The sequence below is a fragment of the Ovis aries genome, chromosome 13 (genome assembly GCF_016772045.2).
Source record: "Ovis aries strain OAR_USU_Benz2616 breed Rambouillet chromosome 13, ARS-UI_Ramb_v3.0, whole genome shotgun sequence".
Lineage (NCBI taxonomy): Eukaryota > Metazoa > Chordata > Mammalia > Artiodactyla > Bovidae > Ovis > Ovis aries.
The window spans coordinates 47,961,734-48,033,166 of NC_056066.1; the positions used below are offsets into that span (position 1 = coordinate 47,961,734).

Here is a 71,433-nt window from a genome sequence, read left to right on the forward strand (position 1 = left end):
TTCTTCCTGTCAGCCTGGAATCTCTCAGGGAGGTTGGAGGAGTGGAAAGGAGCCTCCTTTTCTATTTCACTCTTTGCTGAATATACTGAAGTGAAAAAAAGAGTCTTTACTTACAAGTGAATAAAAAAAAACTGTTTAAAAATTTTAAGCAATTTCAGGATGTCTTGCTTCTAATGCCTGCAACTCAAAGATGAGTTTTCAAATGAAAGATTCATCTGCTTACTTTTTTGACCTTGGGACTGAAAAAGAAACTTTCCCAGAATCAAAATACTTGTGAGGCAACTCACTTCTCTGGCTCCCAGACCTTTCTGATACCCCTGCACCTCCCCAGCTCCTCGGAGGCAACCAACCCTTTAGTTTCCCTGGCCCTCCCCCACCAGTGTGTGAAACGGGGACACTGAGCTCAGGAGAGGCCTGTACTGGGGCTGGGGTAGGCATTTCAATGCTGCACAGGTTTTTGTGGGGTTTGCTGCGCTAAGGTCAATGGTCTCTGTAGTTAAGACTTGCCTCTCAATCTTGTTCCATTGCTTACTCTTGGTATTACCTTGGGCAAGTTACTGAGCCGGGTTTCTCCTTTGTGAAATGAGAAGGCAAGTCATTCCTGCCCCTTATGCGTTGATGTGAGAATTGCACAAAGGTTGCAACAGTACCTGAAACCATACTCAATATCTTGTAATACCTATAATGGAAAAGAATCTGTACCTGAAACTAATACAACTGTATTGTAACTGTATTGTAAATCAACTGCAGTTAAAAAAAAAAGAACTGCATGAAAGGATGTCTACAAACTCCACATCCCTAATTCTTATGGACCATCTAAATGAAACATGTGCCCTTGACATTTGACCATACATCAGAGGCATTCTGATGCCTCTGGCTATTTTTGATCTATGGTGCTTTTTCCAAAAGGTAGACCTGGATAAAAAGAGCTCACTATATGTCAGAAAATCTGGTGATGATCAGTTGATTTAAAAAAAAAAAAGTTGAAACCAATGATTAAGTAATGTTTCTAAGTCAATCTCACTGCAGAGAATATGCTCAAATCTTGGAACTGTGAGCAAAAGCATATGTTAAACCTGAAAGTTGCACTTCTTTTTCAAAGTGGAGAAAATATACACCTTTTTAGAGTCAATAGACTGGAGATGACACAATTAGACCATATTCAAATCTGTAGAAAACTTTTAAAAAGTCATATAAAATAACAAAAAAATGCAGATTTCCCCATGTACCATAGATAAGAAAACAAACAAGGTTGAAAGCCACACATTAATTTCAAATTTCATCATAGGAAGTCAGGTGACCTTTGCACCCAATGTAAAAAATCTGTAAGTTGCTCTTTAGAATAGCAATGTTTATGATTTTTGTCACACTTGCTTTTTCCTCTGGGATGTTGCTGTGTAGTCATGGAAGAAATGCTCCCTTAAAAGTCTGGTTAAAACCAGTCAACTCTTTTGAGTTTTACATGGAAATATCAGACAACTAGGAAAAGCTGAGGAAGAAAGTTGAACCAAAGGTCTAGTTTTGGTAAATTAGGCAGAGCTGTATTTGACAGCAGACGGGTAAACTGTGATATCAAGGAGCACTATTTTAATCTAGGCCCCAGCTAGGTTCTAAAATAATGGGACCCAGGACTATGGAGAAATAACCACCAACTTCAGCACCATTCACTTGGCACTGGTTTCTGTATGAGTGAGTGAGTGAAGTTGCTCAGTCGTGTCTGACTCTTTGCAACCCCGTGGACTGTACCCTACCAGGCTCCTCCATCCATGGGATTCTCCAGGCAAGAATACTGAAGTGGGTTGCCATTTCCTTCTCCAGGGGATCTTCCTAACCCAGGGATTGAACCTGGGTCTCCCGCATTGCAGGCAGACGCTTTAACCTCTGAGCCACCAGGGATTTTCAAACTCAGTTCTTTCTGACATGGACCAGATGAGTCAAGTGCCTGAGGCACAATTAATCTTTAAGCCAGGCCTCAGAAGTTCAGGTATTGGCCTGAAGATTCTTCACTAACATTCACTTCTAAGGTGAGGCTGAAAGAGGAACTTCCAGTGACAACTTCTGCCTCAGGGCTGAAGAGTCCCCAGCCAAAGCTGTCTTGAGGTGGCCCCCAGAATTGCAGAGATCTGTCTTCTCAAATAGCTCTGTTGGAAAATAAAGCAACAGTGGATGTCTTTGGGCATCTAAGGTCCAACAAGGCCCCCTGAGCTTTGCATCCTAAAGGAACTTTAAAGTGGAAAGGGAGTCTCGGCCTTAACCTTGCAACCCATATCCTTTGTGTGACAGAAGAATATTTATAAAAACATAATAAAATACATCTCATATATCCTTCTATCCCCAGTACTGCTTTTTACTTTCTTAAAACTCATCCCAACAATGAAACCAAAACAGAAAATGACAGTTGAGGCAGCTGTTAATTGGCCCATGTTCATGTCTCATGGCAGAGATGACAAAGCAAAAAGCGGAGGAAAAAAAAAAGGTTTGTTATCAGCTTTTGATTTACAAAAGTCAAAAGCCTTTAGGGGAAAGGCCATGAGTCATATGTCGTTCAGTTGCTAAGTCATGTCTGACCCTTTGTGACCTCATGGACTGCAGCATGCCAGGCCCTTCTGTTCTCCACTGTCTCTCAGAATTTGCTCAAATTCATGTGGAGTAAGAAATGGCAACCTGCTCCAGTATTCTTCCCTGGAAAATTCCATGGATGGAGGAGCCTGGTGGGTCACAGTCCATGGGGTCAGAGTCAGACACAACTGAGCAACTGAGTGAACACAGTCACGTAAACAGACACAAATCTAAGAGAACACTGTTGAGTGATAAGAGCAAGGCTTCCCTACCCCACCCACCCACCAGCCAAAGGCCCAGTAGAAGTCTCCAGGGATGCCAAGAGCTCTTAAATTTGGTGGGCTTTGGGGATGGGCTGTCCTGCTCTTCTCTCCCTGACGGGTTGCAATGGAAACTTTGCTGGAAGCCTCGATGCATGAAGTGGTTTTGTGAAGAGAGAATTGGACCCATCTTCTTGAGCCCCAACCCAGAGTAGAAGCTTTGGAGACATGAAGCAGTTTTGAGGAGTGGGATTCCCAGAACCCATGTGTTATCACGTCTTTAGAAGGACTTAAAGGTGGCTGGAATGGAATGGGACTTGCAGCGGGGTGGGGGGCAGTAACCTGTGTCCAAGACAAGAGGGGTCAGTGATCACCTTGGCAGATGCCGCTCTGGACTCATGCCACCAAGGGCCACTACTCTGACGCCTTGTCACCAACTAGTACCAGGTAACCCCACCTTCCCCCAGACCTGCACCCTAGACCTTGATCCCCAGGACGTAAGAAAAATCAGGGCTCCCTCTACCAGTTCCACAAGATGGCAGGTAAAAGCACTTCTGTTAAGGAAAGACCTATTTCTTTTCATACCTGAGTTTGGGGAATAAGATTTGTCCTTACTACATGTGCTACCTGGCTTTCCTCTGACTTAACAACCAAGCCATAAGCACACGGGCAGCTTCCAACCCTGTACGCACAGGCTCTTCAAGTTACAGGTGGGGCCTTAGAGCAATGCCAAGTACGGTGCTCTCTCCCACCCCACATTTTAAGTTACCAGGCTCCTTCCACCACAGGTGGCAGAGGGAAGAGGTGGGGGACGGATGTGCTAGGCAAGGTGTCTGAAATAAGGAGAGGGTCTGGGTGTCCATATATGCTGTCAGCCTGGAGCGTACACACGATTCGGGCCATGGACCCAGCTCCAGGGAGGCCGCCCTCTGTGTAGGCCCAGCAGGCCTGCTGTGCTCACTCCTGGCCGCCGGTCAACTTGTGGAACAGGTCCTCGTCAAGCGTTTCATTCTGGTCCTTGGAGCGGGTGGACAGGAAAATGTAGCCTCCGATGTACTCATGCACGATTTTGCAATCCGCACTCAGGCAGGTGAACGCAATGGAGACGTTCTGGTCAAACTCGATAGCCACCTGGAAGGGGAAGGCATAGGTACGCTTAAAACTCACAAGGATGGATCGAAAAGAAGCCGCTTGGCTGGAGATGGTCCAGAGCTGAGGACTGCTGAGGTGCTGACAGCTTTTCCCGAACCTCACAAAACCCCACTGCTTGCATCAAAGCTTAGAGAAAAACATCTCTGCTCTCCGTGCGCCCTCTTGTGGTGTCAACTTTGCCGCGCACCTGGGAAAACACTAAGACCTAATGCAAAGATATTTCCTGTCTGTCTCTTTAGATGAAAGAACTGTCTAAACACTGTGTGTGGAGGGACAGGATGCTTTGCAGAGTTTTGAGCGGAGAAGAAAAGGCTCACATGCATTTTTCCATGGCCACGGCCCTCAGTCCTTCCCAGCTGGAAGTCATAAACTCTACACTAGAAGAAATTGAAGCTTGACGGGTTCTCTACCTTGGCTACCACTGGAATCAGCTGAGGACCTTAAGAATGGATGATCTACATAGAAACATTCTAATCTAGAATGCTTCATTTCTCTCAATTTCTTCTTTCCATCATCATCCAACAGTGGGTAAGTATGGGCACGTGTGTCACTTAGATGTGACTTACAATTTCACTTCCAAAGGTCCCTTTCAGAAGATGGCCTTTCAATGAATTTTAACACAAAGTGTGCAAAATGTGTTAGTTTACTAACTGTACTTTTGTCAAACATTGGCTACTCTTTAATATCTAGAGACTAGATATTATACAATTGGGACATACTGTCCAGTATTTACAAAGAATATACAGCAAAGCTAAAATGCATGTAACTTATACAACAATGGATATGTTGAAATGTCCTTATACACAAAGCAAGACATCTTCGCAAAGTTCATTCTCTATTTGCAACATCTAAGTCTTTTAGATGTCCTGAGGTGACAACATATGACTAAAAAGTAGAACTATTGAATTAATCAATTTGTAAATATCTTTGTTATAATTGATAAAAAAGTAGCATCTTGGACATGGACTTATTAATCCATCTGAGAAATATAGGTCAGGACTTGTTCATTAGGTTGGCAGCAGAGGGGAAGAGGAAGTATAAATGGAGGGATATATGTGGAGGTGTTCATATTTATATTTTGCTTCATGTCTCACTTTTAATGGAATATTAAGGGAATGTCGTATTTTAATCATGACTCTGCCAACATCTTTATGTAGAGTCTGTCGCCATTTTTTACTTTTATGAAATTTTTGTCCCAGGAAAGGTAGGACTACATTTTTTCCTTCTAGATTGAGTTGGTGTAGTGTATTCTTGGTTATCAAATACTCATATAGCTTTGGCACTTTGAAATGGTAAATATTCATGATGTGTGAAAAACCATGCTATATGACTATATGATCTTAATTATATAAAAATGGATGCTTACTTTTATAGATAAACAAATGAAGCCTAGAAAGACACATCAAATGGTAAACTGCTTGTGATTATGGATGACTTTGTTTTTTGCCTTTTGTGTTTTTTGGTTTCCTATTATGCACATGATAAGTTTTAAGAAATAAATGTTATTTTAAAAACCTTTAAAAAAAACAGTCACTGACCTTGCCCATTCCCAGAGTTGGATTTTTTTTTCCAAATGGTGTTACTGAGGTATAACTGATATATAATAAACAGACCTATTTAAGGTACACAGTTGGGTTATTTTTTAAAATTGTAGTTGATTTACAATGCCATGCTAATTTCGGCTGTATAGCAAAGTGATTCAGATATATATATATATACAGGGTTGGCCAAACTGTTTGTTCATTCTGTAACATCTTCTGGAAAAACCCAAATGAATTTTTTGGCCAACCCAATATATATATATATATATATATATATATATATATATATACACACGTGTGTGTGTGTGTGTGTGTGTGTGTGTATACATTTTTACAATAGCCTTTGCTATTATGGTTTATCATAGCATACTGAATATAGTTCTTTGCATAGTTCTATGCAGCAGGACCCTGTTTATCCATTCTATATACAAAAGCTTACATCTGCTAAACCCAATCTCCCACTCCATCCCTCCCTCAACTCTCTCCCCTGTGGCAAACATCAGTCTGTCCTCTGTGTCTGTGAGTCTGTTTCTGTTTTTGTTCATTTGTGCCATATTTTAGGTTCTGTATCATATGGTATAGCCATATAATTGATATCATATGGTATTTATCTTCCTTTTTTTTGACTTGTTTCACTTAGTATGAGGATCTCTAGGTGTATCCATGTTGCTGCAAATGGCATTATTCTGTTCTTTTTCACGGCTGAGTAGTACTCCATTGTATCTATGGACCACATCTTCTCTACCCATTCACCTGTTGTTGGACATTTAGGTTGTCTCCATGTCTTGGCTATTGTGAATAGTGCTGCTTTAAACATAGAGGTCCACATATCTTTTGAATTAGAGTTCTGTCTGGATATATGCCCAGGAGTGGGATTTCTGGATCATATGGTAATTCTGTTTTCAGTTTTCTGAGGAACCGCCATACTGTTTTCCAGAATGGTTGCACCAACTTACACCAACAGTGTAGGAGGTTTCCCTTTTCTTGACACCCTCTCCAGCATTTATTGTTTGCTGATTTTTTGATGATGGTCATTCTGACTGGTGTGAGGTGGCACCTTGTAGTTTTGATTTCCATTTCCCAGAGGTGGATTTATATGGCCTTGAGGGTATAGCAAGGTTTTCAAGCCACTGCCTTAGAGGCCATCTAATCTCAGACCTTCATTCTACAAAAGAATTAAGACTGTCAACAGCTGTGCTGAGAGGAATCCATGGTTCTTAAAAAAAATGCGAGCCTCTTAACCTCCCTCTACATTGACAGCTTTCTACTGGAAAAATAGGAATGCCACAGGAATGAGGTAGAGCTCCTCTGTCATCATTAGAAGAATGTTTTAAACCATCAGGACTCTCAGGTGGCTCTGACTCAGTCCAGCACAGCCTGTGACGTAGGTGTGGCCTGGTTCCCAGGGCAGAGATGATTGTGGTGGACGGCTCCTGAAGTCGGAGGTGGAATTTTCCCCTGTCACCCCTGTGTACCATGCTGGCTTTGGTACTTTTCCCCTTTGGGACTAGAATGCTTTCCACATGGTCAGTTGAGCCTGGGAGTCCTCAACCAGTTATACCTCTTGGCAGCCAGTCAGATGAGGCCTGTTTTGGATTTATTCTGTATGATATATGCATCTCAGGTGACTTCTGCTAAGTAATTATCAGCCTAAATCTTATATAATCATACATGAGTTGAAGGAAATTAAACTACTGAGCAATTTTAGAGTCTGTCTGTATGGAGACCAAGCCAACTTATGTTAATTCAAAAGCATTTGGCCTATACTTGTTAGGGAACTGCCCAGAACTGCCTATGATTATTTTAGCAGACAATTACCACATGCTTGTGGTTTCTAAATTCTAGGTATAAGAATACCTTCTTAAAATCAGAATAAGCTGCAGTTCTGAGGGAGCACAGGTTTAATAGGTTCAATACTGAATGTATCCAGACTTTCACTTTACCTGCCGGATTTCCCAGTTTACATTCCACTGTTTCATATTTGTAAATCTCCATGTTGTAATTGGGATCCCAGTGGCTGCATCGATTCTAATCAACCTATTATATGAAATTCCCAGAATGTCATCTTTTTTGCTTCCTTTAAATCTGAAAAAATTTAATTAAAAGATGTAACTACTTCCTGTGACATGATGTTTATTCACACACAACTTCTTAAAAATAATACCAACATTTCGAAATAATTAAGTAGACAATGAGGGGTTAACTTTCTGCAAAGGGCATTATTATTGTGATAGAGAGAATATAAAGGCTGGAGAGAATTAGGATGTCCTGCTGACATCATTTAAATGAAATTGACATTAGAGGAAAGCAAAATAAGAGGTAGTCAAGTCAATTAATTCAAATTAGTACCAATTGTGTATGCCAGGCACCCTTCTAGGCACTGCTTAGGCACAGCAACCTAAGCAGACAGAAAGAACATTCCTAACCTCATTGAGCTTATATCCTAACTGGGAGAGAGGGTCATGAATAAATGAAATATATATGTCAGATAAGATCATGAATGAGAATAAAGCACAGAAGTGAGACAGGGAATAATGGGGAGGAGGTTCTTACAATTTTAAATAGAGTGTCAGGGATATCTTAGTGAGAAAGAAGATTTGATTGAAGAACTGGTGTCTATGAGGGCGTGAGTTATGTGGATACCTGGAGAAAAAGTATCTTAGGCGGAGGGCACAGGGCAAAGGCCTGAGCTCTCTTTCCCTCACCAGCCCCCTCATGCTCAAAGCCCTGCCAGGAGGCCAGCATGGCTCCCTGCCAAGAGGCTAGGGCAGCATGAATGAGGGGAGAGGAAGTGAAATTCTAGAGTTAAGGTCCTGCAGGGCCACTGTAAGGATTTGGCCTTTACCCTGAGTGTGACAGAATGCCTTTAGATGGGGTGAGAAGAAGCCTGACAGGATTTGACTTAAAAGGATCACACAGGCTGCTAAATTGAAAACTTAGGGAACAAGCAGGAGAAGCAGAGAGATCAGGTAGGCACTCTTAACAGAGGTATGGAAGATTGTTATGAGCAGCCAAAAGTGATGGCCATTTGTGAACAGAAAGTATTCTAAAGTTTAAAAAAAAGAGAATTTTATATTCTAGACCAAATGAGAATAAACTGGATTCCAAGGAAGGCACTTAGAATTGAACAGAAAGTAAGAGGCAGGTGAGCATTATAATCACCTGACAAGGTAGTAGGTGAGGCCGAATTCAGGTAGAGACTGCCATGCCTGGATGAATCGCAGCTTGGCTTCGACCAGGGGCATTTGGGCCACGTTCTGGTGGGCTTCCAGAATGCAGGCTGCCAGCTAAGCAGAAGTGGAAGATGTCAAATTCCCTTTAGCAGACACTGACTCTCTACAGCAAGTATCCTGTTGGCTTCAGGTCTCCAGTGAGAAGAATGAATACAAGACCCAACTGCGGCTTCACAAAGACAATTCCTTTCCATTCATTCATTCATTCTCTCTCTCTCTTTTTCTATAATACACACAAATCACTGGGGAGAAGCAGGATGATCAGGTAATTTGTAGGCTTGCTTTCTTTCTGGGGTCTGTGGGGTCTCCATGGGCAATGGTTCTACTTGAATCATTTTACTGTGTACCTTTCAACCCACTCTTATGGAAGCATAAATTTAAAATTTTAATTTGTGGGGACTAAATCATTCTTTTAAAATTTTTATTCTGGGAATACCGCCATGTTCAGTTAGTAGTGCAGTCATTGCTATCAAAATTAACAATAATTTGGGACTTCCTTGTTGGCCGAGTGGTTAAAAATGCACTCTCCGATGCAGGGAACATGGGTTCAATATCTGGTTGGGGAACTTAGATCCCACATGTCACAGAGCAACTAAACCTATGTGCTACAGTGACTGAGCCTGCATGCTCAGAGCCTGTGTGTTGCAATTAGAGAGAAGCCCACATGGCACAGTGAAGACCCCTCATGCTGCAATTAAGATCCAACACAGTCCAGTAGATAAATATTTAAAGAATTAACAATAATTTCTTAATATCATTTGATACCCAGTTCATAGTTAAATTTCCCCGTTAGCTGATTTTTCATGATGATGATCTCAATCAATTTAATTCCCTATTCTATTTCAGAAAATACAGAATGTACTGCAAATAATCACCCCAGCCTGCTTAGCAGTACCTGTTTAGACTTGTGCTTTTTTGCACACCGAGGTGACACAAAACATTCTGGGTTTATGTCCATGTTTTCGAGACCAGAAGCCACCTGAGATGCTGAGTTCCGGTTTTTCATCTTCAGAAAAGAAAGAATGTTGAGGACCTCTGGCTGGTAGGAGCTGTCTGCCATGGTTTTGCCCTTTGATGCCAAGATGCAGGCAGCCATCCATTGGGCATACTGACTCTCCTGCAAGAAACACCAGAGGGCTGAGAAGCAAGTTCAAGTACAAAGCTGCCATGCTGGGAACAGAGCAGGATTTGGACCATCATTCTAGAAGATGTGGGGTGGCATGCATTTGAACTGTCTGTTAATCACCTAATTTAACACCATATGAGACGTTTTGTGTCCTGTGTTGAGTTACTAGATACCAAAGGACTGGAGAACGGGAATGTCGACTGTGAGAAATTCTATGTGGTGAACTTTGAATGTAAAGATGAACCAAGGACACAAGGAGCTTCATGGAGCACAGACAGGTGAAAATTGAAACTACTGGGGAACGTCCTTGATGTATATTCCCATTTTCATATCATGTCTTATCCCTTTGACAAAAGACAGTGAGGAAAATCATTAACTGACTTCTCATATTGGTGGATGTGAACCAGCTAGTTGTGGCTTCTACTGTTCTTTAATGTCTGTGCTCATTTGCTACCTCAGGGAGCAAATCAGGAAGCAAAGGGGAGTGGTCCCAGAAGCCTAGGGGATGTGGGTGAAGAGTGAAATTAATTCTTCAGGGCAACAGTAGGTGTGGCTCACTGAATCACTGGCCTCAGTCATCACCCTCCTTGCATCCACGTCTCTAGCCATGTAATTTTACAGTCCCTCCCATCAGAGCCAGAGTGTAATTTCCCATCTTTTGACTTTCGGCCTGGCCAAGGATGTGCTTTAATCAGCGGAGTGTGGGTGGAAATGACAGTGTACCTACCAACTGACTCCAGGCTTAAGCGTTAGGAGGTCTCACACATTCCCACTCTCCTTCTGGTACTTCTGCCATCACTATGAGAAGAGCCTCCCCAGGCAGCCTGGGGCTCAAAGTAAAGCCCGTGAGCTCAGCCAGTGGTAAAGAGCCAAGCTGAGCCAGGTGGATGGCTTGAAGCAGATTTGTCCAGCTGCCCACAGCCTGAATCATCCAATCCCTAGTCACCTGGCAGAATGCTTATTGGTACGTATCTTTATGATTTTTGTGATTGTTAAAAAGCAGGAACTGACTGATGAGCGCTCTGATTTGAGAAAACAACTGAGATGGTTTGTCTTGAGGCTTAGTAAAAGAGAAGTGATTTTACTTACGTGGTCACATCTCAGATACACTTCATTCATACCATCAGCAACTGGGATTAGTAATTTGATTCCAAATTTTCTCCCTGCTACATTTACATCTGGCACAACTTCACAACCTGAACGACAGAAGGCAGGGAAAGAACTGAGTTCTGAGAAATCTATTAGACAAATATCAGATGTGCATCTAAAAACAAAGAATTTGAACATAAACTCTTCAGATTTGACTCTCTTCTGAAAAACTGAAGAGCAGGCTGATAACATTGATTAAAGCAGGGGTCCCCAACCTCTGGGATCTAATGCTTGATGGGCTGAGGTGGAGATGATGTAACAATAATAGGAATAAAGTGCACAATCAATGTAGTGTGCTTGAACCATCCCCAAACCGTCCCCCGACCCCTGCTCCTAATCTGTGGAAAACCAGTCTTCCACAAAACTAGTCCCTGGTGCCAAAAAGGCTAGGGACTGCTGAATTAAATGATTACTAGGTAAGTTATGAACTTAACATGGATAAATAAAAATATTTTATTTTATGGATTTCTTAAATGTGTCATCGATTGACTTCCTTTTCAGGCTAATTTGGCTAACTCATATGATCAGTTATTGAACATAAACTTTGAAAGAATTAAAGGAGAGGGAATTCTCTGATTGTCACAATGATAAGGGAATTGAGTGCGCTAGTTAATTAAATTTTTAGTTAATGGAGTTACCAGTACACTCACAGCCATTTTCAGACATAAAGCCCAAATGTGACATTGAATTAAACATAGTTGTTTTGGAATTCAGAAAGCTTTACAGGTTCCAACAATGTCTCATGTACTATATTTATGACAACAATTACCATCACATCAGAGACTTGGACACACTGGGAAAGAACGGGCAGCATAATAACTGATTGTTTTTTCACTGATTTGCATTCCAGGTTCGTACTTCACGGGGAGGAGGAGCTCCAGGCAGGTGGCCATTGACAGCCCATGACAGACCGATTTTTCTCTGGGAGTGAACATGCTTCACTGGGTGATCATGCTTTCACCCTCTTGATGGGCCTTGTCAAGACATACTGAGATACTGGATCCTCTTACCTCTAAGGTTTAATTTTTCAACTGGTTCTCCTTGTTCAAGTTCCTTATTCTTAAAGTAGGCTATAGATGTGTCTTTAAAGACAAACCAATATTGTTTGAAAGCTTTTAATATTAGCTTTTTGGGCCTGCAAATTAAAGTACAGTAAACATTTGAAAAACCATCCAGAAATGTAGGACACATTGCAAATTCAAGCGAATCAAGATGCTCTAGAGATCCTTTCAAACAACATTCTCTGTATTTTTTAATAATTTTCAAATTGCTAACTCATTTCTAAAACTGGAAAATGGGAGTTTTGATATGAGATGTAGAAGTTAACACAAAATTTCAGGAGCTAGACCACTCAGTGCTACACTTTAGCTCTCCTGTATAAATGTATGACCCTGGGAGAGCTGCTGTGTCTGTTTGGGCCATGTGTACTACTTCTGTGTGATGGGAGAGTATCAGCCTCAAACTCACAGGGCTTTTGTGAGGGTAGAAAGAGGTAATTTCTGTAAAGTGTCTGGCAAACTGAAGTGCTCAACAAGTTATTATTATTATTATTGTGATGATGTGAGAAATATCCGTGAATATGGAGACATCTAAAATTTCAATTTATTTCTTGATTCTGAAAAAGCTGTCCATATGGAGAACACAAGCTTCAAGTTACAAACATAAAAATCAGATATAAAAGTAAGCAACTTTTTCTGTATTTTCCTCTTGACCCTAAAAGAAACCAACCAGAAAATTCCCAGTGAGCCATGGAAATCACCAAAATCTATAGCTAATCCATGTAGACCCTACTGTTATTAAAAAATATTTTGAGGGAAGATTTCTAACCACGGTATCTGTTTAGGCCAGAAAACTGTAATCTGGGCTAGACAAGGCTGGCAGTGCCAAAAGAAGACCTCAGCTAAGTCATTCAAACTAGAAAACGAGAGAGCAAGCTGGGGAGCAGGGAAGAGGGTACAGCTAGACAGAGAAAAGGTAGTAGGTTTCATATGTGGTTCATTGGGACAATTCCAGCTTTGGGGGTGGATCAGGGTATCTCATTTCAGAGAGCTGGGTTTCTGTATTTAAGAATGGGAGGAAGACAGGAAGCTTGGGGTTAACTGCACTCACATATGCTTCTAGGCAAGTCTTTTAACATGTCGGTAATAATCTTTTGTCTGCTAAAAATGTGCTATCCTTAACACAAAGATAAGGGAAATGTTAATTTAAAAAACCAGCGTATTACAGGAGATTGTTACATAACAATTATATAATAAAATTGAAAAACATTATATGTAGTTAATATTTCCAGGATTTAAAAAACCACTACTTGTTAAGTTTTATTATGTTGAGAGTTGTAAGATAATTTTAAGGGACATATTTGAAAGGTACCTGTCTAAGAATCAGATTTGCCAAAGTTAACAAACAATGTTTTCAAAATAAAATCTAAGGACATAGCCTACAAACAAAACATAGTGAAGTCTCAGTTTAGTCTCAGGATTCTAAATGTTTCTATTCAGAATTAAGAATGAAACTCTGTTTCTCCACTTTAATTGGACTTGAAGAGTATCAAAAGATTTTAAACTCTTTCTACTCTCTTCTTCCAGGTTGGGTCATCCTCCAACTGCTTTCACACATCCCCAAACTCTTATTCCATATTCCAGAGACTGAGGAAAGGCAGGGAAAGGAGTGGAGAAGGTGTCAGAATGGGGAATGATGTACACAAGAATGAGACAGTCCCTTGTACACTGGAAACTATATGACATTGTTAAAAGAAACTGGAGAAGATACAGATAAATGGGAAGATACTCCACATTCATGGACTGGAAGAATTAACATAATTAAAATGTTCATATTGCCTAAAGCAATCTGCAGATTCAATGCAATCCCTATCAAAATCCCAAGAATGTTTTTCACAGATATTGAGCAAAAATTTCTAAAGTTATATGGAACCACAAAAAACTCCGAATAGCCAAAGTAATCCTGATGAGGGTAGGGGACAAAGCTGGAGGTATCACATTCCCTGATTTTAAACTATATCACAAAGCCACAGTAATCAAAACAGCATGGTATAGGCAGAAAAACCCATGCACATATGGACAATTAATTTAGGTAAAGGAGCAAAGCACATACAATGGGGAAAGAATAGTCTCTTCAATAAGTGGTGTTGGAGAAACTAGACTGTTACAAGCAAAAAAATGAAATGAGATCACTATCTTATTATTGTTGTTTAGTTGCTAAGTCATGTCTGACTCTTTTGTGACTCCATGGACTGTAGCCTGTCAGTCCATGGGATTTTCCTCTGTCCATGGGATTTTCCAGGCAAGAATACTGGAGGGGGTTGTCATTTCCTTATCCAGAGGATCTTGCCAACCCAGGGATCAAACCCATGTCTCTTGCATTGGCAGATGGATTTTTTTTTTTTTACCACTGAGCCACCTGGGAAGCTTATTATCTTATACCATACACAAAAAAGCAACTCAAAATGGATTAAAGACTTGAATGTAAAACTTGAAACCATAAAACTCCTAGAAGAAGAATACATAGGCACTACACCTATGTTTGCCAGCATTGCTTAGATATTGGTCTTAGCAATGTCTTTCTAGCTAAGTCTCCTCAAGCAAGGGAAACAAAAGCAAATTTTAAAAACTGGATTTTAAGAAGATTCTGGATGGCAAAGGAAACCATAAAAATGAACAGACAAGCTACAGAATGGAAGAAGATATTTGCAAATGATATATCCAATAGAGCAAATACATATATCCAAAATATATAAAGAGCTCATATAATTCAGCAATAACAAAAAACAAACAACCCAAAGACTGAGCAGAGGAGATGAATAGACACTTTTCCAAAGACATACAGGTGACCAATAGATACATGGAAAGATGTTCAACATCACTAATTATTAGGAAAATGCAAATCAAAGCCACGAGGTTAAAATCACTTTATGCTTGTTAGACTGGCTATTATAAAAAATACTAGAAATAAAAAGTGTTGGTGAGGTTATAGAGAAAAGAGAACTCTCACACACTGTTGGTGGTAATGTAAGTTGATATAGCCACCATGGAAAACAATATGGAGATTCCTCAAAAAATTAAGATTAGAACTACTGTAAAACTCAGCAATTTCATTTCTCTGAGTATTTATCTAAAGAATATGGAAACACTAATTTGAAAAGATATATGCACCCCTATGTTCAATGTGGCATTATTTACTATAGCCAAGATATGGAAACAACCAGAGTGTTCATCAATAAATGAATAAAGAAGAGATGATATGAACATGTATATGAATATATATGTATATTTTCAATATATATATTCACAATGAAATATTAGCCACAAAATAGAATGAAATCTTGTCATTTGTCATGGACTTTGAGGGTACTACATTAAGTGCAATAAGTCATACAGAGGAAGACAAATACAGTATGATTTCATTCATGTGTGGAATATAAAAAACTAATTAAAAACAGACAAAAATAAATGAACAAACCAAAACAAACACATAGATATAGAAGTGAGAGTAGTAGTTACTAGAAGGGGAGGGTTGGGGAAAGGGGGGAACAGTGGGTTAAAGGGATAAACTATATGGTGGTGGTGGGTTGTGGTTTAGTAGCTTAAGTTGTGTCTGACTCTTGTGACCCCATAGATTGTGGCCCACCAGGTGGCTCTGTCCATGGGATTCTCTAGGAAGTATACTGGAGTGGGTTGTCATTTCCTTCTCCAAGGGATCTTCTGGATCCAGGGACTGAAGCCGTGTCTCCTGCAATGCAGGCAGATTCTTTACCATTGAGCCACCGAGGAAGCCCATGGTGATAGACGGAAGCTAAATTTTAGTGGTGAGCACACTGTAGGGTACACAGAAGTAGAAACATAATGATGTATATATGAAAATCACATAGTATTATAAGTCAGTGTTACCTCAATAAAAATAAATGAAAAAGTAATCCATAAATTTTACCTGAAGAATGACAAAGAGAAATAAAAGCAGAAAGAATGAGACAGTCTCAAATCCTCATGGAGCTTCCCTTTTAAAGAGGGAAATGTGTAAGTAAATAAATATAAAAAAATGTGGTAAGTCACACAACAAGGATATAGGAGTAGTAACAGAGGACACAGTGTTTAAACTCAGAATGAAGGATCAATAAGCATATGATGGGAAGAACAGAAAAGAAATTTCAAAAAGAAAAGTGCAGGCAACTGCATGTCCAAAATGCAGAGGTGAGTCAGAGTTGGGTACCTTGCTGGTAGAAGTTGGGTCAACACTTCCTGGACATCTCCCTTATGCTGGGTGCTGCTGGGTTGAGCCATGGAAATGGGCAGAGGGGCAGTTTCTGAAACTAAGTCATTTCCATGTCAGGGCTGATGAAGACAAGAACAGCGAGCAGGCTGGGGCCACTGGGGGCCTCTGGATTGTATGGCTAAGAAGTTGGACTTTATTTTCTAGAAAAATGGTTCTCAAACTCTGGTATTCATCAGACATGGAAGGGAACTTATTGGAGATATATAAGCCTGGACCCATTCCCAGAGAGTCCTATTCAGCAGGTTCAGTTTAGGGCACAGGTGTCTGTAATTCAGGTAAGCTTTCCTAACATGGTTTCCTAGTTTGCCCCATAATCTCCAAAGTAAATCTGGGCACAATCTATCTTTAAAATATTTTGAGTACCTACTTCCTAACATATTTACAGTTATTGAAAATTATATATGAAAAGTTCATTTTGTTTCAAGAAGGGAGGTTATACAAATCCCAGTGGAGGAACCACACTGTTGGCTGTGTTTACTAATTACAATATTCATATTTTAATGCCATCTATCTGTTTGTGAAGGGTTTTGTTGAAGCAAGGCTACTAATTTTCATATTCCTTGATGTCAATCACTCACTTATGCAAACTAATCAGGATATGTTGTAATTTAGTATTTTTAATAAGTGTGTTTCAAATACACTATCATTCAATTTGGATGCTGTTTGACACAGAAAAATTCTGTTTCCAAGTTTTAAAGGTGAGCAGATAATACTGTTTTAATAGGCAGGATCATTACCGGCAACACTGTGGCAATGGAAACATTTCCAAATAACTCTCAAAATGTTCTCTTCATAGCATTAATATCTTTCAAAATCTAGTTCCATACTCCCTCATTTTACAATCACCTTTAAAAATTTACAGATTAAGTGTATCTATTATTTTTAAAGTATCTGGAGACTCACTACCAATGGCCACTTATTATCACAGAAAAGTCATAGATTTGGAACAGTTTTTTTTTTTTTTTAAAGTATAACACTTATAGGTAATTTTGCATGTGATAACCAGTGAGCCTTAGAGCAGGACCAGAGATTTTCATGGTCACCCTCCATCTCTTTAAAAGTACTGTACAGAGTCTCATTTATAAATTGAATCAAACTGACAGTTTTTTATAGCACATTGTGTATGTCTGATTGGAACTTCTTTGCTATAGTAACTTGACTGTGAATAATTCCATGAATGAATTTTATGTATAACCTCTCAGCTATAACCTTGCTGTGGAGCCATTTATTCCAAGCAGTCTCTCCAGCAGTGGTTATACCTCACAGTTTGGGGATAAATCATTGTTTTTATTAAACATATAACTGACTATTAGGATTATATCTTGCCTGATTTATATTTAAGGGTTTGTAGCAAGTAAAATCTTAAAGAGATTGATTGGGCATAAAGTTCTGGATCGACTTATCTTCTCTTATGTGCTGTGTGCTAAGTCGCTTTAGTCATGTCTGACTCTGTGACCTCATGGACCTGGGTCAGGAAGATCCCCTGGGGGAGGGCATGGTCACCCATTCCAGTATTCTTGCCTGGAGAATCCCATGGACAGAGCAGCCATAGGGTTGCAAAGAGTCGGACATGACTGAAGTGACTGGGCAAGCACTCATGGATGACAGCCTGCCAGACTCCTCTGTCCATGGATTCCCATGCAAGAATACTGGAATGCGTGACAGTGTCCTCCTCCAGGGGACATTCCCGACCAAGGATCAAACCTGCGTCTTTTATGTCTCCTGCATTGGTAGGCTGGTTCTTTACCACTAGTGCCACCTGGAAAGCCCTTATCTTTCCTTAGTCCTTTCAAAATATCTTCCAGCCAACAAGAAATCTGCTGCCCCTATTTTTCTTTTGTAGGAAATCTATCTTTTCTCTCAGACTTTAACAACTTTCTCTTACCAGTGTTGGGCCATATCAAGATGTACATTTATATTGATTTATTTTGTTTGGATATGAGATTTCTGAATTTAAGGATTTTGTCCTCAACAATTATGAAAACTCTCAAGCATTCTTTTTTTATATATGATTTTTGCCTTATTTATAGACTTTTGCGTTTGTTTTTAGCAGCTTTATTCATAGTTGCCAAAACTTGGAAGCAACCAAGGTGGCCTTCAAGATATGAATGGATAAATTATGGTATATCCAGACAATGGAGCATTCAGTGTTAAGCCTAAAACTGCTAAAAAAAAAAAATCTATTAACTAAAATGAAACCAAATTAAATTCTATCAATACATAGCTAGAAACAGTCACTTTCAGATAAACCTCAAGTACAGAATATAGACATTCCCATCTGTACTTAAGGCATTAGGCCACACTGAGGATGGTGAGGACAGAGCATAGCCATCACTGGGATGTGAGTCACTTTAACCGTGGACTCTCCACCATTTATCCTTTCCCCCCTGATTACTAGTAAGGAGATTGAATCAGTAATCAAAAACTTCTCAACAAGCAAAACTCCAAGACCAGAAGGCTCCCGTGGTAAATTCTAACGTTTTAAAAAATTGAGGCAAAACCAGTATATAGCATTTCATTACAGATATACAGGGCTTTCCAGATGACACAGTGGTAAAGAATCCTCCTGCCAATGCAGGAGACGCAGGTTTGATCCCTGGGTCAGGAAGTTTCCCCTGGACAAGGAAATGGCAAGTCCTCCACCAGTATTCTTGCCTGGAAAATTCCATGGACAGCAAAGCTTGTCAGACTGCAGTTTATGGGGTCCCAAAGAATCAAGCTCAACTGAACAACAGCGACTGAGCACACACACACACACACACACACACACACAAACACGCACACACCACTACAGATATACAATAGTAATTCGATATTTGATGCTACAAAAATCTAGTTACCATGATTACCATAAAATTACCCCTATCACCCATTTCCCCACTTCACACTCCTTCCCCTCTCATAATCACTTATTCTGTTTTAAGACATGGCCCATTTAAAAGCAATGATGTTGATGTATCCAAACCAGGTTTCTTCCTCCTCCCCACTGCGATTAATCTTTTCATAATCTTCTTATTCCTCCGAACACATTCAGGGCATAACATGTTATCTTCCAGGCCATGAAGAGAGAGGTCATCCTCCTGGGGTGTTGGGAACCCAGGTCTGACCTGCTTGGAACTGCAGGTGAACCCAACATTCTGTGTCTGCCAAGAGTGGTCTGCCGTGGACCACAAAACACTGGATGCTTGAGGCTTGGGGCAGAAAGGACTGAGAGGTAAGAAGGGCACACACATTCACAGCCTTCGGCTGAACAGCCCCTGCAGCAATTCTTGACCATGCTGCCAGCATGGCTACCTGAGCTGAAGTTACCACATCAACCTTGTTAGCCCTTTCCTCACTCTCACTCATCTTTCTTTTCTGTATACTTCCACTCTTGGTCATCATGTTGTATTTCCTTGAACATGAGTGCATTTTGGCCTGCTGTGATGATTTAGGAATACACTGGTCTTTTTCAGGATAAGCATGTTCTTGGAGTCTCCGAGAAACTTCTATTTTCTGGCCGTCGGTACTCAACTTAAGTTGTTGGCACCAGTATCACAGTGTCCTGACTCACGTCGTTAATTGGAGGCAACGTGGTGGGCAAGGGACAAACTGATCTTCTAAAGCTAGAGCTCCAACAAGCTTCCTCAAGCTCATTTGTTCGAGGAGGAGGAACTTGATCGTTTGTATTCAGTGCCTCCTCTTTGACTTCTGAAGTTGAGGAAACACCTGGTTCCACTTGATGGTCTTCAACAATTTCCTCATTAACTGGATACAATGTAGGAATCACATTTTCTTCATCTAATTGCCCTTCAAAAAAATTCTTGTAATTTGCGTATGCTATTTCAAGGAATGCTCAGAGAAAGGCAGAGCCACAATGTTCAATCTCTGCAGTTTAATCCTCTTAACCCTAGGGTTTCTCATTTGTTGACTTTTTATTTATTTATTTGGCTGTGCATGGGCTTGAGTAGTTGTGGCTCATGGGCTTAGTTGCTCTGCAGCATGTGGAATCTTCCCAGATGAGGGATCAAAACTATGTCTCCTGCATTGGCAAGCAGATTCTTATCCACTGTACCACCAGGCAAGTCCAGGGATATCCTCTTTTGAATGCTTGCTTCTCTACCCTTTTTTCCTTCCTAAACTCCTAGTTGAACCCTCTTATTCTACCTATATCGTATTTTCCACTTTTATCTTTCTAAGTCCTCTCCTTAACTTTTTAAATTTCTGGCCATGCTGTGCGGCTTGTGAGATCTTAGTTCCTTGACCAGGGAACAAACCTGGGCCCTTGGCAGTGAAATCTGAGTCCTAAACACTGGACTGACAGGGGCTTCCCTTTAGCTGTGTTTTAAACTTGATGTTTAACACATGTATTCAATTTTCAATTTCTGTGACTATGTTTTTCTTTTCTAGAGTTTCTAGTATTAACTTTCATTAAAATGTTTACCTTTCAGTATATTTAATGATTTTTAACATACTCATATTATGGTTTCTTCAGATTGTTCTACTGCCTAATCCTCTTATTTATTGGGCCTACTGATGTTTCTTTACGGTAGTTCATGAACTCACAGGGTTAGCAATTTTTATTGGGAAGGTTTTTATTTGTTTGTTTATTTGAGGGGGTTTACTTTCTCTGTAGCTCTTTAGGTATTTCTGCAATTACATTTGCCAGGGTTTCATAGCTTCTGTGGTTTTGGACCAGTATGTTTTATTTTTCAGAATTCTTTTATCATAGAAGACATTTAAATTTAGATCTACATCTGGGTGTGGCACAGACCATGGCTCTTATTTTTCAAAGGACATCGCATTTCCCTACACAGAACTCCACGCAAAGATGAACTTCTTACTCTTCCTTCCACTGATGGGCAGTTTTTCTATTCCTGGTTAAGCAGAAAAGGCAGCTCTTACAAGTTTCTGCCTTTACGCAGCGGCTTCAGTCCTGGCTCACTGCCTCACAGGAGGCAACCCCACCTTAAATTTTATGCAGGGATTACAGTCCCAGCCCTGAGCCATGAGAATCCATGTCTATAGCCTAATCTCCCTGTGCAACTGAGGCCTCATGTGTATTGTGCGTGTGTGCTATGTCAGTTCGGTTGTGTCTGACTCTTTGTGACTCTATGAATTGTAGCCCACCAGGCTCCTCCGTCCTTGGGATTCGAATACTGGAGTGGGTAGCCATGCCCTCCTCCAGGGGACCTTCCTGACCCAGGGATTGAACCGTCTCCTGTGTCTCCTGCATTGGCAGGAGGGTTCTTTACCACTGAGTCACCTGGGAAGCCCTTCATCTGTATTAGGGAAAGGGAGGGAAAACCACTAGACCATTCAGGTGTGGTGGTGGTTTAGTTGCTAAGCCATGTCTGCCTCTTGCAACCCCATGGTCTGTAGCCCATCAGGCTCCTCTGTCCATGGGATTTTCCAGCCAAGAATACTGGAGTGGATTGCCATTTCCTTCTCCAGCATCTGCATTAGGTTGGTGCAAATGTAATTGCTGTTTTGGACTGTGAATTTTAAATCATTTTAACTAGGCTCAAACACATTTTTATTAATCAAAATAGGAACCATTACAATCAACACATTTTTGCCAACAAGAAATAAGTTTGTTTTTTCCTGTAATGTAAAAAGTCTGTGCTTCGAAATTTGATGAACTCTTGGAAAGCATTTTCTACCTCCTGCTGGTTGTGGAAGCATTTTCCCTGCAAAAAGTTGTTGAGATGCTTGAAGAACTGGTAGTCCAAGGTTGGCAAGAGGTCAGGTGAATATGACGGATGAGGTAAAACTTCATATGTAGCCCAGTTCGTTCAACTTTTGGAGCTCTGGTTGTGTGGCATGCAATGCGGTTAGGTGGGAAGGACTGGGCCCTTTCTGTTGACCAATGCCAGCTACAGGTGTTGCAGTTTTTGGTGCATCTCATTGATTTGCTGAGCTCACTTCTCAGATGTAATGATTTCACTGGGATTCAGAAAGCTGTAGTGGATCAGACTGGCAGCAGATCACCAAAGAGTGATCATGACATTTTTTTTGGTGCAAGTTTGGCTTTGAGAAGTTCTTTGGAGCGTCTTCTTGGTCCAACCACTGAGCTGGTTGTTACTGGTCATCATATAAAATCCACTTTTTTCTTGCATGTCACAATCCAATCAAGAAATGGTTAGTTGTTGTTGTATAGGATAAGAGAAGATGCTTCAAAATGATGGTTTTTTTGATTTTTGGTCAGCTCATGAGGCACCTATCTATCAATTCAAGCCTTTTCGCCTTTCCAATTTGTTTCAAATGCTAAATGATTGTAGAATGGTCGATGCCGAGTTCTTCCGCAAATTCTCATGCAGTTGTAAGAGGATCAGCTTTGATGATTGCTCTCAATTGGTTGTTGTCAACTTTGGATGGCCAGCCACTGCACTCCTCATCTTCAAGTCTCTCATCTCCTTTGCAACACTCTTGAACTGCCACTGTACGTTCATTAGCAGTTCCTGAGCCAAATGCATTATTGCAGGTTTTATGCAACATCTCTGCTGCTTTATGACCCCTTCTGAACTCAAATCAGAAAATTGCTTGAATTTGCTTTATGTCTAATATCATTTCCATAGTTTACATTTCTAAAATGAGTGTAAAATACACAACAAATAATGTCATTAGCAAAAAAAATAAAGTGAGAAATATGCATTAAAATGATATATAACATAACCACATTTAAGAATGTATTCCAATATCAAATGGCAAAGTTCAACAATACAGAACCACATTTACTTTTGCACCAACCTAATAGAACTGGTTCCCTCTTCATTCCCTACAAGCTGAGGAAGTCTCACTTGTGACTTCCCAGTCTCACTTCAAGATCAATTTTGTATAGGTAAGCAAGATTGAGATTTGCATCAGATCAGATACCACATTGCTAGGAAGAGAAGTCCATTATTTACATGTGGGTTCAATAGATGTGGTTTCAGAGAAGGCAATGGCAACCCACTCCAGTACTCTTGCCTGGAAAATCCTATGGGCGGAGGAGCCTGATAGGCTGCAGTCCATGGGGTCGCTAAGAGTCAGGCACGACTGACTTTTCACTCACTTTTCACTTTCACTCACTTTTCACTCACTTTTCACTTTCATGCATTGGAGAAGGAAATGGCAACCCACTCCAGTGTTCTTGCCTGGAGAATCCCAGGGACGAGGGAGCCTGGTGGGCTGCTGTCTATGCGGTCGCACAGAGTCAGACACGACTGAAGCGACTTAGCATTAGCAGCAGCAGGAAAGAAAAAGGAGCTTCACTGTCAACGAAAAAAATTTAAAACCAAAGGGCTAGTTCAGTGCTCTTCTGTTGAGGACAGGAGGCCCAGAGAAAAGAATGGCCTATAAGGATCACACACCCACCAACAGCAGAGGTATACCCTGCAACCTCCTTCCTCCTTTCTCTTTTCCTTTCCTGTGTCATTAGCTCCACTCTCCCCCGTCCCTTCCTCCTATATTTATTTCTTCCAGAAACAATATTATATATTACATTCAATGCATTGAGAACTTTGGTAGACAAAGTGTCCACTGGCCAAATATGAGGATAACTTTGTGAGTTTTAGCATAAAAGTCACTTTAAAGTGATATGGATGTGGGGCTTACTTCTAGAATATCATCTCCTTTTTAGGATTTATCATTTTATAGGAAGAATACTGTCATCATTTGGTCTGTGAAGAGCTCAGTTTGCTCTATACGGAAGCTATGGCAATCAGATTTCTCTCAAGAACAATTAATAATTTATAAAGAGATTTGTGGATTCCAATTGTTATTATTTTTTTCTGTAATTTTGACTGTAATGATACATGGTTACAACTATTTATGCCACAGAAGTTAAATGAATGACCCTATTGTTTGGACCATCTGCTAAGATCACATTAAAAAAGAACCCTGAAGAAACCCAGTGACAAATACTGTTACCTTTGGACTCTTATTTCTCATTTATATCTGATTCATTGCTCATTCTTTCCAAGTTTTTCTTTGAATCGTGGTAACAAAAGCAACCGGTGTTTCTTTTCAAGCCAACTAAGTGAAGTGTCAGTTTGTCAGGAAAAGTCAACAAACCATAAAGTAACAGATAGAACTTCAAACGAACCTTACTCCTTTCATCCTAACCCACCTTGGCACCATCACAAATGTGGCAGACCTTCATGAAGAAAGTAAAACACTTCTGTTCCTTTTAACAGTTTCAGAGTGATCTGAGGTGACTGGGGGGTTTATCAGAAATACCTTAACAGGTGAAGGTAGATAAACTAAGGTGTGTGTATGTGTGTGTTAGTCACTCAGTCATGTCTGACTCTGCGACCTCATGGATTGTAGCCCATCAGACTCCTCTGTCCATGGAATTCTCCAGGCAAGAATACTGGAATGGGTAGTCACCCCCTTCTCCAGGGGATTTTCCTGACCCAGGGATTGAACCCACATCTCCTGCATTGCAGGCAGATTCTTTACTCTCTGAGCCACCAGGGAAGCCAACTCTCTGTAAGTCTGGGATCAAAGCTCTAGAGGCAATCATAAAAGAGCCTTCAAATGGTATGAGAGCCCTGAGAAGGTGGACCATAAAAGTCTGGCATATGTGTTCACGATCACCAATACTGACCATATTTATACTAGCATTTCATGAGCCAGGAACCATGTTTAATGCTTCATATGCATCATTTAATTTAATATTCCCAACATACCCAAGAGGAGGTATATCCCCACTTCATAGATCAGGAAACTGAGGCTCAGAGACATGATGACAATGCCTGAGATCATCCCACTGTTGTGCGCTATGGAGCTAGGACTCCATCCATTATCTGTCTGATGCCAAAGCTTGTTCTCTTACCTTTGAACCATGAACCTGCCTAATGGATGTTCAGTTTAAACTCCTACATTCTTTACCTGCAAGATTTTGCTATGAGTAACTTCTTTCCTCTTCAAGGGTGACTTACCTAAATAATCTGAGATTATCTGCAAGTTTAGGGATATCAGTAATGTCCTCCTGAGGAAAAGCAGATAACATTTGACAAGCAGTAATTAGACAGGTGGTGCTGGTACTCTATCCCACACTGTAGCCACCTGCCACGTGGAACTATTTACATAAGAATTAATTAAAATTAAATAAAATAAAAAACTCACTTCCTCAGTTATACTAGCTACATTTCCAGTAGTTACCTCAAGGGTAGGGTGGGAGAGGGCTGGGCCTGAGATTAGGCACATGTGGGGATCCTGAGGGTAACTGGTGAAGTTCTGTTTCTTGATTTGGGTGGTAACTTGGCTGATAATTTAATACTGATTTGTTAAGCTATACATTTTTGCATTTTTTCACTTTCTGTGTCATATATTACACAAATGAAAAAAGATTAAAAAAAAACTGACCATACACTTTCATTCAAGTTAAAAATCTGAGTTAGAAACTACTTTTATGCTCAAACAAAATATTTCATAATTTTTACATCAGAGTGTATAAGAGTAGCTATATCTAGTTTACTGATATATAGAATCCTACTGATTCTCAGAAAGAATCTGGTTCAAAGTTCATTCTATGGTATAGATTGGTGCCTGTTTTCAAACTGAAAAGACTATTTGGCATCACATAAAAATATTGAGGGCGTTGAGAGGGAATTTTCCAATTGTTCTAAGAAGGATGACTTTTCCACTGTAAGTATTTAGTAGAGGAAGTAAACAAAACAGAAATCCAGTTTCGTGGGGCCCAGATCTCATAAATGTGGTTCAGCGCCTGGATTTCTTCAGAATCTGAGAATTTCATTTATATAAGGTAGTTGCTTTTGCATTATACCAATTCCCTATTTTAAGGAATTTAATTATAAGAGAACACACATTAAATACAATATAATGTCTCATTACATCTATTACTATTTATACCAAATTACAATGAATCTACCTCTCTGATTCAATGTGATTAAACTAATGATTGAAGAAGTTAAACAAAAGGGTGGCTCCCAACAAATGAATCAAACAAGGCAGGGCACTGCAATTATAAAGCTGACAATTCAGCCACATTTGCTGGATAAGAAGCAGGAGCATTATTACTTTATGTTTTACTGGAGAGTTTTTCTTTATTTCCTAAAGTCAAAAGGGTTCAGGAACTTTTTACAGTGTACAGTCTTGCCCAAAGAAATGCATGACTAGGTCAACAGATCACATGGTTTTGTATCTGTGAAGCATCCTCTCTACTTTCACAGCTACCTCATTCTTCTAGACTTCAGTTAAAGGGCCAATATCATGTTCCACTCTAGTGAAATGGAGACCAGAGCGGTCTTTCCCTCATACCAAGCTAGCTTATCTTTAAGCAGAAATACAATACAAAAGAATTGTCATCGGGAGTGATAAAAATACCTTACAGTTACTTACAGAGCTGATCTGAGAAAAGCTAGTCAAGTTTAAGTTTGTCCGAGGAAGAGAGTATTTTCCTTTCTTCAAAATCAGACAAAATATTCCCTTATTTATAATAAAAAAGCACATTTATATTTGTCAATCAGAGCAAAGCCACAATTCTGAGTTATCAGAAACATTCATACCAAAGTGTTGTCTGCTTTTCCACCTTCCAGGGTCACTTCCAAATTAGAAAGTGCTGCTTCTACTTCGTCAACCTCAGACTCATTTGTAAAATCCTGCATTTCAGTGGACAACGACAGTTTGCTAATGTGATACTACAACAGAAACAGAGTGTTTAGGATTACTAGATACACAAATGAAGACAGAAAATACTGAACATCTCCTGGAAGGAGATCTCCCAGGTATGCAGGGAAACTGACATTTTAATGTAAATTATTTTGAGATTTATGGTTAGTTATGTTCCAACTCAGTTCTTCTCCATCACTGGTTGACCTTATAGTGTGGGAGCAATGAGGATAGCAAGACTGTTGCCTTATAAGATGTATGCATAGGTTGGTTATGAGGAATATTTTAAACTTAAATTTACTACACTGATTTTCAACTCCTTTTCTAAGAAAAAATCAGTAGAAAGAAAATGAAACTTTAAGGAGCAAAATTTTCTTTGTTTCCTTCCAGAGGAAGGTACCAACGTTCCCATACCTGTAGTGCTGCAAAGATCAACATTTCTTCCTCTGTGCAGTCAATTTCTTCTAAGAGAATGGCCCACCTGGCTTGTTCATAGAGTTGGTTTATTCGGACAGCATCATACTAGAGAGAAGAACAGGCATGTGCACATGTGTGTGTGATGGGACATATTTACATCCCATGATACAAAAGTTCTAGAATAAATGAGGTCAATTCTTATTAATCAAATGCAATACATTTTAGTTCAGGTAACTGAAAGAAACCCCTCTATCTTTCCACTACTGCAGTTCATTTTACTTCTGAATTAAGAATTTTCTTTCTCAAAATATTTCCCAGAGCTTCTTCAAGAGGCCAAACCGACCCATCTTAGTTAGACTCCATTATTTTCCCTTTCTTATCATACTTCTGTTGGTGGGAAACACAGCTAATGGAATGGTTTATGTGTTAAGCAAAATAAGGAGAAGGGGTCCCCAGGCTGATCTGTAGACTCTGTGTAATTCTAAGCAGAATCTTAACCCCCCACCCTCTGTGTTTCAGTGGACAAGGACACAGGTTTTTAGTGGAACTTCATGCAAGCTGTTCAAGTTGGGCTGGAAAAGACAATGTTCAAATATCTCCAAGAACAATTTGAAAAACAGCAATGTTGGGAAGGTACTTTTCCTCTCGGTTATTGAAACATACAATAAAGTGGCAGCAACTAAAACTGTGTGTTATTGCTGTGGCAATGGACAAAATGTCAATAAAGCAATATCTAGCAACAGACCTAATGAAGGTATGTAATTTAATATAAAATAAAATGGCATTTTATAAGCAAGAGAAGCTTTCTTTCAACACTATAATAGTGTTAAAAATGCCTAGCCATTTGGAAGACAAGATAGAAAATCACAAAGCCTTACACATCCAAAATATACAGATAGATTAAAGAATCCAAGCATGCAAAACCACAATGTGATACCATCTCACATCCACTAGGATCAATCTAACCTAAAAGACAGATAATAACAAATGTTGCTAAGAATATGGAGAAATTGGAATTCTTATGCATTGCTTGTGGGAATGTAAAATGGTGCAGCCTCCATAAGATACAGTTTGGCAGTTCATCAAAAAGTTGAACATAGAGTAAGATCCAGCAATTCCACTCATAAGTATATACTGAAAAAGAATGAAAACAGGGACTTGAATGGATACTTGTACTGCAGTGTTCACAGTAGCATTATTCACAATAGCCCCAAAGTAGAAACAACCAAAATATCTATCAATTGATGAATGAATAACAAAAAGAAGTATATACATACAAGAAGTATTATTCAGCCTTAAGAAGGACAGGAATTCTGATACAAGCTATAAGATATATGCATCTTGAAGACATTACGCTCAGTGAAAACAGACAGACACAGAAAGACAACTATTGTATGACTCCACTTATATGATGAACTGCTGAGAATAGACAAATTCATACAGATAGGAAGTAGAATAGAGTTTACTAGCTGCTGGAGGAAGGGAAAAATGGGGAGTTTTGTTTAATGTGTATAGAATTTCTGTACAGGATGATGAAACAGTTCTGGGAATAGTGGTGATAGTTGCACTACACTGTGACTATACTTCTTGACACTGAACTGTAGACCTAAAAATGATTAAAATGGCAAATGCTATATTTTGTTTATTTTAGCACAATTAAAAAAAGTCAAAGGAAAAAAACCCCAGATGTGTACATGAATGGTCACAGCAGCATTAGTCATAATAACCAAAAAATAGAAATAATTCAGATGTCCATGAAAAAAAATGTGGCATAACATATAATGGAATATTATTTGGCAATAAAAAGAAATACAATACTGATACATGCTACAATACAGATGGACCCTGAAAATATGCTAAAGGAAAGAAACTGTCACAAAGTACCATGTATTTTGTATACTGTATAATTCCATTTACATGAAATGTCCAGAACAGGCCAATCCACAGAGGTAGAAAGTAGACTGATGGTTGTTAAGGACTGGGAGAATTGAAGGGAAATGGGAAGAGACTCCTAATGGGTGATAAGGTTTTTTGATGGGATGATGAAAATGCTCTGAAATTACATAGTAGTAGTGGTTGCACAACTCTGAATATACTAAAAACCACTGACTTGTACATTTTAAATGAGTGGAAGGTTGGTATGTGAAATGCATGGTATATGATTTTATATCTAAAGGCATGTGGTATATGATTTTATATCTAAAGGCATATTATATTTAAAAATCTAAAGATAACAATCAAAACTATTAGAAGGAAACACAACAGAAAACTTTGTTATCTTTCAGAGAGGAAGCCCTTTCTAAGCAAGACAGGAAGCCTTTAGGTTATGATGCATAAGGCTGACTTTACAATCATTTTAAAATCATTTAAACATTTTTAATGGTGAAAAATACCCTAGAGAAGATTATATGTTAAGACAAGATATAGATTGAAAGAAAATATTTACAATAAATAAGTGCTCCTATAAATCAATATGAAAAATATAAAGAATTCAATAAAAAATGGGGCAAATATATATAAACAGGCAATTCACAGATGAAACTAAAATGGCCACATAAACATTGGAAAATATGCTTGACCTCACTAATAATCAGAGAATTAAAACTAAAACCAGATGACATAATTTCTATTTTCCAATCAGATTTATCTAGGTTGTAAGTACTGATAATGTGTGGTGTTGGTGAGGATGTAGTGTAAACTGGCACATACACATATGTCAGTAGGAAGCACTCTGGCAGGATCTTTGAATGTCTTTTTGCCCTTTCATGAGCATGTCCATGGTTACTATTCTAAAGAGATACAAAGCATTCATCAAAGATAAGCAATCCACAGGTCCTGATAAACTATGTGAAGTTGCTCAGTTGTGTTCGACTCTTTGTGACCCCGTGGACTGTAGCCTACCAGGCTTTTCTGTCCATAGGATTCTCCAGGCAAGGATACTGGAGTGGGTTACCATTTCCTTCTCCAGGGGATCTTCCCGACCCAGGGATTGAACCCAGGTCTCCCACATTGGAGGCAGACACTTTAACCTCTGAGCCACCAGGCTTTAGCCTTTTCCTTGATTATTTTGTAGTAGTTAAAAAAAGTGAGTCAGACACATATAGGCTGACATGAAAATATGGCTGATATAAAGTAAAAAGAAGCAAGCTGCAAAGCAAATACACGTTTATAAATGTATGTGAAAAAATCTGCAAGGATGGTTAATCATTAAGCTGTTAACCATGGCTACCTCTTGAGAGAAAGATCATGGTAAAGGATTACTTTCCATTTTTACTGTAACTACTTCCTTTTTATGTTTGATTTTTAAAAATTCCTTTAAAAATTACATATGAAATTTACCATCTTAACCATTTTTAAGTATACACAGTGGCATTAAGTACACTCGCATTGACCACCATCTGACTCCAGAACTTGTTTCATCTTGCAAAACTGGAATTCTGTTCCAATTAAACAGTAACTCCTTTGTTTGATTTTCTTTTTTCCTTTCATATTGAGTTTATACTGTATCCTTTAAAAAAGATAAAAATGTTGAAGAAAACATGGTGGAGAAATAGAAAGACATTCAGAGTATGTAAACAGGTTTATCGATGGTTGGTTAGCATGAGTCCACTTTTCCTTTTGCATTAACTTTATGCGCGTGGGACTGTGACCTGCCCGCAGGCTTCCTCCTTCTCATTGCTTTTAAAACTGCTTGGAAAGGAGGGCAAATGCAGATCCAAGTGTGTGGTTTTCAGGAGGCTGGAATAATAACAGTCTTAAGGAAGTCTGTCCTTGTTTTTTTAACTTTGCCAGGTGTCATGGAAACCTTCAGGCGTTTGCCCCAGAATCCTCCAAAAACAAACTGAAATATGACACGCATGAAAACATTCATGGCAGCATTATTCCTAACAGCTCCAAACCAGAAACACTCGAGTGTCCCTCAAATTGAAGATGAATAAACAAAACGCATCCACATGTATCCATCCACATGATGGGACTCCACTCAGGCAGAAACGCAGATACTCATCAAAGCCAGCATGCTGAGTGAAAGAATCCAGACACAAGCTACACGCTGTATGATTCCATATGTGAAATTTCTAGAAAAGGCAAAACTCAAGACAGAAAGCAGATCAGGTGCAGGCTGGGGCTTGGGACAGAGACTGACCACAAATGGGTATGATTGGAAACGTTTTTGCATGATGCAAGTGTTTTAAAACGAGATTGTGGTGATGGCTACACGACTATGTAAATTTACTAAAAATTACAATGTATACTTGCAATGGGTGAATTTTATGGCATGCCAATTATACTACCATCCAAAGACATGAAAACTAAAAAAACCACATATACACACAGTGCACACCAAAAACCAGGCAACCAACTCCCAACCCTATCCCCACGAAAGGCCCCTGCAGTTGCTAAAATCTGAATTGGGCTCATAAACTGTCATTTGTCATATACATATTTATATATATCTGTATGCATGTATGTATCTATTGGTCTACCTATTACTTCTTCTCTGTTTGCTTAGTTAAAGTAAATTAAATCACCTGATAAGGCTTTTCTCTCAAATGCAGTCAGTACAGATTTAAGAAATTGAATAAGCGCTTCCACACTTAAAACTACTTATCTCCTTTCCATTCCCAAATCTGGTAAAACAATTCTTTGAAAGTATTGGTTAACAAGAGTCGCCTACTTTTCCAGACTGACATCAGGAGAACAGGCTGGGCCAGGCCTGGCTCTTGCTGAGGAACCCCAGATCGTCTGCTACATCCAGAGAGCTCTGGACTTTTCCTCTTTGGACTGTTTGCATTCCCACTGAGCACAGGGTCCTGGGTATTTTGCAGGTTCATTTGCTAACAGGGGCCCCAAAAGGTTTTCCCTGAGAGCTCTTTCAGGGGTTTCAGTGATTCAGAAACACATTTTTCCCTGGTGGGGACTGGCTACTGCTGCTCTCTCCTTGGCCCTCGATTTCCTTTGTCTCCTAGTTAATTGAAAATAGAAATCACCAAAATATGTGGCTTCTGCCACCTCCACTGCTCAAATCCCTGTTTTTCCCCATCTAGTCAGTTCAATAAACCTCTTTCTCCTTCCACCAATCAACAATAGGAAAAAATAATAAAGCCTACTTCCCAAAGTTTTCATGCTCTCAGGAGAGGATTACTATTTGATCTAATCATTCAAGATTCTCTGTTAGTTGGGTAGCAACTTTTAGTATCTTTTAAGCCTCTTACTAAAATTGATGTACCTTTTCTGGAGAAGGAAATGGCAACCTGTTCCAGTATTTTTGCCTGGGAAATCCCATGGATAGAGGAATCTGGTGGGCTACAGTCCATGGGGTTGCAAAAGAGTTGGACATGACTTAGTGACTATAAAACAACAACAAACCCTGTAAGACACCATCCTGCAGGTTGTTGTTTTCTTTTTTGCTGTAGAGCAGGCATTCCTTTTTTTGTGGTTGCTAGCTGGATGCTGTATTTAATGAAGTAGGTATGAGCACATGCTAAAAATATAGCCTTAGTACATAGAGATTATCATGCAGTTTGTGTAATTTGGCATATGTGCTAATGTACTGAAAAGAAGATTACTTCCATGAACTATTTTGCTTTTGTATTTTGCTTAAAATGAAACTAATTGATGGGGGAATATGTAAGACCCTGCATAAGGATAAAAGCAACATGTTTCTAGTTATGTGATGATCAAGATTTATCACGTCTGTGTTGCTATATGGCCTCTGTTCAGTAATCTTAAATCTAATTTTAGGCCTAAAATTCCCATTTTACTCCTGAGTGAAAAATGATTACATGTAACTCTGTAAACCCTGTCATATTATTTTTGTAAAAAATAAATGTAAATGTGTACATATATATGTGTATATATATGCATCTATCTGTCTATATAGGTTTCCCCTGTGACCTAGACAGTAAAGAATCTAACTGCGATGCAGGAGACCTGGGTTTGATCCCTGGATTGGGAAGATCCCCTGGAGAAGGAAATGGAAACCCACTCCAGTATTCATGCCTGGAGAATTCCATGGACAGAGGAGCCTGGTGGGCTACAGTCCATGGGGTTGCAAAGAGTAGGACATGATTGAGCAACTAACACACACACACACACACACACACACACACACACACACGTATGAAGTATGGAAGGTCCTAGTTGATTACCGCCTGCCTTGACAGCACTTTTCTCTAAGATGTTAGACTTGTAAACCACATATTGCAGGCCTGAGGACTTAGTACAGAATCAAGTTAGAAAACACATCTTTCAAGGACAGAGTTTGTCTGCTTCCTAACGAGGAAATTAATAACAAAGAAACATTTTTCAAAGAGGTTGGACTTTAAAAAGTCCACATGAGCCTAATAAAAGGGAAAGTGTTGCTTTGAAGTCATAAAAGTTATTTTTTAAATGCACACATTTTAAAATGCCCTTAAATGGGGCAAAAGAGTATATAATGATGAAATTAATTTTGAATGAATTTAAAAGAGACAAAAGGTGTACAATAAAAAGTCAACTCTCTTTCTTCCTTGTTCCGCACAAATGGTGGTTTCTCTCCTGACTGTTTTGTATCTTGTTCCTTTTTGAGTGAGTGAGTGAGTGAGAGAGTGAAGTCCCTCAGTCGTGTCCGACTCTTTGTGACCCCATGGACTGTAGCCTATCAGGCTCCTCCGTCCATGGGATTTTCCAGGCAAGAGTGCTGGAGTGGATTGCCATTTCCTTCTCCATTTACTCAATCATATTCCCTGAACATGTTTCCCATCAAAAGGAAGCTGACTCATTCTTCCTAATCACAACACTAGATGAATGGATCATAATGTAACTAACCAGTTCCCTACTGATAGATGTTTAGGTGGTTTCCAAATTTTTTCTAAAACAAACAATGTAATAATAACTATTCTTGTGTACAGATATATTGACTCACATATTTGAGTATAACTGTGGTAAAAATACCAAAGGGTATATTTTCTGGGTTAAAGCTATGCAGAATTGTAATTCTGACAGACACTGTCAAATAGTCTTCCACAGAGACTTAATTTGTACTTTGACCTACAAGCAGTCTATGTATGAGAGAACCTGTTTCTCCACACTTTAGATAAATAAGATAGTATATGGAACTTTTTGTTCTTTGTGGATGTAAGACTAAGAGCTATTATAGTTCCTTTTCTATGAACTATGTGTTCACATCCTTTGCTAATACGTTGCTGCTATTTTATTACTGATTTGGAAGAACTCTGTATATATTAGAGAGTCTGGCCTTTTGTTTGTAGTATTACAATAAAATTTTTCTACTTATTTGTAGTTTTTTGCCATGTACACAGTTTTCACTTTTAATTAAAATGTATCAATCTTTCCTTTTATGGATTCTTTTTGCATTGCTAAAGTAATATATTTGAAATGTTGTATTCGAGTACTCTCATATATCTGAGAATTTAATCAGTTCCGGTAGCCTACACCCTGTAGCTTGCTTGTATCTCTCCTCTGAAAGCCAGAGTAGAGAGGTTCCCTGGTCCAATTAACTGATCTAGTTCCTAAATACAGGGTGCCTTGTATATTTGCAGTGGTTTCCTGGGTGCTATCTTTGCTCTTCTTAATTTATTGTAGATTCTTTGAAAACATGAACTCTATCTTAAGTTTCTGTATCTTCTACTCAGTACGCAGTAGAAGCCTTAAACTTGGTTTCATTTATAGCACTCTGTACTTTAGGAGGGGAAGGGAGGGAGGGCTGCCACAACTCTAGTTGGTTGGGAATCATCTTGCATCGCAAAGTCATATCCTGCTAGCCTGAATCTTCTAGTCATTTTTGGGTTGACAGCTGCTATTTGGCTGTTATATTCAAATACATTTTGTTCATAGGCTGTGGACAGAGAATTCCTTACCGATTAAGCAAGCAGAGACTGGAGGCAAAGAGCCTAGGACAATGGCCCTGGTGACCTTTGTCTTTGGTGTGCTTGCCTCCTTCTGGGATTATGATTCTTTTTAATCTTCCACTTTTTAAATTATTTTTACTTTTTAAAAAAAAATTTGGCCACACTGAGAGGCATGTGGGATCTTAGTTCCCCAACCAGGAATGAAACCCACACCCTCTGTATTGGAAGCATGGAGTCTTAACAACTGGACCATCAGGGAAGCCTCATAATCTTCCACTTTTTAGACAATACATATTTAACACTGCTCTTCCATGTTTGCTAACTTAGGCTGATGATTTGACATGTCTGAATTTTTTGACTGTGATGTCATTCACATGTTTCTGACAAATTTTTTAGAAGTAGATGACTGAGTTTATTTTCAGCAATGAGCTCAATTGCCAAAGCAAGGAATTTAATGTAGAATCTCTTGGCAAGGAAACTGATAGGAAGGCCTTCAAGACCTAGCCGATCCAATCACAGAGCAAGTGACCAAGGATCACTCTCCTAGCATCCTTGCAACATGTAGGGGTGGAGGGCAAAGGATTTATCAGAAGTGCTCCCTATTTTCAAGGAGTCTGGAGTTTGTGGAGAAAATTCATGAACGTGGTACAATTAGAAGTATGAGTCCTGAAATCACACTCAGTTGTGGCTCAGAAAATGGAAGGGCCAGGGTGACCAAGAATAGAGAAAAGCTCTTATTCTAGAAGGAATAAGACTTGAGTGTGATCGTAGGGCAGGGTTTCTGAATCTGGGAGTCTAAATCAGGTAGTCTATAAGCTTGGATGAGGAAAAATTACATCTCCATTTGCACCAACTGCTAGTGGAAATTTAGCATTTCCACCCATGATGAATGTAAGCAACAAACCACAGTATTATAGAGTACTCATGACTACCAGAATCACAGACTTTTCATATTCCTTACAGTTGCTATTTTCCAATAATGCTCACATGCATCACCACCACTTCAATATTAAGCTAGTCATGAGAATGGCCACTATATATTCCTGTTTATTCAATTAATGAAAGAGATTTACTTATATCCATTTTGGATACTTTTGGTTACTATAGTTCAATATAATTATTCCTTATTGTAATCTTATGTTTTATTTCATTAATTTGAAAACCTTATTATCATGTCCAGCAGTTTTGGGTCCTTGGCTGCTATCTTAGCTCTTGGCACACGGTTGCTGTTTGTTGTTTAGTTGCTGAGTCATGTCCGATTCTGTGCAATCCCATGTACTGTAGCCTGTCAGGCTCCTCTATCCATGGGATTTTCCAGGTAAGAATACTGGAATTGGGCTGCCATTTTCTTCTCCAGGGGATCTTCCTGACCCAGGGACCATTTCCTATATTGGCAGGCAGATCCTTTACCACTGAGCCACCTGGCAAGCCCTTGGCACACAGTAGTTGTTTGATAAATAAATGAAAAAATAAACAACAAGGGTACAAGTCTGAACAGACAAGATGGAGTCACATTCCTGACTTAGCAATTAGAAAATGCATAAATATGCTTTATTTATGTCTTATCAGATTTCAGAAAAAAAAAAAAACTTCTATATTAGAATAGATAGCATACAACAAGGTAGAACAAGCTGCCTAGAGACTAGGCAAGGAAAGAGTAAGTTGAGTGAGGAATGAGACTAAAAATTGAGGTCATAGGAAATGTAAAGATTTGGTTCTTTGATTTTTTTCATCAGTGTCTTATAGTTTTCTGTATATAGCTCTTTTGTCTCCTTAGATAGGTTTATTCCTAGGTATTTTATTCTTTTAGTTGCAATGGTAAATGGGATTGATTCCTTAATTTTTCTTTCTGATTTTTCATTGTTAGTATATAGGAATGCAAGTGATTTCTATTTATTGATTTTGTATCCTATGACTTTATCAAATCCACTAATTAGTTCTACTAATTTTCTGATAGTGTCTTTAGCATTTTCTATGTACAGTATCACGATGACATAAACAGATGAAGGGATATTCCATGCTCCCGTGTTGGAAGAATCAATATTGTGAAAATGACTACACTACCAAAAGCAATCTACAGATTCAATACAGTCCCTATCAAATTACCAACGACATTTTTCACAGAAGTAGAACAAAAAATTTCACAATTCTGTATGGAAATACAAAAGATCCCAAATAGCCAAAGCAATCTTGAGAAAGAAGAATGGAGCTGGAGGAATCAACTTGCTTGATTTCAGACTATACTACAAAGCTACAGTCATCAAGACAGTAAGGTATTGGCTCAAAAATAGAAGTATAGACCAATGGAACAGGAAAAAAAGTCCAGAGATAAATCCATGCACATAAGGGTAATTATCTTTGACAAAGAAGGCAAGAATACACAATGTGAAAAAGACAGTCTCTTTAATAAGTAGTGCTGGAAGAACTGGACAACTACAAAAGAATGAAATTAGAACATTTAGTAACACCATACACAAAGATAAACTTGAAATGGACTAAAGACCTACATGTAAGACTAGAAACTATAAAACTCTTAGAAGATAACAGGCAGAATACCATATGACATAAATCATAGCAAGATCCTTTATGACCCACCTCTTAGAATAAGAGAAATTAAAACAAAGATAGATAAATGGGACCTAATTAAACTTAAAAGCTTCTGCACAGCAAAGGAAACTATAAACAAGGTGAAAAGACAACCCATAGAATGTGATAAAATAACAGCAAACAAAATAACTGACAAAGAATTAATTTCCAAAATATACAAGAGCTCATACAACTTAATACCAGAAAAACAAACAACCCAATCAAAAAGTGGGCAAAAGACCTGAACAGACATTTCTCCAAAGAAAACATACATAGATGGCTAATAAACATATGAAGAGATGTTCAACATCACTCATTATTAGAGAAATGCAAATCAAAACTACAATGAGATATCACTTCATCTCAAACAGAATGGCCATAATTAAAAAATACACAAACAACAAGTGCTGGAGATGGTGTGGAGAAAAGGGAACCCTCCTGCACTGCTGGTAGGAATGTAAATTGTTATAGCCACTATGGAAGACAGTAAGGAGAGTTCTTAAAAAACTAGGAATAGAACTACCAAATGACCCAGCAATATCACTTCTAGGCATATACCCTGAAGAAAACAGAAGATACATGTACCCCAGTATTCACTGCAGCACTATTTACAATAGCCAAGACTTGGAAGCAACCTAGATGTCCATTGACAGATGAATGGATAAAGAAGTAGAGGTACATAAATACAATGGAATATTACTCAGCCATATAAAGGGATGCATGTGAGTCAGTTCTAATGAGGTAGAGGAACCTAGATCCTATTACACAGAGTGGAGGAAGTCAGAAAGAGAAACGCAAATATCACATATTAACATATATATATATGGACTCTAGAAGGACAGTACTGAGGAATCTGTTCACAGAGCAACAGTGGAGATGCAGACATAGAGAACAGACTTATGGACAAGGGTGGGGGAGAAGAAGGAAAGGGTGAGATAAATGGAGAGGGTAGCATGGATGTACATACAGTAACATATGTAAATAGATAGCCAATGGGAATTTGCTGTATGACTCAGGGAACTCACACTGGGCTTTGTAACAGCTTAGAGGGGTGAGAATGGGTGGGAGGTGGGAGGGAGATTCAAAAGGGAGGGGACATATGGACACCTATGGTTAATTCATGTTGATGTACAACAGAAATCAAACCAACATTGTAACCAATCATCAACAATTAAAATAAATAAATATTTAAAAAAAGATTTGGTTCTAATAGGCAACACAAAAAGAAAATCCTCATAGCTGTATAATTCACATTGCCCTTAGGAAAATTAAAACAATTGGTTAGGAAAAGCTGTAACAGTGATTTCTCCTCCAGATTTAATCAAAGAAGAACCAAAATTTGCTTTCTTACCATGGTTTGATGGAAGTGATGCACTCCAGACACAAGCCAGGTCCAGGGGCAGAAAACTGGATCTCAACCAAAGATGGAGCAAGAGCTCCAGAGAAGGACAAGAAATAGGGCTTATTTTAAAGAAGACACCAGTTAGAGAAGCAGTGATCCCAGAAGGCCTCTGGAGACCAGATTTAAGCTAAGGACTAGGGAGAAGATAGTGGCAGAGACAGAGAGAGACACTGCCATGCACGAGGAAAGGATGGGCGCAGAAGGCGACTTGGAGCAGCTCCTCGAAGAGCAGCCCTTTGGTAATTGGACAAAAGCAGCCAGCTTTTGGTGGAAATAATACAATCCTGTGCACTCAGGTGACCAGTTTGTATTTTCTACTTTGGGCCATTTTAAATGCTGGTTCACAGCTCTACAAAAGGGAGAGCTGGGGCAAAGAAAAGGCAGACATTCAGAGGCCTTGTTTCACCACTCAGCTGTCCTGGGAAACTTCAGGGAGGGGATGAGCACTTAATATGGGAGTTGGCAACCAGCTGGGTTCTTTATTGACCCAGGTGACCCCTCTGTCTCACCAATCAAGACTCATTCAGCACTGTGGTGGGGAGCCAAGTGTGTGCTATCATGGGGTCCTGGCTTCTTCACCAGAAACCCTACACCTCTTAACCTGGCCCTGACAACTCCTTTCTTCTTAAGCATGAAGGGCTCCGGCTTCATGCTTGTGAGCCACTCACTCTCTTCTTGTTCTGGGCCCCTGTGGAGAGGGGCAGCACATGCCATGCATGAAGGTCCTCAGAGACTCCCTAACTCAGGGGAAGCTCACCATTCCCACTAGAGACCAACAGGAAAATCCAGAGACCAGTATACACTTATTGGTCTAACCCTGCAGAGCTAAACAGAAGGTTACAAGAATTAATCCTAATTTTGGTAACTAAATGATTCAGCTTTACATTTCAAAGCATTTGCATTTAAAAAGGAGAGAGAGAATAGAGAAAAAGTATCTTACTTTGGGATTCAAGTCAAAGAAAGTGTAGTATTTAAATCGTAACAGCAGCTGCTCATCCTCCTGGATGCCTTGTTCCATAAGGGAACGTGAGGAGTCTAGCCAACTAGAAAACAAGATAAGTTTTAAAAGTCAATCAATTTTACACACATATTTTAGTATTATATAATATGATATATATACATATACATGTAAATGCATGCATGTATGTCTATATACACCCTTGAACAAACTCTGGGTAAGTAACATAATCCAAACCCAGTAAAGGAGATGACTTGATAACAGCTTGCGCCTCCATTTTATCACACAGCTTTCTAAGTGCTTCTTTGTATTTATGTATTTTCTCACTGGCACTTTAGAGTAAATCAGTGAATGAGCCAGGGCAGTTATTTTCCTAGTTTTAGCAATGAGGAAAATGAGCCTCAGTAACATTAAGTGACATGTTCAAGGTCCTGTGCCTCTGGTGGAGCCAGAATGAGAATCTGCAGTTGCTGACTGCTGCACGTACTTGTGCTGTGTGTACTTGCTGACTGCTGACCACTTCCACACCAGGTGACCTGACCCCAAAGTGGCTTTATCTTATTATCTAGACCTTTCTGTAACTATGGAAATATTCTACAATGCCCAGTCCAATTGAATAGCCACTAGTCACACAAGGCTACTGAAGATTTAGCTAGTGCCATATTTTAATTTTAATTATATTCAAACATTAATGTAAATGTCCACATGCTGCTGGTGACTCCTGTACTGGGTAGCACAGTTCTAGAGTCTGAAAGATACATACTGGGTAATGGTGAGGAGAGAATAACAGTTAACAATGAAATGAGGTGGGAATGAGGGCCCTCCAATACCACTGAAAATGGCTTGAACTTCTATATATGAATATATAGAAGATCAGTTTATATGTTTTATGTATTTTATATATGTCTATATAAATTGATTTTATTTATATATAAAATATTCTATTATATAGTCATATATTCCCTTGTGGGAGAATGAGGACAACCAAGATGCAGTCTCCATCCGAAAGGAACTGACAGTCAGTGGGGTAACCAAGCCTCAGATTAAAGGAACAAGGAGACACTGGAGCAGCAGGACGGGACTTGAGGGAAGTGACTGATCTTCTGAGAAGACTGGAAGTGGCTGGGCCTTATAGGACAAACAGGGACAGGCCAGTAGAGCAGGAGGGAGGGGGAGGGTCCTGGAGCAGAGGGAAAGCTGGAGGCAAGGCAGTGACGCAGGAAGCAGCATGCGCGTTGGAGGCATGGGGAGCATGAGAGCGCAGCAGGACAGAAAGATGGACATGCATGGAGTCTGATCTCACGGGATCAAAGGAGAGTATGAACTAGGATCTGAATGCTAACACATGTGACTTTACTTGGACAACAGTGAGTGAAATAAGTGGTGGTTTGAGAAACTTTGAGTGTATTTTCTGAGACCACTTCAAAGCTTAAGGACTCACTAATTGGAATGCAGAATGGAAAAGGGGTGCTCTGTCAAAGACAGCAAAGCCACTTGGGGCTCCCCTGCTGCCACAGAGGGAACCAGCCCACTTATAAGCTGATCTGCTGCTGCTGCTGCTAAGTCGCTTCAGTTGTGTCCGACTCTGTGCGACCCCATAGACGGCAGCCCACTAGGCTCCTCTGTCCCTGGGATTCTCCAGGCAAGAATACTGGAGTGGGTTGCCATTTCCTTCTCCAGTGCATGAAAGTGAAAAGTGAATGTGAAGTCACTAAGTCTTGCCCGACTGCCCATAAAATTTGCACACGTGTCTGAACAAAGAATTAGCATTCACATGCCAGTAAACCATTGAGTTAACCCAATGTGTAAATGTCATACTTTAAATGTATTGAAATGGCAAATGGTTACATTTTGTCTTTTTTGTTGCTAAAATCAGTGCTGGCCTTTGTGAATAGTATACAATTCCTAGGTGTGCTGACTTGAGAACTGAACAACCCCTCCGTGCCTCATCTCCACAGCATCTCTCTTACATTAACATCAGTTCACAGAGAAGTAAAACAAGTTAAGTCCTTACCCTGCGTTAAGCTTGGCTTTGTCAGCCAGAGACCGAGGCTGGTACATATCAGCAAGTGCTTCTGGTGATTGTGGGGGCTGGCTGAATGCCAGGATGCTACAGTTTTGTTCTGCCAGGGGGCTGTCACTGAACCAAGTCATTGTGGACGATGCTGGTGTTCCGTTTATGGGGTCATATGTGGGGGTCATGGTTTTACTGTATAAGCCAGGACTTACTGCAAAGCAAAGGAAAGTACGAACTAGGATATGAGATTTGGGATACGAATCTTTAGAACAATAATTATCAACACTGCTTGTACTAAAATGGATTTTGAATTTAAATGTTTGTATCATTTAGAAAAAGCAGATGAATGATGGTAGAAGTTAAACACAGGTGAAACTCCAGTCTGAATATTTAGTCCCTGGAAAGCTTCGAAACTCATAGGCTGTAAAAACTTCCAAAATCACTTCCAAAATCTTCTTCTTAATAATTCAAAATTCTCTTATAGCAGTAGTGAGTTCTGGCACTATTAGAAAACTGGAGCTCTCACAGAATACATGCATATACTTTATTTTTTGGCAAATCTCTTAAATTGCAATGCTTACCAATTTAAAGAACTTAGCTAGTTGATGGTTTATAAATCATCTGACTCTACTTTGCATAAGGGAAATATAAATAATCCTTTTCATTCTTTGTACTGGAATATACTATGCAAGAAACTCTCAATATTGCAAGCATGCTAGAGATTCATTCTTATATACAGGCATATCTCATTTCACGATGCTTCGAAGATATGTTTTTTTGTTTTTTAACTTTTTTTGTTTTTACTTTTGTGACTGTGTTACATTTTGGTAACTTCTCCAATATTTCAAGCTTTTTTCACTACTATTATATTTGTCACTGTGATCAGTTATCTTTCATTTTACTACTATGACTTGCTGAAGGCTCAGATGATGTTAGCGTCTTTAGCAATAAAATATTTTAAATTAAGGTATGTACATTTTAAAAAGACATACTGCTACTGTACTCATAATGGCAACAATATAGTGTAAACAACTTTTATATGCGCTGGGAAACAAAAACAAATTTTATGCAACTTGCTTTATTAGAGCAGTCTGCAGTATCTCTGAGCATGTCTGTAAAAATAAAAGAATGACACTTTTCTAGAATTTTTATTGCCCCTCCTGTTACATACCCAGTGCAAGATTTAAATTAAGTTCAGGAAAGAGTCACGTGAAGGTAGAATCAGGAAGAGAAGTATATTAGAATGATCTAACAAATTTCCTTATCCCACAAATTCATGGCCAATTCTGCTCAAGCTTTTCATTCATCAGCAGCATAATATATACAATTAAAATAATGAGCCATATAACATACCTTATTAAAAATTTTCTGTTCTAAAATTAGTTGGATACTCTTTCCTTATCACTGGAATCCTTAATTTTAGTCCTTGATTAGGGAGAGAGGAGGAAAGGCTAAGTAGAGGGGAGGAGAGTTCTTGGGTGGGACTTAAGAATTTAAGAAATTCTTGGATTTAATAATGAATTAAAATAATGAAACACCTATCATGAATCTTACCAGATGGACCTGAAATTGTTGGAGAACCCTCCAGGTTTAAAATATCTTCAATTATGGGCTCCTTATTATTTTTGTCTTTTTTCTTCTTCTTTTTAAAATATTCACCTGAAGGCTTTAATAAGGACAGTTCTTCTGCTCTTCTAATATCTAAAAAATATATATAAAAAAGAAAAAAGAAAAGCAAGAAGTAAAAAGAAAATTCCTTCTAAGACTTTGAGTCATGCTGGGCATTTGAAACTATTTCTCAAAAAATTCCTGAGAAGTAAATGGAACTAAATGACATTCCTTTTGAAGAAATTGAAGATCAGTGACCCCCAAAATGGGTGTGTGGGGATCAAACAGTGGAGGGAGATTCATTCTAGGAAAATTTCTAGTTTGTTTTTAAATCTATTATGAAACTATTTCAAACATATTCAATGCTAGCATGGTGGCCCCTTCCCATGCTCGCCGCCCCCTTAAACCTTTCCTAGTGTTTTGCTGTTCTTGTGTCATTTACTTACTAGCAGTTTCCCCCTTCCTCCTTCCTTCTTCCTTTTCCCCCTTCCTTTTCTGTTTTTAGGTTTTTAAGCAACCAGCAAGGACTCCATCTTTTTCTTTATGGACCAGTGGTCCTCAGAGCCTTTGTCTGCCCTGTGGCTTCTTCCATCCCTGTGGCAGACATCCTAGGCACCTTGTCCATCTCCTGGCCCTCCCCATTTTGGTGCATTTTGACCTCTTTCCAGTGGTAGCTAGGATGTATCTCTTTATCCAAGGGCCTGCTCTGGATGCCAGAGTCCTCACTCCCCAGACAGAGATGCAACAGGTCACATGAGTTCAGAGAGTTAACACTCCCCAAGAGCAGCCCTCAATGACTCAGTGACTGGTGGAATGGTATATTAACATCCCAGCTCCCTTACCCCTTGGTTGCATAGCTCCAAGGCATGACCACACCACTTTGCAGAGGGCCCCAGCTGTCCACAGTGTGAGCTGATTAATGACACTCGCTTATTAGTGGCCTTCTCTTCCCAGTCTCACTTCACCACTCCCAGCCAGTGTTTCCTGGCATGACTTTCTAAATAAATAATATTTATACTTGAATTCTTATCTCAGGTCTTCTTCTGGAGAACTCAAGCTAAGAAGATAGTCCCCACTGTCCTCCATTAATCAAATATACTTCTAACTGCCATTTCCAATTAGAACTGATTGTACACTGGGCTGTTATGATCCCAGGTAAAAATCAAGGAATGTGCATGTTAGAATCTCTGGGCAGCTTTCCTGGAGGTAAATGCACTAATTCCACAGGTATCCCCACCTTTTAGTTCAGCTGAGGTTGAATCTGGCAGTTGAGCTACCAGTAAACAAACCTGACTGTCAGGTTGCAACACACACCTGTAACCATTCCAAATGCATAATTCATACACAAAACCAGGAGATGAATAAAAATTTCCAGTAGCATTAGTAACAAAACAAAACAAAAACCCCACTGATATCTAAGCCCAACGTTTATATCTTGTCTTTTCTTTGAGAGAAAAAAAAATCATGCTGTTGCTAGATTTAAGTTCAGTTGGTCAGATATAAAAAGTGATTATTAGGAAATTCCCTGGAGGTTGAGTGGTTAGGTCTTGGAACTTTCACTGCAGGGGGCATAGGTTCAAAGTTCAGTCCCTCATTGAGGAACTATGATCCTACATGCTGTGCATCTTGGCAAAAAAAAAAAAGTGATTATTAGAAATGCCAAGTTGAGTCATTTAGAGTTACCATGAAGGTGTAATCTAGAAAGAAAAGAATGTATGAATGCTTCTGTTTATTTAAAAACTTCAGGTTTTTGACCCCAGCTATAATGTGTGCTTCTAGTCTACTGTAGTATCTGAAATGTACATTTTCTTTACTCATTTACTGTTTTCAAATTTTCACTAGAATATTATTGAAAGCCAGGTACCTTGTGCTTATATCATTTGCTCACCATGCATCAAGGAAAATTCTGGAACTTACCTTTTGTAATGGAAGCTTCCAATCATTTGTCTGGTCAGCAAACAGTTACCAAGCAGGTGATATGTGTTGGGCATTGTGCTAAGTGTTAGGAACAGACATGCTCAATAAACGGCTGTCTTCATCCTATATAATACCATACCAGCCTGCACCACTCAACACTGGCACTCTCAATAATGTGTACATTATTAGATTTCCCCCCCTTTTTCCTTCATTACCTACCTCCTTTTAACATCTTATTTTTTACATGATTTATTTTTTGTCTCTGTATGCTACAGTGGAAGCTCAGGGAGGACAGAGGGTTTGGATTATTTTTATTGCTAACCAATCTCTGCTGCAAAGTTGCTTCAGTTGTGTCTGACTCTGTGCGACCCCATAGACGGCAGCCCACCAGGCTCCCCCATCCCTGGGATTCTCCAGGCAAGAACACTGGAGTGGGTTGCCATTTCCTTCTCCAATGCATGAAAGTGAAAAGTGAAAGTGAAGTTGTTCAGTCATTTCTGACTCTTGGCAACCCCATGGACTGCAGCCTACCAGGCTCCTCCGTCCATGGGATTTTCCAGGCAAAAGTACTAGAGTGGGTTGCCATGGCCTTCTCCAAACCAATCTCTAGCACTCACCATAGTGCCTGCCAAGTCAAAATATATATTTGCTGAAGGAATGAATAAGCAGTTTACAGTTTAATGGGGAAGATAGATCACCCACTCACATAGTGTATATACTGTGTTCAAATCCTAAATACTAGTCTTGGAACTCAAGAATATAACTACACACACTTTCAAAAAATATGCTTCCTTACCCAGAGTTTGCAAATATTATGGAAGTCCCAGAAAGAAGAAATGGTTTGGGCAGTGTTGTCCCTAAAGACTGTTAAAATTTTTGATCCATAATTAAGCATACATTTCTGCTTAAAATAAACTCCACAAATGATGTTTATGTACAGAGTTATTTACTGGAGCCAAGTGTTAGGGAAGCAATTAAGACATTGCATCACCATTATCTCAAAAACAACATAGACATATCAGCTCTATGGTGATAATGATTTAATGGAATTCTTTTCATTTGTCTTCAATATAGCAATTTCAGTATGGCTTAGGGAAATGAGTTTGGGGGTGGAAATCTTAATGGAGTTGTCTTTCCTGTTTACAAATCTCTTTTGAGACTTTGAGCTTTAAGCTTTGGGAAAATGAACCTGATTTACTCTGATAATGTTCCATCTGGTTTAACTTCACTTAAATGGCTAAAGTCCCCAGAACTGGGCTTGAAAACTGTGCTCCTAATAAGGGATGTAAAGCCAACCACTTGTGGGCAGAAGTGCGTGTATTTTCCTGTCCTCTTTTGCTGAGAGTACAGAGGGTAGAGGTGCCCGCCTGTGGGGACTCACTCAGGGCTCTGCAGATGTCGCTGACAGCTCTGAAGACCACAGTCGAGAAGCTGACTCGCAGTCGGACTGTCTTCATGTTTGGCAGGCGGAGGCGAAGCATTTTATGCTGAGGGGTAAAGACAAGCTTTGCATCTGCCTGGACCCCACATTTGTCCAGAGTCCAGTGTGTTTTCAGAAGCCAGCAATGTTTCTGTTCCCACCAAAGGGCAAAGTCTGACCAGTCCTGGGCTATGTCTGCAAGAATAGAGAACAGAGCGCAGAAAAGTGAGAGCAAGCACTTGCACCCTGGAGTCAAGCCCTGCATGTGCAAAACCAAAGCCAATGCTGGTCTTCCACTCTCATCTCTTCCTACAACCCAAGGCTCCATCATTCTTGGCTTCTTGTCCAAGTCCCTAAGACAAGGCAGCTAGAAGACCGACTGAACCTCACCTTCTTTACATTTAAATACTATGGAAGGAACAGAAACATACAACATTTATTCACGATGAAATGCTAAAGTTTTCTTCTCCCAAGTCCCTCAGTGCCATGGTCCTTTCTGGGAAGGCCAGAAGCAAGGCTTTGTTTAATTGAGATGATTTCTCTAATAGAAATGGATCCTTCCAGGTCCCTGGTGGTCTGGTGGTTAAGAGTCCCCCTTCCAATGCAGGGCACGTGGGTTTGATCCCTGATCAGGGAACTAAGAACCCACCTGCTGTGGGACAACTAAGCCCATATGGTACAACTCAGCCCATGCACTACTACCACCACCACAACAGTGAGGAAAAATAGATGAATCCTTCAGACACCAGCTCACAAGGGAACATCAAAAGCTTCCAGTCAAAGTACATACAGAACTACTGAGAAGTTTACATTTCACCCTTCTCAGGAATGTCCACCTCTTATCAGTACCACTGCATTACCAGTTTCCAAAATTGTTGACACTAAAATCAGAGCTGAATATTTTATCTCTCAATAGTAGCATCAACACTGAACCCTTCCACTTTTCAATGCCCCTTGGCATCAAGATTGAATCTTTCCCCTTTGCCAATGTTAGAGTCATAGTCAATCTTTTACTTTGCTAAATTAAGAGTCACCAGTACTTTTACTTAAAATATGGTTTCTCCCTCTTTCTCGCTTTTTAAATTAGAAAACCTTTCTCTCAGTGCTATTAGTAGAAGTATAAATGCTGGAGGCTTCCCCCATGGCTCCGTGGTAAAGAATCTGCCTGCAATGCAGGAGATGTGGGTTCAATCCCTGGGCTGGGAAGATTCCCTGGAGGAGGGCATGGCAACCCACTGCAGTATTCTTGCCTGGAGAATCCCATAGACAGAGGAGCCTGGCGGGCTATAGTCCATGGGGTCATAAAGAGTCAGATATGACTGAAGTGACTGTGCACAGCGCAGTGCAGAATAAATGCTGTAATGCTGTAACTATTTTGGAAAGTCCTATGATTCAGTAACTTTTCTCTGATCTGTATGCCCAACAGAAATGCCTATACTTACCTAAGACAGGTACTATCTATAAAAGCCCCTATATGTAAAGAACCCAATATCCATAAACCATCAGGTAAATGGATAAATTGTGGGGGAAAAAAATCATATATTGGAGTGTTATACAGCAATGAGAATCAAAGAACCCAAACTATATGCAATAAAATGGATAAATGTCACAGACATAATGTGGCATGAAAGAAAGCAGATGCTTTAGGGTATATTATCCTGTATAATTCCACATATATACAGTTTGAAAACAAGTAAAATTATTCCTTTGGAGTAACAATTCAGGGTAATAGCTACCCTTAGTGGGACAGTGGCTGGGAGGTGTCAGATGTGGGACTTGGGTAGGGGAACAGGTATTGTTTTATATCTTGATTTGGGTGGTGGTAATATGACTGTGAAAATTCACTGAATTATACACTTTTGATAATTGCACTTTTTGTATGTATGTTATATTCCAATGAAGACAACTTAAAAATACTTTATATCACTAGTATAAGTGAAAAGCCAACATCTGTGGTCTTAAATAGAAGACAAAAAAATAAATGCAAAGAAAATAAAACATTATTAAATTCTAGGTCCATCGCGTTGACTCCTGATGTGAAGACTCTGACCCTGAAGACTTCTTTCCTTGTTTAAACAAGGACTAGTAGCAAACGGTAGGTAAGGACACTGGCACCAGGCTGCTTGCTCACAGAGCAATCAAGCATTGACAAAAAATCATGTAACAGTCTAAGGCCCCAGGTGTGGTCTAAGGTTACCCTAGATGTCACCATGGAGGGTGACCTCATTCCAGTGCAAACAGGTTATTACACCTACTGGGGAGTTTCAGTTTGCTACCAAAGACTTAAGTTTTGACAGAGGGGGTCAGGGGGTTATTTGGGCTCCTTCAGGGCTCCCCATTTCTCTTCTTCCTGTAGAAAGGGACCATTGCAAGATGGATGATCAGAAAAACTTAGATAGTCAGACAGCCTAGTTCAGTCATTCAGTGATGATGCAACATAAGAAACCATAAATAAGCAGCAACTTACTTATCTGTTCCACTAACTTGAGCATCACTCCCCCAATGTGCAGGTCTCCAGACACTCTCAGTGTGATGTCCTTCTGCTCCTCTTCATTTGGATGATCAACTCGGACCACAAGCTCCCAGGAAGCAGATGCAAAGTCACTGGATGAGAGCATTGTGGCAAATACAGGTGTCTACGTGAAAAAAGGCAGACGGACCAGAATGAAACTGAGGCTCATCAGGTAGACTCTGCAGAGCAAAACTTTCTTTTCTCTCATTTTTAGTTCCCTCCTCAAAAATGCTGCAGAGTTCCTGATACTAAATTCAGCATCTTAACTTTAAAGACAAAAAGTCTTATAAAAATGATCTCTTCTAAATCTCTTGTACTTTAAACTTTCTACCCTCCCAGGTCCACCTAGCTATTTATTTTCTGTGCCTGCCCCATGCATCCATCCCTTTCTCCTGACTTTTCTTGACCTTCTATGAACTACTTTAGCAATAGGCAACAAATCATGACAATCCTTGACATAAAAAATCACATTTATTAAAGTATAATTTGCATACAATAAAAGGCATTGAATTGAAATGTATACTTTGATGCATTTTATTATATGCATATTATACTTAAAAAGAATTGATTTTAAAAAGAATATCTATACATAGGTATTATTACATTCACCTATAAAATAGTAAGGACATTTTCTGGTATGAAAATTAAAAAAAACACAGAACAAAATAGTTACTTGTTTAGTCATATAACGTAGTTTTATCTTAAGCACATAAGAGATACAGGTCATTAATAATTTGTTCTTGTTGTTCAGTCACTAACTCATGCCCCTCTCTTTGTGACCCCCTGGTCGTATGCTAGGCATGCTAGTCTTCCTTGTCCCTCACCATCTCCCAAAGCTTGCTCAAACTCATGTCCATTCACATGTCCATCTTGATTCCAGCTTGTGAGTCACCCAGCCCAGCATTTCGCATGACACATATAAGTTAAATAAGCAGGGTGACAATATACACCCTTGACATACTCCTTTCCTAATTTGGAACCAGTCCTTTGTTCCATGTCCAGTTCTAACGGTTGCTTCTTGACCTGCATACAGGTTTCTCAGGAGGCAGGTAATGTGGTCTGGTACTCCTGTCTCATTAAGAATATTCCACAGTTTGTTGTGAACCACACAGTCAAAGGATTTAGCATAGTCAATGAAGCATATGTTTTATTTGAATTCTGTTGCTTTCTTCATGGTCCAACAAATGTCAGCAATTTGATCTCTGGTTCCTCTGCCTTTTATAATTCCAGCTTGTATATCTGGAAGTTCTTGGCTCACGTACTGCTGAAGCCTACTGCATAGGATTTTGAGCATAATCTTGCTACCATTGAGATTAGTGCAATTGTACAGTAATTTGAACATTCTTTGGCATTGCCTTTCTTTGGGATTGGAATGAAGATTGACCTTTTCCAGGCCTGTGGCCACTGCGAAGTTTTCCAGATTTGCTGGCTTAGAGTGAGGCACTTTAACAGCATCGTTCCAGTTCAGCTGGGATTCTATTACCTCCATTAGCTTTGTTCACAGTGATACTTCCTAAGGCCCACCTGACTTCACAGTCCAGAATGTTTGGCTCTAGGTCAGTGATCACACTATTATGGTTACCCCAGGTCATCCAGAGCTTTTTTATACAGTTCTTCTGCGTATCTTCTGCGTATGGAAGAAAGTGAAGAAGAACTAAAGAGCCTCTTGATGAAAGTGAAAGGAGAGTGAAAAAGTTGCCTTAAAGCTCAACATTCATAAAATAAACATCATGGCATCCGATTCCATCACTTCATGGCAAACAGAAGGAGAAACAGTGGAAACAGTGGCAGACTTTATTTTTGGGGGCTCCCAAATCACTCCAGATGGTGACTGCAGCCATGAAATTAAAAGACACTTACTCCTTGGAAGGAAAATTATGACCAACCTAGATAGCATATTAAAAAGCAGAGACATTACTTTGCCAACAAATGTCCATCTAGTCAATGCTATGATTTTTCCAGTAGTCATGTATGGATATGAGAGCTGGACTATAAAGAAAGCTGAGCATCGAAGAATTGATGCTTTTGAACTGTGGTGTTGGAGAAGACTCTTGAGAGTCCCTTGGACTGCAAGGAGATCCAACCAGTCCATCCTAGAGGAAATCAGTCCCGAATGTTCATTGGAAGGACGATGTTGAAGCTGAAACTCCAATACTTTGGCTACCTGATGTGAAGAGCTGACTCATTTGAAAAGACTGATGCTGGGAAAGATTGAAGGCAGGAGGAGAAGGGGACCACAGAGTTTGAGATGGCTGGATGGCATCACTGACTCAATGGGCATGAGTTTGAGTCAACTCCAGGAGTTGGTGATGGACAGGAGGCCTGGCGTGCTGCAGTCCATGGGGTCGCAAAGAGTTGGATATGACTGAGTGACTGAACTGAACTCTGTGTATCAGTTCAGTTTAGTTGCTTAGTCATGTCCAATTGATTCTTTGTGACCCCATGCACTGCAGCAGGCCAGGCTTCCCTGTACATCACCAACTCCTGGAACTTGCTCAAACTTATGTCCATCGAGTCAGTGATGCCATCTAACCATCTCATCCTCTGTAGTCCCCTTCTCCCTCCACCTTCAATTTTTCCCACCATCAGGGTCTTTTCTAATGAGTTTGTTCTTCTCATCAGGTGTCCAAAGTATGGGAGCTTCAGCTTCAGCATGAATCTTTCCAATGAATATTCAGGATTGATTTCCTTTAGTATTGACTGATTTGATCTCCTTGCAGTACAAGGGACTCTCAAGAGTCTTCTCCAACACCATAGTACAAAAACATCTATTCTTTGGCACTCAGCTTTCCTTATAGTCAACTCTCACATCCGTACATGACTACTGGAAAAACCATAGCTCTGACTAGACAGACCTTTGTCAGCAAAGTGATGTCTCTGCTTTGTAATATGCTGTCTTGGTTGGTTATTGGTTTTCTTTCAAGGAGCAAGCATCTTTTAACTTCATGGCTGCAATCATTATTTGCAGTGATTTTGGAGCCCAAGAAAATAGTCTGTCACTTTTTCCATTGTTTCCTCATCTATTTGCCATGAAATGATAGGACCAGATGCCATGATCTTAGTTTTTTTGAATGTTGAGTTTTAAGCCAACTTCTTCATTCTCCTCTTTCACGTTCATCAAGAGGCTCTTTAGTCCTTCTTCATTTTCTGCCATAAGGGGGTGTCATCTGCGTATCCGAAGTTATTGATATTTCTCCCAGCAATCTTGATTCCAGCTTGTGCTTCATCCAGCCCAGCATTTCGTATGATGTACTCTGCATATAAGTTAAACAAGCAGGGTGACAATATACAGCCTTGATGTACTCCTTTCCTAATAATTTGGAACCAGTCTGTTCTATGTCCAGTTCTAACTCTTGCTTCTTGACCTTCATACAGATTTCTCAGGAGGCAGATAAGGTGGTCTGGTATTTCCATCTCTTTAAGAATTTTGCACAGTTTGTTGTGATCCACACAGTCAAAGGCTTTGGCATAGTCAATAAAGCAGAAATAGTTGTTTCTCTGGAACTCTTGCTTTTTCAATGATTCAACAGATGTTGGCAATTCGATCTCTGGTTCCTCTGCCTTTTCTAAATCCAGCTTGAACATCTGGAAGTTCACAGTTCATGTACTGTTGAAGCCTGGCTTGGAAAATTTTCAGCATTATTTTGCTAGCACATGCTGCTGCTGCTGCTGCTAAGTCGCTTCAGTCGTGTCTGACCCTGTGCAACACCATAGACGGCAGCCCACCAGGCTCTCCCATCCCTGGGATTCTCTAGGCAAGAATACTGGAGTGGGTTGCCATTTTCTTCTCCAATGCATGAAACTGAAAAGTGAATGTGAAGTCGCTCAGTCATGTCCGACTCTTAGCGACCCCATGGACTGCAGCCTACCAGGCTCCTCCATCCATGGGACTTTCCAGGCAAGAGTACTGGAGTGGGGTGCCATTGCCTTCTCCAGCTAGTACGTGAGATGAGTGCAATTGTGCTGCAGTTTGAACATTCTTTGGCATTGCCTTTCTTTGGAACTGGAATGAAAGCTGACCTTTTCCAGTCCTGTGGCCAGTGCTGAGTTTTCCAAATTTGTTGGCATATTGAGTGCAGCACTTTCACAGCATTATCTTTTAGGATTTGAAATAGTTCAGCTGGAATTCCATAACTTCCACTAGCTTTGTTTGTAATGATGCTTCCTAAGGACCACTTGACTTCGCATTCCAGGATGCCTGGCTCTAGATGAGTGATCACACCATCTTCCGCGTATTCGTGCCTCCTTTTCTTAATCTCTTCTGCTTTTGTAGGTCCTTACCATTTTTGTCCTTTATTGTGCCTATCTTTGCAATGAAATGTTCCCTTGCTCTATCCAGTTTTCTTAAAGAGATTTCTAGTCTTTCCAATTCTATTTTTTTTTCCTCTATTTCTTTGCATTGTACACTTAAGAAGGCTTTCTTATCTCTCCTTACTATTCTCTGGAACTTTGCATTCAGTTGTGTTATCTTTCCCTTCCTCCTTGCCTTTTGCTTCTCTTCTTTTCTCAGCTTCTGTAAGGCCTCCTTAGAGGTCTTTGCCATTCCCTTCTCTGGTGGACTGGATGTCCATAGGAAAACATAGCAGCAGCAATCTGAAGAGGCACTGGCAGCCTGGGAAGCAGCTTCGCAGAGATCACACTGGAGACGGAGATGGGAGCAGGGTAGTGACCAGCACCACCAGTTCCTAGCACAGAGCAGGAGGAGAGGAGAGGCTGGGGCCAGAGCTCGGCAGTGGTTGGGGATCAGCTTCAGGGTGACTTGCAGCAGCAGAGAGGGCAAGAGAGGCCCTCTGCTCCTGAGTGGTGGATCAGCCCCAGGGTGGCCAGGGGCAGCACATATTCAACTTACTTGAGTTACCATTTTATATTATATATATCATATAAGTTTTTGGACACACTTTTGGCAAAATATTTAAAACAGGAGTGATAGACATACAATCCCACTCTTCAAAGTACAGATGAAGTGAATGCTTCAAACCCACAGTGTCCCATCATTGGAGGAACTAGGATGAGTGAAGCTGCTGCTGCTAAGTTGCTTCAGTCGTGTCCGACTCTGTGTGACCCCAGAGACAGCAGCCCACCAGGCTCCCCTGTCCCTGGGATTCTCCAGGCAAGAACACTGGAGTGGGTTGCCATTTCCTTCTCCAATGTGAATGAAGCTAAGCAGTTTCAAAACTGAGTGTTTTGAGTATAATAGGAAGACTGGAACCCCAAATTTGCAGAACTTAAAAATGTCAGTTCTCTTTAAGTAGGAGGCAAATGATAAATACCTCCTGGCTATTTTAAGATTTGAAATAAAGATCAGTCATTGAAGTGATGACAAATCTTTTTTACTTTGTGAGGTAAAGACAGCTTATAAGAAATCCCGGTTTTCATAAGGCCTGTTCTTGAAAACCATCAGTGTATGCAAAGGGCTCGGGAAAGGGTCTCTCTAAGGGAAAGTGCACAGGAACCCTGTGGATCTTATTTATATGCAGATTCTATTCAGCAGGATCCTGGGAATGATGTGGAAACCCTGCATTCATAACAAACTCCAGCTGATGCTAGTCTTCATCTTACACTCTTAAGTCAAAACAGCCACTTAAAAAATTAGCTCCAGGACTCCGTTCCTCCCTTCAACCTAATTAGATCAGTATTAAGCTAGGACCACGGTGACCTCTGAGGAACATTCTTTTTAATATTAAGCACTAAATCCCTTGGATAGGGGAGCCTGGCAGGCTCCAGTCCACTTGGTCACAAGAGTTGGACGTGACTTAGTAACTAAACCACCAACCACTAATTATAGTAAAAACTCTCAAGAAAGTGGGCATAGAGGAAACCTACCTCAACATAATAAAGGTCATAAATGAGAAACCCACAATAAACATCATTCTCAGTGATGAAAAGGTGAAAGCGTTTCCCTGTAAAATCAGGAACAGGGACTTCACTGGTGGTCCAGTGGTTAAGAATCCACCTTGCAATGAAGGGGACACAGGTTCGATCCCCTGTAGGGGAACAAGATCCCACATTCCCTGGAGCAACTACTGAGCCTGTGCACTCCAGAGCCTCTGTGCCAAAACTAGAGAGCCCACAGGCTGCAACTACTGAAGTCTGCATGCCACAGCTAGAGCCCCTGTGAGGCCATGAAGGATCCCACGTGTTGCAACTAAGACCTGATGCATATAAGTAAAAAAATAAAAGATCAGGATCAAGACAAGATGCCCACTATAGCCACTTTTATACAACACAGTATTGGAAGACCTAGCCACAGCAATAAGACAAGAAAAAGAAAAAAAAAGGAAGCCAAACTGGATAGGAAGCAGTAAAACTGTCACTGTTTGCAGATGACATGACACTATATATAGAAAACCCTAACGATGCCACCAGAAAACTACTAGAGCTAATCAATGAATTTGGTAACATTCCTGCTGCTGCTGCTAAGTCACTTCAGTCGTGTCCAACTCTGTGTGACCCCACAGACGGCAGCCCACCAGGCTTCCCTGTCCCTGGGATTCTCCAGGCAAGAACACTGGAGTGGGTTGCCATTTATATATATATATATAGTATCTGTTGCATTTCTGTACACTAACAATGAACCATCAGAGAAATTAAGGAAACAATCCTACTTAACCACTACATCTAAAAGAATAAAATACCTAGTCATAAACTAATCTAAGAGGTAAAAGATCTGTACTTGGATCTATTTACTAGACACTGATGAAAGAAATGGAAGATAATACAAACAGATGGAAAGATATACTATGTTCATGGGTTGGAAGAATTAATATTGTTAAAATGATGATACCATGCAAGGAAATTTACAGAAAGTGCAATCCCTATAAAAATAACCAAAGGCATTTTTCACAGATCTAGAACAAATAATTTAAAAATTTGTATGGAAACACAAAAACCCACAAATAGTGAAAACAAGCTTGAAAAAGAAGAACAGTACTAGAAGAATCATGCTTCCTGATTTCAGATTATACTACGAGGCTACAGTACTCAAAATAGTATGGGACTGGCACAAAAACAGACACTTAGATCAATGGAATAGAACAGAGAGCTCAAAACTAAACCCGCACGCTTATGGTCAATTAATCTACAACAAAGAAGACAAGAATATTCAATGGAGAAAAGATAGTCTCTTCAATAAGTACTACTGGGAAAATTGGACAGTTACATGTAAAAGAATGAAATTAGAACACTCTCTAACACTATATACAAAAATTCAAAATGGATTAAAGACCTAAATGTAACCAGAAACCATAAAACTCCTAGAAGAAACCATAGACAGAACGCCCTTTGACATAAATGGTAGCAACATTGTTTTTGGTATCTGTCTCCTAAAGCAAATGAGATAAAAGCAAAAATAAACAAATGGGACCTAATTAGACTTAAAAGCTTTTGTACAGCAAAGGAAGCTGTAAACAAAATGAAAGGACAACATATAGAATGGGAGAAAATATTTGTAGAAGATGTGACAGACAAGGGATTGATTTCTAAAACATACCAACAGCTTATACAGCTCAATTAAAAAAAACCCTACCCACTCAAAAAATGGGCAGAAGACTTAAATACACATCTCTCCAAAGAAGACATATAGATGGCCAACAGGCACAAGAAAGATGCTCAACATCGTTAATCACCAGAAAAGTGCAAATTAAAACCACAGTGAGATATAGTCTCATACCTGTCACAATGGTGATGATCAAAAAGACTAGAAATAACAAATGTTGGTGAGGACATGGAGAAAAGGGAACCTTCAATACTTGTTGGTGAAAATGTAAATTGGTGTAGCTAGTGTGGAAAACATTATGGAGGTTTTTAAAAAAACTCAAAATAGAGCTATCATATGACCCAGCAATTACATTCCTGATATATATCAAAAAACAAACAAACAAAATAACAAAACAAATAATCCCCCCAAAACACCAATTTGAAAATATACAAAATATACATATTGTAAAGATATTATTTACAATGGCCAAAATATGAAGCAGCTTAAGTGTCCATCAACATATGAGTGGATAAATATGTGGAATGGGATATTATTCAACCATAAAAAAGAATGACATTTTGCCATTTCCAACAACATGGATGGACTTGGAAGATATTATGCTAAGTGAAAAAAGGCAGACAGACAAATACTGTATGATAACACTTATATGTGGAACCTAAAATAATAAACTACTGAATATAACAAAAAGAAAACAGATATATAGATAAGAGAACACATATATAGAGAAAAACTAGTGGTTACCAGTGGGGAGAGGGAAGGATGGAGGGGCAAAATAGGGGAAATTAAGAGCTACAAACTATTCTATTATATATAAAATAACCTTTATAGCTTATAGGATATATTGTATAACACAGGGAATATAGCCAATATTTTATAAGTATAAATGAGGTATAGCCTTTAAAATTGTGAATCACTGTTGTACATCTGTAACTTATAATGCTGTACATCAACTATATTTCATTTAAAAGTTAAAAAAATTATAAAAAGCAATAATTAAACCACCAGTGTCACTGTTCACATTCGTAAGCAAAAGAGAATCACAAGATAAATGCTGCAAATCTGAACAGGCTTAGAACAGATTTCATTTGTTCCACTCAACTTCAAGAGTTCAGAGGCGACTAAAGGATCCTAATGTTTGCACCTCCCAATGCACAGAGGAACATACAAGACTTCTTGCATGGGCAGCGTCATGCAATGATTATATTGGGCCTAACCACCTCACTGTCATCTTCAGCCTCAGGTGTTATTTTATTGTGTACATCATTCAGAATGATGTACTCTGGGATAACTACTATCCTTGTGTTATCTCCATCCTCTCAGCAATCCCATTTAGAAATGAGGAAACACAGTCTCAGAAAAGCCAGATAATTTATCAAAAGTCACACAGCAAGTTAGATCAATTCAGGTTCTAACTCCAAACTCTCAACCAGCACTCTGGGACATATTCTTGATAATATTACAAAGTTAATATGAAATACAACACTTAAAACTATGAGCTAAATTCTCAGTACCTTCACCAAACATTTTAACTAACATAAATCTTCCCATTTAGGAGACAATAAAGATACCTCTTTCACTGTCAAATTCTTAACATGGTATTGAAATATTTGACTTTAGGATCCTTACAGCTTTTTTAATGCTATGCTTTGAGGCTTTGTTATTTAAAATGTTTTGTACATAAAGAAAATAACCTTACTTTTAAAATGACTCCTCACTGCTTGTTTTGGGAGCAATTAGACAGGATTTTTCTTTACCTAACCTGGGCAGTAAGGTATTTCTCATTTAAAAAACAGGCAATAGGTGGTGATTCCCTTACAACGAAATTCAGGCTAAAATTAGACAATCTGGTTTCCCCACATTCCACTCCTATCTTTTCTGCGCCTTTCTTTTCGAGAGTGAACTGCAGCAAGCTGTTGCTTGTTGAAGAAAGCCTCAAGCTTCGGCTGGGAAAGCAGACCTAGGGTGTTAAAGATCAGAACTAGAAGCAAAGCGCACCACCAGCACACCTGCCTTCCCTGGGGAAACCAAGTGGCCCACTTCCGGCAGTCCTTTATAGAAAACTCAGTCAAGACAGACACAGGCAGACAGAGAGACAGAGAGGGAAACAGACCGAATGCTCGCTCTGGAAGAACAGAGAGGGAGTGGGTCCGAAGGCCACTGGCCTGTCTTTTGCCAAGTATGCAGGGAGGGTCCCAGGGCCCAGGGGAATGTGGTGGGTGGGTAAGAAACCCCTCCCCACCCGTAAGGTCAACACCGCTGCTGGACTGAGAGTTTATTTTGCGAAGTCAGATGCTCAAGGTCGGAGAAGGCGGTCACAAGCTGATCACGAGATTTTTAATTCAACAGCTATTTACATGCAGGAAGCCGCATAAACGCAGGAGCGGGGGTCTGGGGAACCAGCGGTGCCCATCGCAGCCTCCCTTCCCCGCCAGTCTCCATTCCCCGCCGGGGCCCAGCTCCTGGGCACTCACTTCCTTTCTCAAGCCTGCGGCGTGGGTCTCGCGGCCGGGCACGTGTGCCGCTGCCCTCCTGGAGACGCGGGCAGAGGCCACCCAGGGCGAGCTGGGGGCGCGCGGTGGCGGCGGCTGTTCCGCGAGGCTCTGCGGGCGAGTGCTGCGCGCGGACCTGCCGCCTAGACTGGCGCCCGCCCCCGCCGACTGATCTCCGCCCCGCGCGGCCCTCCGGGCACAGCCGGCCAGCGCGGCGGGCAGGCGGCAGCACGACTAGCCCCAGCCTGCCAGGTCCCGCTGCCCGGGCAGGGGGTGCTCTGCAGACTTTACGGACAAACGGTGGTCGCTGGGCTGCAGCGCGACAGGGACAGCAGGGAGAACCGGGGCGGATGCTCAGACCCACGCCCCTCTTGAGACCTCTCATCCTGCCCACCCTCCTCTAGACCGCCTCTCGTTTCCCGGTTCCCCGAGGCCCGCCCGGGACTAGCCTGGTGATTAAGGTCCTGCTACTTTCCCCGCCCTCCGGGTGTACTTGTCACTCACATCCCGGGTGCGTCCACTTCCTCCGAGTCCTGGCTCTAGGCAAGAACAACCGCCTCCGCTCTAGAGAGCCCGGAGGACCTGTGGTTGCCAGCTGGAAGAAACAAAAGTGGTTCATCTCTGAGTAACAGGGTGGTGTAAACCTCTGAGAAGGGCGAGGCGCCCCAAACACGCACGTTGGAAGATCCCCGGGAAACCTAAGGCCGCTCCCCTCGCTGAAGTCTGGGTGGCTCACCTCAGATTCACCACCCAGCCCCACCGCTCACCTTCCTGTCGGATTCACTTCCGAAGGAAGCAGGAAGGGTGGGTGACCTTGGGCAATTGGCACACCTCTCCAAACCTTTCGTTGAGTATTTACTGCGCACCAGGCCTGAGTCTGAGCTTTGAGGATATAAAACAGGGTTATAAAACAGAAAATTATAGTTTTCTCATTTGTAAAATGGGTAAAGGGATGGGATTCTCACAGCCAGAATTTCAGTCCATAGAGGAGTTTCATGCAGTAATACAGTCTTTAGCGACTTTCATCAAGTACATAAAGCTTCCCATAACATTTAATTTAAACTGTTGCAAAAATTAGAAGTGGAATCCTTGTTTTTGCTTGGCATTACCATATTCAGCCATTATTATGGTTCTGAAAGTACTTAACATTTAATTTTAAAAGGCCAGTTGAACAAACATCAGCAAATATGGGGCTTTAGAATTAAAATGATTAAAAATGTGAAACTGAATTTGTAGTTTGTCAACTATAGGAATGTGGTCAACTGTCATCTGGTTCCACTTTCTTGCATACCTAATACCAACTGAGCAAATATGCACTTATTTGGAGTAGAGATTGTCTAAGACTTGCTTTCTGGAGACTGTGCATGACTGATTAGACTATAGACTGTCTTCAGGATGTTGGAAACGATCATAAAGTAGTGATGGCTTTCTCTACACCAAATTGGTTTTCCATTTTAGTTGAACATATCTGGATTGCGTTAAAGAATTTAACTTGTTTTAAGCTTTCTGCTTGGCCTAAATTCCTTTTTAAGCTTTTCATTGAAGTATACTTTTATATGCAAGAACACAAATCAAAAATATATAGCTGATGAATTTTCACATGCTGGACACATCTGTGAAATGAACATCCAGATGAAGAAACAGGATATTGCCAGTCCTCAGAAGCCCCTTAATCTCACCTTTTAGTTTTTAATACTACCAGCACTCACCAAGAATAGCCATTATCCTGATTTCAAATCCTTAAATGGGTTTTTGCTGATATCTGTACCATATATAAGTGGAATTGGATGATATATACTATTTTGTGTCTAGTTTCTTTTGTTTAGCATTGCTTTTGAGTTTCATCTATATTGAATGTCTTAGGGTTTTTTTTAGTACTTGCTTATTATTGTGATAGAGGTTCAATTCATCTTCTAAGGTTCTGATTTACAAGTGTATTAAAAAGTATATGTTTGAGATGTTATGGGGAGGGAGGTGGGAGGGGGGTTCATGTTTGGGAATGCATGTAAGAATTAAAGATTTTAAAATTTAAAAAAATAAAAAAAAATAAATAAAATAAATAAATAAATAAATAAATAGATAAATAAATAAAATAAAATTCTCAACAAACAAACAAAAAAAAGTGAAAAAAAAAAAGTATATGTTTGGACTTCAAAATTTCATAATATATTAACAAGCAATGCTTGCTTGAATTCCTCTTGAAAACAAGCAGAATCACCACTTTGAGTCTGTTATTTAATCCACACATGTTCATCAAGCAATGAATAAGGTTATTTATTCATTCATCCATGGTATTACTGTGAGCTAGACACTGAAACAAGTGCTGAAAATACTCAGATAACAAGTACACTGGAGTGGATGATTGATGTGGCCATGTTCTTATTCACTGAACAGAAATGGGAAATAAACCAGTAGAGGGCCTTTGACCATCCTAGCTACTTTAACTTGTTAGACACAAGTGACCTTCTTCTGCTAATATGTTTTCACTTCTACCAGATGAGCCCTCACAGTTTAAAGAATTCTATATGCTTGACTTAGAGAAAATGAGAAAACTGCTAGAAAGAGAAAAGAGGGAATTTTTTTCCTGATTGTTGGTCTTATTTGAAAAAACAAGCCGTTACCGAATGTAAATTTCTGTATTGCGCATTCAGCTCATAAAAGTGTCACAAGTCTGGCAACTAAGAAATGGCAGCAGTCACTGAAAATGTATTTTTGTTTTTACTGAGTCCTTGAGACTCAGTAGCTGTGTTCATGTTTGTGTTCTATTTAATGCAAAAAAATCACAATGTGCCTATTGCAGCTACACCTTCCTTTCCAGTTGGGTGGGTAATAAGTACTTTCTATGCTCAGGCAAGTTCTAAAATGTTCTCCCTGAGTGGGCAGAGAGGTATGTCCTGGTCTGTGGACAGGTACCATGTAAAGATAGTGAGAAAGGGCAAAGGAGATCTTGTTGGAGGCCTTTGTTGAGTGAGAGGAGCAAGAAAGATTGTGCTTTCCTTCCTCTCTTTCCCTCCTTCTTTCTTTCTTCTTCCTTCCTTTGTTGTTACTGTTGTACAGTTGCCAAGTTGTGTTCAACTCTCTGCGACCCCATGGACTGCAGCACGCCAGACCTCCTTCCTTTGCATCCATTTAAATCAAAGGGTACAAAAGAATATACTCTGATAACTGTCTTCGTCTTCTCTTGATATTAAGTTCCCTTCTCTGGAGAAAACTGTTTCTAGTTTCATCTTGAACCTTCCAGAGATAGTCTGTGTGAGTAGACTATTTAGCTTTTATATAAGTGGTAGTATTCGATACATATATTTTTTTCCTGTGTTTTGTTTTTTCACTTTAAAATATCTTAATCGTGAACATCATTCAGAGTCATCATTGCCTACTACCCTTGGAAAGTCTTCTTTACATTTGTAGAAATTCTTTCCGTCTAGAAATCAGAACTCGAATTTCCAACCTCCTTTGCAGCTGGGGCACAGGCCTGCGACCTAGACCCTTTTGCTCGGGTACACACAAGCACAACTTTAATTTGGAAGTCAGTAAGATGCAAAGACAAGATGTATTTGAAGTTTCCACATCTAGTAATCATAGGAAAGAAAGGATTATAAAATAAATGAGTAAAAGTACGATGAGAAACAGGATATTTGTAGTTTCCAAGTATCTCCCTACAAGATACATAATAAAAAACTGGTAGTTATCACCTTAATCAAGTGATCAAAATAAACATCATCTATAATAATGCATACTGACCTTGCATACCTGAGAAGGCACAGCATCAATTCCATGGTATTCTTGCCCAAAATATATATAACCTGAATTTAATCATGAAAAAATACCAGACAAACCCAAATTGAAGGATAGTTTACAAAATAAGGGGCTTCCCTGGTGGCTCAGAGGGTAAAGTGTCTGCCTGCAATGCACTAGACCCAGGTTCCATCCCTGCGTTGGGAAGATACCCTGGAGAAGGAAATGACAACCCACTCCAGTACTCTTGCCTGGAAAATGCCATGGATGGACAGGCCTGTAGGCTACAGTCTATGGGGTTGCAAAGAGTCAGACATGACTGAGCAACTTCACTTTCACATTTTTTATAAAATAAATCATTAATATTTTTCAAAAGTGACAATGAGAGACAGAAAAACTGAGACAGTGTCAGATTGGAGGAGACTAAAGAGACAATTAAATGCCGTGTGAGATTTAATCCTGGAACAGAGAGCAGATGTCAGTAGGAAAGTCTGTGAAATGTGAATAGGGCAGTGGATTAGTTAATAGTATTATTAGAATGCTAATTTCCTGATTTCCATAATTTTATTGTGACTATGTACAAGGGTATACAAGTTCTCTGTGTACTTTTCATAACTTTCCTAAAAGACCAACATTATTCAAAATGAGGAGAAGGAGGAAGATAGCAACAGGAGCATGCTCTGACGCTGAAGCAACTCACTAAGAAGAGGAGAATTGAGGTTCTGGATCCAGCCATGACCTTCCAGGGAGCAGGGAGAGAAAATGTCATGTGCAGGTGGTTGTTGTAACTCAAGTTTAAAAAAAATTAATTTATTTTTAAATTGAAGGATAAGTGCTTTATAGAATTTTGCTGCTTTTTGGTCAAACATCAACACAAACCAGCCGTAGCTTGATATATGTCCCCTCCCTCTAGGACTTCCCTCTCGTCTCCCTCCCCATCCCACCCCTCTAGGTTGATACAGAGCCCCAGTTTGAGTTCCCTGAGACATACAGCATATTCCCATTGGCTATCTATTTTGCATATGGTAATGTAAGTTTTCATGTTACTCTCTCCATACATCTCACCCTCTCCTCCCCTCTCCCCATGTCCGTAAGTCTGTGATGTCTGTTTCTCTCTTGCTACCTTGCCAATAAATTGATCAGTAATATCTTTCTAGATTTGTATATATGTGTTAGGATACGATATTTATCTTTCTCTTTCTGACTTACTTCACTCTTTATAATAGGCTCTAAGTTCATCCACCTCATTAGAACCTACTCAAATGTGTTCCTTTTTCTGACTGAGTAATATTCCATTGTGTATATTTAACACAACTTCTTTATCCGTTCATCTGTCAATGGGTATCAAGGTTGCCTCCATGTTCTAGCTATTGTAAAAGTGATACAGTGAATATTGGGGTACATGTCTCTTTTTCAATTTTGGTTTCCTCAGGGTATATGCCTAGGAGTGGGATTGCTGGGTCATATGGTCATTTTATTCCTTGTTTTTTAAGGAATATCCATACCATCTTTGATAGTGACTATATCAATTTACTTTCCCACCAACAATGCAAGAGTGTTCCCTTTTCTCCACACCCTTTCCAGCATTTATTTATTATTTTGATGATGTCCATTCTGACTAGTGTGAGGTGATATCTCATTGTAGTTTTGATTTGCATTTTTCTAATAATAATTTTATTAATATGTTTATTAAATATATTTTTATTTTTATATATTTTAAATAATATATTTATTATTAACAGAAGATATTAAGGAGAGGTGGCAAGAATAAACAGAAGAACTGTACAAAAAAGATCTTCATGACCAAGATAATCACGATGGTGTGATCACTCACCAAGAGCCAGACATCCTGGAATGTGAAGTCAAGTGGGCCTTAGAAAGCATCATTATGAACAAAGCTAGTGGAGGTGAAGTAATTCCAGTCGAGCTATTTCAAATCCTGAAAGATGATGTTGTGAAAGTGCTACACTCAATTTGCCAGCAAATTTGGAAAACTCAGCAGTGACCACAGGACTGGAAAAGGTCAGTTTTCATTCCAATCCCAAAGAAAGGCAATGCCAAAGAATGCTCAAACTACCGCACAACTGCACTCATCTCACATGCTAGTAAAGTAATGCTCAAAATTCTCCAAGCCAGGCTTCAGCAATACGTGAACCGTGAACTTCCAGATGTTCAAGCTGGTTTTAGAAAAGGCAGAGGAACCAGAGATCAAATTGCCAACATCCACTGGATCATGGGAAAAGCAAGAGAGTTCCAGAAAAACATCTATTTCTGCTTTCTTGACTATGCCAAAGCCTTTGACTGTGTGGATCACAATAAACTGTGGAAGATTCTGAAAGAGATGGGAATACCAGACCACCTGACCTAAAAAACCTATATGCAGGTCAGGAAGCAACACTTAGAACTGGACATGGAATAACAGACTGGTTCCAAATAGGAAAAGGAGTACGTCAAGGCTGTATATTGTCACCCTGCTTATTTAACTTATATGCAGAGTACATCATGAGAAATGCTGGACTGGAAGAAGCACAAGCTGGAATCAAGATTGCCGGGAGAAATATCAATAACCTCAGATATGCAGATTATACCACCCTTATGGCAGAAAGCGAAGAGGAACTAAAAGCCTCTTGATGAAAGTGAAAGAGGAGAGTGAAAAAGTTGGCTTAAAGCTCAACATTCAGAAAACGAAGATCATGGCATCTGGTCCCATCACCTCATGGGAAATAGATGGGGAAACAGTGGAAACAGTGTCAGACTTTATATTTTTGGGCTCCAGACTCACTGCAGATGGTGATTGCAGCCATGAAATTAAAAGACGCTTACCCCTTGGAAGAAGTTATGACCAACCTAGATAACATGTTGAAAAGCAGAGACAGTACTTTGCCAACAAAGGTCCGTCTAGTCAAGGCTATGGTTTTTCCAGTGGTCATGTATGGATGCGAGAGTTGGACTGTGAAGAAAGCTGAGTGCAGAAGAATTGATGCTTTTGAACTGCGGTGTTGGAGAAGACTCTTCAGAGTCCCTTGGACTGCAAGGAGATCCAACCAGTCCATTCTGAAGATCAGCCCTCGTTGTTCTTTGGAAGGAGTGATGCTAAAGCTGGAATTCCAGTACTTTGACCACCTCATGCAAAGTGTTGACTCATTGGAAAAGTCTCTGATGCTGCGAGGGATTGGGGGCAGGAGGAAAAGGGGATGACAGAGGATGAGATGGCTGGATGGCATCACTGACTTGATGGATGTGAGTTTGAGTGAACTCCGGGGGATGGTGATGGACAGGGAGGCCTGGCACGCTGCAATTCATGGGGTCACAAAAAGTCGGACATGACTGAGTGTCTGAACTTAACTGAACAATAATTTTTTCTTGTGTTTGTTAGCCATCTGTATGTCTTTTTTGGAGAAATGTCTGTTTAGTTCTTTCCTCCAATTTTTGATTAGATTGTTTGTTTTTCTGGTATTGTAACTCAGAGTTTTTGAACTAGGTTGGGGTTTGGGGACCATATCTAATATTCTTATCTTGCAGTGAGTTTACGGCATGGTGGTTCAGGATTTGAAAACTGACATATCTGTGTTCACCTGCTGGTACTGCTGACATTACACATGAGAAGTGTTGGGCAAATTTTAGTCTGGATCTCTGAGCTTCAGTTTCTGGTTCTATAAAATGGGACTAATAATACCCATCTCATAAGGTGCTATGAAATGAGAGGATATTCCCCAAGCATAGAGTCTGAAACTTTTCTACAGTAATAAGTAAATAAGAAAGACTGGGCTGTTCTCCAATAAAGAGGAGGAATTGGAGACTCTGAAGATGTTGCATCTCATCCCAGTGTGGCAAGACTGTGCTTACCTCTCCTGCATTTTTGCTCACAGGTAAGGGATGAAAGAAGAGGAGGAATTGTCACTTAGGTGAATCTCTAGGAATTTATCAATTTTCCTAGACTGTACCACAGGGAAAATGCAACAGTTTACACCAGGCTAGTAGGAAAAGGGTCCCAGCGAGTTCTTTCCAAATCTCAATGCAGGTGTAAGGTGCTCTAGAAATATTGGAGTGATTTCTTTCCTACTTTCTAGTAATATATATTCAATAAACACTATCTATTATTATAGTAGTAGGTATGATTTTGAAAAACTCAGAATGCTGAGTGTGAGAACAGTCCTTAATTTTTCTAAATCTTAATTTATATTTTAATTTTCGGTTAAAGATAGTTGATTGGCCACTCATCTTTTCTTCCTATTGACTCCCTGCTAAAATTACAGTATAGGAATAAAAGGTATAAATGTACAACAACAAAGGTTAACAGGAGAAAGGCCATCAACCAATAAGAGATTTCAAGATTTACTAGAAGAAAATTGAAGAAGGAGTGTTTACTAATGAAGCAGAGCAGTGAAATCCGTAGTCTAGGACTATGTGAAAATGGGAATGTAACCGTGGCTTTCTAGGATATTCTCAGAGAAATTCAAGTCCTAGAAAATGACAAGTACAACAAATACGTATGAAATATCAAATGTGGATATGAGGTGTGTTATCAAAAACAAGGGAATGAATAGAAAATCTCTATAAAAAACAGTCAGTTGCCTCACTGTCACATTCAGGGAGAGTATATGGCTGCAAGATCTCCACCCTGCTGGCCTGAATTCAGATGGCTCTGCTCTTTAGAAGTTAAATGTCTCCTTTGAAAAGGTTACCTGCCATAATGACCAATTCCCCACTCAGTTACCTGAAAGCAAAGCCAGTCAGTGAAACCCCCTGCCCCCACCAAAAAAAAAAAATCTATATCCTCATTTTCAAATGCTATCAAACATTTAAGGAAACCATGCAACATGAGAGAGAAAAAGACTTTTAAAAATTCTTATTTTATTTATTTCCCCCAGTTTTATTGAAGTAATTGATATGAGAAAATTTCACACAAAAAATGAGTAAAATACAGGACTTCCCTGATGGTCCAGTGGCTAAGACTCTGCATTCCCAAAGCAGGGGGCCCGGGTTCAATCCCTGCTCAGGGAACTAGATCTCATATGCCACAACTAAGAGAAGATCTTGCATGTTGCAACAAAGATAGAAGACACCTGGTGCTGTGACTAAGACTTGGCATGGCCAAATAAATAAATAATAAGTTAAAAAGATAAGAAACCTACATGGTCAACACAGTTCTGTTCAGTTCAGTCACTTAGTCATGTCCAACTCTTTGCGACCCCATGGATTGCAGCACGCCAGGCTTCTCTGCCCATCACCAACTCCTGGGGTTTACTCAAACTCATGTCCACTGAGTCGGTGATGCCATCCAACCATCTCATCCTCTGTCATTCCCTTCTCCTCCCACCTTCAGTCTTTCCCAGTAGCAGGATCTTTTCAAATGAGTCAGTTCTTCAGATCAGGTGGCCAAAGTATCGGAGTTTCAGCTTCAGCATCAGTCCTTCCAGTGAATATTCAGAACTGATTTCCTTTAGGATGGACTGGTTGGGTTTCTTTGCTGTCCAAGGGGCTCTCGAGAGTCTTCTCCAACACCACAGTTCAAAAGCATCAAGGTCAATACAAGAGAAAAGCAAAAACACAGTGGAATAAATTAGCACAGAAATAGTGTGAGAAACTGTCCAGAGTGAGGAAAAAGAGTCTCTAGTTTAAAGAGTTTACTGGATACCTATCAAGTAAATAAGAAATAGCTATACCAAGTTCCAGCACTAAGAAATGTGATATCACTGTGGAAATATACAAACTCAAAAGCTTAGTAAGAAAACCCAGCTTATCTATAAAAGAACCCAAACGATCTTTCTATACTGAGTCAGACCATCAATCAAATATGTTTCAGAAATGCTGGGACTCAGAAAATTTAATTCTCACAAAATCTGTCTTAGAAACATTCTCAAAATGAGTTCAAGAAAGCAAGGAAGTGAATCAAGAGAGAGGGACAATTAGGATACAGGAAACAGTAGATTCAATTCTGAAAAGCAAAGAAGACCTCTTTCCCTGAGAGGAAGTCTCTAGGGCAAAAGATGTCAAGAATATTTGATGCTATGAGAGGTTTGGAAAAAGATTTGGGATTGGTAAAGGAAAATAGTGCAAGAAAAAATAAAGTCGATTAGAAAATTCAGGAAAGAAAATAGATGTAAATAGGATATACAACTTTTCAATTTCAAAAATTAATCCATAAACAAAGCAGATAAGACTGAATTATGAAACTGGATGTAAACATTGTCAGTGTGATATAGTAAGAAAGATATTTGGTCTTCATCCGGTTCCTGACACACAGTTCCTAAAACTTTTGGAATTTCCTGAGTGATAAGGGTGACAGGAGTGTCTTTTGTTGTAACTAGTGACTCTTGTGGAGAAGGCAATGGCACCCCACTCCAGTACTCTTGCCTGGAAAATGCTATGGGTGGAGGAGCCTGGTAGGCTGCAGTCCATGGGGTCGCTAAGAGTTGGACACGACTGAGTGACTTCACTTTCACTTTTCACTTTCATGCATTGGAGAAGGAAATGGCACCCCACTCCAGTGTTCTTGCCTGGAGAATCCCAGGGATGGGGGAGCCTGGTGGGCTGCCATCTATGGGGTCGCACAGAGTCGGACATGATTGAAATGACATAGCAGCAGCAGCAGCAGCGGCAGTAGTGACTCTTGACAGGGCCCTAGATAGCCTCAGGCTGGGGCTGGTGGCCAGAAAGACCAGGCTTTGATTAAAAACTTTCAGCACCATCCTCCAGTCTCCAGGAGCTGGAGTTTGACTTTATCACCACCTGCCAAAATCATGCCTATAAAACCCCTTCAGCGATTGGTTTTGGAGAGGCTCTGAGTTGGTGAACCCATCCACATGCCAGGAGATCTTGCACTCAACTCCACCGAGACAGAGGCCCCTGAACTTGCCACCCTTCTGGACCTCACTCTCAGTATCTTCATCTGCTTGTTTCTTTGTATCCTTTCTAATTAACTGGAGCAGTAAGTACAGCATTTTTCCTGAGTGCTGTGAATCTTTCCAGTAAATTATTCTTGCATTGAGGGAAAGGGGATTGTGGGAACCTCTGACTTTGTAACCAAATCAGACAGAATACAGGTAACTTGGGATGCAATTCTTGTAACTGGCATCGGAAGTGAGGACAGTCTTGTGGGACTGAGCTCTTATACCTGTGGGGTCTGCTGCTACTCCAGGTGGCCAGTGACAGAATTACATTCACTTGAAGGACACCATTTTGTGTCAGAGAATGAGAACTGGTTGGGGGAAAAGACCTTCCAGTCAACTTCAACAATACAAAGATAAAGGCACAGGTGACAGAGTTTTGGGGTGGAAGAAAAAGAGAATGTTGTTCAGTCACCAAATCTTGACTGCCTCTTTGCAACCTCATTGACTGTAGCACACAAAGGTTCTCTGTCCTCCATTACCTTCCAGAGTTTGATTAAATTCATGTGCATTGAGTCAGTGATGTTTTCTAACATTCTCATCCCCTGTCACCTCCTTCCCCTCTTGCCTTCAGTCTTTCCCAACATCAGGGTCTTTTCCAGTGAGTCCGCTCTTTGCATCAGGTGGCCAAAGTATTGCAGCTTCAGCTACAGCATCAGTCCCTCCAGTGAATATACAGAGTTGATTTCCCTTAGGATTGACTGGTTAGATCTCCTTGCAGTTCAAGGGACTCTCAAGGGTCTTCTCCAGCACCACAATTCAAAAGCATCAATTCTTCAGTGCTCAGTCTTCTTTATGGTCTAACTCTCACGTTCATACATGAGTACATGAGTACTGGAAAAACCATAGCTTTGAATATTCAGACCTTTGTTGACAAAGTGATGTCCCTACTTTTTAATATGCTGTCTAGGTTTCTTTCCAAGGAGCAAGTGTCTTTTAATTTCATGGCTGCAGTCACTGTCCAAAGTGATTTTGGAGCCCAAGAAGATGAAATCTGTCACTGTTTCCACTTTTCCCCTTCTATTTGCTGTGAAGTGATAGGACCGGATGCCATGATCTTCATTTTTTGAATGTTGAATTTCAAGCCAACTTTTTCACTCTCCTCTTTCATCTTCCTCAAGAAGCCCTTTAGCTCCTCTTCACTTTCTGCTATTAGAGTGGTATCATCTGCATATCTGGGGTTGTTGGTATTTCTCCTGGCAATCTTGAATCCAGTTTGTGATTTATCCAGC

At 39.9% G+C, this 71,433-nt stretch overlaps 1 protein-coding gene and 1 pseudogene across 4 annotated transcripts; both read right to left on the reverse strand.

Moving 5' to 3' along the window:
* Window positions 1-1,161: 1,161 nt before the first annotated feature.
* FERMT1 (FERM domain containing kindlin 1) lies at window positions 1,162-60,364 on the reverse strand. 4 transcript variants are annotated; one of them, XM_060396894.1, is made up of 17 exons: window positions 60,313-60,364; window positions 60,081-60,171; window positions 49,545-49,713; window positions 47,039-47,272; window positions 43,687-43,833; window positions 42,130-42,343; window positions 40,098-40,200; window positions 27,317-27,424; window positions 26,800-26,931; window positions 25,210-25,259; window positions 12,031-12,155; window positions 10,961-11,067; window positions 9,641-9,862; window positions 8,675-8,799; window positions 7,456-7,597; window positions 3,781-3,950; window positions 1,162-2,141 (listed from the first exon to the last, which is right to left on the reverse strand). In XM_060396894.1, the coding sequence occupies exons 3-17, from the start codon at window positions 49,693-49,695 to the stop codon at window positions 2,132-2,134; spliced, it is 2,040 nt and encodes a 679-aa protein (XP_060252877.1). In that variant the 5' UTR covers window positions 49,696-49,713; window positions 60,081-60,171; window positions 60,313-60,364; the 3' UTR covers window positions 1,162-2,131. The 4 variants fall into 4 exon arrangements, with proteins under 4 accessions (XP_060252877.1, XP_004014401.3, XP_012044091.2 ...); XM_004014352.5 differs by having other exon boundaries at window positions 60,081-60,364; XM_012188701.4 differs by lacking the exons at window positions 60,081-60,171; window positions 60,313-60,364 and adding an exon at window positions 59,559-60,012.
* LOC121816273 (developmental pluripotency-associated protein 2-like) lies at window positions 12,288-25,012 on the reverse strand (annotated as a pseudogene).
* Window positions 60,365-71,433: the final 11,069 nt, after the last annotated feature.

Excerpts from the sequence above, each read along its gene's own strand:
- FERMT1 (XM_060396894.1), bottom strand. The coding sequence starts at position 49,695 with ATGCTCTCATCCAGTGACTTTGCATCTGCTTCCTGGGAGCTTGTGGTC. Across the intron at positions 27,425-40,097 it reads TCTTTGACTTGAATCCCAAA|TATGATGCTGTCCGAATAAA; the intron begins GTAAGATACTTT and ends TCTTCTCTCTAG. Across the intron at positions 25,260-26,799 it reads GAAAAGCAGACAACACTTTG|GAGGACATTACTGATATCCC; the intron begins GTATGAATGTTT and ends GCTTTTCCTCAG.